We start from the raw sequence: 68,879 nt of genomic DNA on the forward strand, positions 1-68,879 counted from the left end.
ATTAGAGTCGGACTGCTGCGCTTTTATCTTACTAAGCGTTAGATTTTGTGCCGAGGTCAGGCTGCAGATAAGCTGAAGGAGTCCTGGGTGTTTGTGTTGATTCACCTGGTGCCCCCCCCCCCCCCCCCCCCTCCCCTCGCGCTCTCTCTCCCTCTCTCTCTCTCTCTCTCTCTCTCTCTCTCTCTCTCTCTCTCTCTCGCAGGCCTGTAGAATGAAAAATAAATAGTAAATCTGCACAGCTGGCTGACTTGTCTCTTTCATCGGGACTAACTCTCTATGAACAGCGTTTGACCTTGACCTCCGGCTCAAGGCTGTTAAGGTCACCAGCTGACCTTGCAGGCATTCTTACACTCACTGAGCGCTGTGTTGTTTTCACAGGAGACGGAGCGGGAGAGCCTCGGTGAGCGAGAACGCTTCAGAACTCAGGTCCGGGACTCACGTGGCCAGCAGACGACGCGAGGCAGAGAGCTGAACAGGCCCGGTGAGAGAGTGTGTGTGTGTGTGTGTGTGTGTGTGTGTACGCTGTCCCACCTCTAACACGGCTGCTGTGTACAGACTCACGCTGACATCACGTTTAGTCACGCCACACCGTTAGGAGCGTTGTGGCCGGAATACAAAGCGTGTGTATACAGTAAACAGCCGACTGAAGGTCAAGCTTGGTTCGGGCATTAATAACGCCATGGCAACAGTGACCGCCTGTGTTGTGTGTATCTATGACCACATACTTGTCCCTCTTCAGGCAATTTCCTCTGCTACTGCTTGTTAAAATAAGCAGCCAAAGGAGGCTTTCTGCTGAGCGGCCAGTCATGAGCTCATGTTAGTTCAGACTCTTTAAGCTCCTTCATCTCACTTTATTAAGTGTTAGAAACACTCGGCCGTGGATTTAATGAATGAGTGCATTCAGCAGGAATGACTGTGCTGTTTACCTGAACGCCTCGTGCTTAGTTACTGATGCTGAGGGGAAGGAGATGCTTAGATGTCCTCTGAGGCAAGATAAGATGAAGAAGTTTAGCTTCACACGACACGGAAGGAGGAGGAGGAGGAGAGTCAAAGAGGTTCAAAGGAAGTGGAATAAAGTTTAAACAAATAATAAAAGTTACAGTGCAGGAGTCAAAGAAACACAAATTTAATCAAAACAAACAGAAATGGTTGAAGTCTTGATTTTAAAGCGCTGACAGTGGAGCTCAGATCATCCGGACGTTTCTTCTACAAATGCGGCGATAAAAACTGAAACTGCTTCACCGTGTTTATTTTTAACCCACGCAGCCCTGAGGAGCAGAGAGCAGAGCAGAGCCAGATGACCTCAGAGGTCAGCAGGGGTCAGGAGACAGAAGCTGGTCTAAGATGGATTTTGAGCACAAAACCCCAAAATGCTTTGTAGTATTTTAAATGCCGATGTGTTGAAGTGAGAGCTGGAGGCAGATGTTGGCAGATGTTCCTCTCTCTCAGTGTGACTGACTCATGAGGCACAAAGGGTTAATGCCACCACCCTCTTCTAACGGCTCACTCCCTTCTGATTTGATCACGTGTGGCTGAAGATGACACTTTGTTCTCTTAGCTTAAAGCTGAGCCTGACAGACCTGATCTCAGCCCCAGGCCCGAGGCTCGGTCTGTGTGGCCTGGACCCCAGAGCTCAGTCTTCTCCTCGTGGAGCAGGAGGTTGATGTTGGGTTATGGGAAGCATCTGAGGGAAACCCACAGCCACACCTCTGCTATATAAAGCAGATACCAGAACAGCACTGGGGCCTACTTGAACCTCCCCGTGCTTCCTGTCTTATCCCTGCGCTACAATTTAGGTCAGGGTGAAGCTCGGGCCAGCGGGGGAACGGCTCACCTTAGAGGAGAGACGGCCCTTTGATACAGGGGCTTTGTGGCGGAGAGAGGACGGAGTAACCAGGGTGGCCTGCTGGTGAAAGTGGCAGAAAATAAGAGGCGAAGCTTCGGTGGCTCGTCTAAACATCGCAGACGAGAAGCTGACATTTACACATCTGACCTCAGCGACCATCTGTCCCGCCGCGCCGCTCGCTCTTGTCTAAACTCTAAACTGCTGAGGCTGTGATTTAGCAAATGACCTGTTAGCAGAGGAGCTCAGTGGAATGCAGCCCTCAAACCTCACACACACACACACACACACACACACACACACACACACACACACACACACACACACACACACACACACACACACACACACACACACACACACACAATCACAAACACACTACATGTTGGTTATGGATCAATCTATTGTCATCACAGGAGTCAGACTTGTTGTTGTTGACATGGAACTTCAACAGTGACCGCACAGACAGACTTCCTGTCCTTTTGCATAGCGACCTTATGAGAGGTTAAGATGAAGATGGAGTCAGTAACAACACACCCACACACACACACTGAACTCAGCTGCAGCATGAGGGAGGTATGAGATGACCCCGGCTGGCTCTTTGTTTGTGTTCTGTTACGTCGCCCGGTCCAAACAATCCCCGAGTCCAGGCTGCTTTGTGTTTCCAGTTATTTTAGAGCCAACCAACCCGAGTCTCTCATTATGCGATAGCTGCGGGGATTTTCCCAGAAATTGCCTCACAATGGCACGACGGCTCCCCATTGGATAGAACGGCAACAATAAGCGGAGAGAGTGGACGGGAGCCGCGGCGTCGGAGTGTAATTGGGTTCAGGTGGAGGCCAGCGTTCCTCCGCGTGTTAGCGTGAGAAAAACGCCACTTCCTCCTCTGTCCGCGTGTCATAATTCTGTTATCTGCTCGGCCCGTGTTACATAAGCGGCGTGTCTCTTTAATGGACAGCGTGAGGTCGTGTGTCAGCTGCCTGGCCTCAGTCTAATGAGCATCTTTTTGTGGAGTTGTGTTACGCAATAATGAGTAAAGCAAATGTGCCGATTTGAATGCGGCAGCAGCGTCCAGCTTCAGATGAACGACGTCTCTGCTGCGTCCGTCTCCGCACACACACACACACACACAGGCTGGGACTGTCCCTCGTGTATTTGGTTTGTAAATGACAGGCACGCATACTGGGTGAACCCCATTTGGTTGCAGACTGGGTGCAAACGTGGGTCACGTAGAAGTGTTTTCACTCGCTCACGTAATGTGGGAACCCGATACACTCTTGGTTTTCTCTGCTTTGCTTATCGGCGGTATGTACACAACCTCAGATACTCCATCCGTTAAAAAAAAGCGCCACGGGGTGTGAGAGAGGTAGAGACTGTGACAGGGAGGGGATGAGAGGATGTGGGCACGGCCGTGTTGTTTGGAATGCGGTTTCCTGAGAGGAGAGGGAGGAATGAAGGAGCTCAGGCAGAGGGGAGGGGAAGTACTTCTCTCTATTTCACCCCCACTTCCTGCCCGACTTCTTACACATGTTTACCACCTATGGCGGTGCCACATGCTCCTCCTGCAACCTCAACTCACAAATCTCATTCAGGAACTATAGCCAGTCTGGAGGAAATGCCTGTATCCCCTCATGTCTCCTCCTGCCTCCTCTCTGATCCACAGGGATATTTCTCAACCCTCCTCTGCAGCGGCTCCGGGGCCAAACACGTCTTTCATTTCCAACAGCAAGGCTTTGTTTACTTTAGATTAGTAAGGACACAAAGAAATGTGAAGAAGCAAGCAGTGAAGTGAAGAGAAGTATCATCTTACCCTTGTGCTTCTGTTTCAGGGCCCAGTTCAGGCATGGTGTTGGTTCTGGACCACCTGGTGAAGGATGAAGGCTCGGGTTCTTTACTGACCCGGCCTCAGCAGGAAGCTGTGGCCTCGGAGCCCGACCTGGTCCTGTCTCTCCGCCAAAGGTCCGACTCCACAGCTTCAGACCGCAGCGTGACCTCTGTGCTCTCCACGGCCAACCTGGACTCTGGGACCTCAGAGAACAGCTTGGGCTTAAACTTCCGGGCCAGACTGGACTCTGGAGCTTCAGATAAGAGCCAGAGTTCCTCCCAACGCGGCCGGCTGGACTCCGGGGCCTCAGAGAGGACTGCCACCTCCCAGGCCTTTATCAGACAGAGGCTGGGCTCAGATGTCTCCGACTCCAGCACCGATCCCAGACCTCCTGCGGGCTCTGGGACCTCAGACAGTTTGGGTCTGTTGGCAAGGAAACGAACAGACTCGGGGACATCTGACCAGAGCGCGAGTGTGTCCTCTGAGGAAAGAGGACAAGCGGAGGAGGCGGAGGAGGCAGAAGAGGAGACCAAGAATGGCTCCACGTCTAGCACAGACTCAGAACCTGAGACCAGAAGCCAGGATCCCGTCAGCCCCGACCAGGACGACTCCACCAGCTCCACCCAGCAGGATCAACCTGACGGGGTTGCTCCATCCCACACTGACCCGAGCTCTGAAAACGGCTTCACCATGAATGGAACAGACACCCAGAAGCCGGAGGTAAAGTATTCAGTCCTCCTGTCCGTCTAATGCGCCTCCTTAACCTTCCAGTCAGTCGTTGTAGCTGCAGCCCCCTGATCAGCCACTAGAGTGTGACATTGAGCTACACAGCAGCGATCACGCGCTCACATTCAGGCCCTGGATCTCCTGACCAGTAACTCTCTGGCACCCCATTCCTCAGTGACACCCAGCAGGGCCCATCGGCATCTCTAAACACGCCGGGCCGAGCTGGCCTCAGGTCCTGTTTGACTCCGGTTACTTGGCTACACAAATAAACTCCTGCACCTGAATGCGGCTGTGCTGCGTCCGTCCCCGGTTCTGCTTCGCCTCAGCTCGTGTGTGTGTGTGTGCGTGCGTGTGTGTGTCGGCCTCACCTGCTGTCAGAGAGCGATAGACGCCGTTACAAGCCAGAGGTTCTGTCTCTCTTCATCTGGATCACACAAACACACCGAGGGGCCGGCTATCTGCCCCTCCGAGCGTTATGGTTTCATCTCGGGGACTGGGGGTCGCCATGACGCCACAGTGCCACTCGTCTAAATGTGTTTACCCGAGCCGAGGCCCCAGACGTCTTTTATTGTTCCCTGCAGTACGCGGCGATGCTCCGTCCCCTGAGAGTAAAGTAAACACTCTGGGGCCGCGCTGCTAAAAAAAGAGCAGAGGCCCACGGCTCACTGTAAACACAAACCTTACATAATGAAAACACCACCCCTGGATTCTGTAGATATCTTTGTGCAATCTGTGTGTGTGTGTGTGCGTGTGTGTGTGTGTGCGCGCGGATGTCACCACAGCTACGGTATCTGTGCCACCTAATGCCGGGTCGTGCCTCTTCAGAATGTGCGAGGCGGTGAAGCGAATCTGTGCCTGTCAATCCAGACCCCTGTGCATTTTAACCCTTAATCGACCTTTCCTCTGAGCTGACATGAGTCCTTATCGATTGCTCTGTTCATTGAGTTTGTTTCTTCTGTTCTCAGGTCACAGACGCCAGCCGTTTGATCTTCACTCGCGACAACGCAAAGGACTCAGGTAAGACTGACAGCCTGTAGGTAACCGGGCCGTATGAAGGGACTCACACAGGCCAGTGCTTTGGGGAGGATAACAGTTAGAATGTGACGCTGCTTCTTCTTCTCTCCACTATCAGCGCCGCTCTTTGCAGTTTCCGCTGTAAACTGTGGCTCTGTTATTGACGAGCACAAGTTTTTTTTAGTTAGGATGACCTCAGTGAATATCATGTTCTCTAATCGCGAGTGTTTTTCCATTTTGAGTGTGTGTGTGTGTGTGTGTGTGTGTCATGGCTCGGGCTTTGTGAACATTATCTCTCTCAGTAAGTATCAAGCATCAGTGAATCTAGGACATCCATGAGTGGAAGAATCCTGTCCTCATAAGACCAAAGTGAAGGGAATGTTAGGTTTAAACTAAATAAGGGGGTTTGGAGCCCAGAGAGAAGGGGGAACAGGCTCTTCTCTGCTCTTCTCTGCTCTTCTGTGTTGTGTTCTCTTCCCTTTTAACTCTGTTCCATTCTGTCTTCACAGCACCTGAGAAGAGAGGAGTCATATTGGAGCCGTTCATCCGCATCAACTCTGTACGCGACCGGATGCGCAAGTTCACAGAGTCCGACCAGAATCCAAGCGTCCCGGCTCTGAAGAAGGTTCCTCTGAGGAACGGGGCTCACACAACCCTGAGCAGAGCTGGGGATCTGTTTACACGCCCAGCAGCAGCAGCAGCAGCGTCGTCCCCCAGCACATCTGGAGACGGGCCAACCGGGCCACGTGCAGAGTCCACATCTCACACCTCTGCAGTCTCCTCCGCCTCAGCCACAGAGACCCAGAGCCAGGCCACACCTCAGCCAAGGGGTGTCGCTAACAAAGCTCTGTCTTCCGCCGGCCAATCCCACGACTTCATGGGTGGGACGAGACATCCAGCTGAAAAGGACGTCCACGCCTCCGGCAGCTCAAAGGAGGAGATCGCCCCGGGGAGAGCAGCTGGACAGGAGGACACAGAGGGAGAGGCAGACCCGGACATGAAGACTTTCCTCACCATCGAGATCAAGGATGGGCGCACCGCCGCCTCGTCTGCACCCAGCCCCAGAGGCAACATGGTGCCCATCGCCAACATGGCCCCCCGCCTCACCTCCAACCCGCTGGGACAGAGAGCAGGTAAGAGACTCACACACACACACACACACACACGTGCATGTCCTCTGTAATCAAGTCTGAATGAGAACAAACTGCAAATCACTCCACCAGGATTTAAAGATGAATCCGGACGCTGCAACCGTAGCGGCTTTGTTAGGGGGCGGAGCTATCTGCGGCGTCGGGCGGTCGTATGTTGTGTAGAGTAAATCGTAAATCAGCTTTATCTTCACTCACAGATCTCATTATGTAGATCAGAGTGGAATCTGCAGCTGCTGTGGGAGGAGAAGAGCCACAGACAGGCATCAGACCGGAGCGGGGTTACAGCCAGAGTTTGTGTCAGGCTAAGCTAATGGATGAGTGGGAATAGTGGTTTGGGGGCAGAATCTGGAAGGTTCCTGGTTCCTGTGAGGGCTGTTTGTTACAGAGTGGGCACCGGGGCTCAGCGAGGTCACAGCAGAGAGAACATCAGGACAACACAAACAACAACCGGCTCTATCAGGACACAATGAATCCTAATACTGTGGCTGTGGCTGTGCTGTACACTCGATTGGAACGAGCCCACTAACACACACACACACACATAGAACAGTGTGTGTCTGTCCAGAGGGGACGGAGACACCAGAGTGGAGCGGTGCTGAGACTGTGAGGGATTCATCTCTGTCACTGTGTTCTGTTGTTTCCAGTAAACAATCCCTCCATGTTGGGACATACAACATGACTTATGTTGACATGTTAGAGTTCACACAGCTCACAGACGTCACGGAACCACTCATGATCCTTTATCAAGCTTTACATCTGCAGCCTCAGCAGATTACATGAGAATGATAGAGACATGATGAGGAAGGAAAATATACTGTTAGGGTTAGAGTGTGTGATGTTTTTATTTGTGAAACCGTGGGACAGATAATACAAAGATTATCACTTTTTTAATGGCAGATTTGTACACACACTTGTATTTGCTGCTCACACACTTTTGAGCAGCTCTGTCCACCAAATCTGCTGTTACGTAAAGATACTCTCACACACTCGGTACATGGTACAGTACACACACACTCTATGGTATACACTCACACACACACACACACACACACACACACACACACACACACTCTACATGGTACAGTACACACACACTCTCCATGGTGCAGTATACACAGTGCCAGCAGGGACTCATTAATTGAATGAAACAATAACACGGAGGAATACACAGATGACAGCATGGAAACCCGTCTGTCTCAGCCTCTGTGGTGAGCATCTACACGTGGTTGTGTGTGTGTGTGTGTGTGTGTCTTTGTCCCGTGTGCAGCTTTGCTTCAGCTGCTGTGAAGTTCTGTCCAAACAACATGTCTTGGGTTTCAGCTCTTCCCAGCAACCGGGACCTCCAACCCAAACAGTTTATTTAAGACTGAGGCTGGACCTGTGCGATTACAGCCTCCGCACCTCTGACACACACACACACACACACACACACACACAGAGGTATTCTGGCAGCCCCACTGGGCTTCTTTACAAGGATCACACACATTCCTCCCAGCCAATTTGCTTTAATTGTTTGGGGCTGCTTTTTTGGGAACCTGTCTGTCTCCCCTGTGAGGGAGGACAGACCCAGGACCAGGACCAGGACCAGGACAGGACAGGACAGGGCCCTAGCTCCTATCATAAAACACCTAACCTAACTTAGAGACTTGCATATACAACACACTCCACTGGTCTTCATCACACCTTTACTTTATGGTGTGGAGGGATGGGGTGTGTATGTGTGTGTGTGTGTGTGTGTGTGTGTGTTGATGTGTCCTAATGCATGTGCACACTCTCACAGAGGTTATGTTTATGTGAAAGGTGGCATCATCCCCGTGTCCTCTCTCTGCTCTCATTCTCCTCTGCTCCTTCTTGTTTATGAGACTATGGCAGCTTACATAAGTGACTAACTGCTGACACCAGCACCGCTCAGGCCTCACACACACACACACACACACACACACGTCTCAGCTGTGCACATGCAGACGGACGCCAGGACCTTTCTGAGGCATCTTGGGGGGGGGAGGGTGTTTGTATTTATTGCACAGCTGCGGGCCTTCTACCTGGATTTACACTCTTATAACAAATTTGTAACAGTGTGTGTAAATCTTCTGTCTTCTTCAGATTTGACCCTCGGCCTGAGAGCGACGCCGTTCAAGATCTCCTCCTCCTCCTCCGGCCTGACGTCTGGGTCCTCATTCAAGGTACGGAGCAAGCGGCTGTGTAAATTACAGAGAGAACTTGTCAAACACACACAGAAAATAGCTTCCGGGAGCCTCAGAACCTGAGGATGATGAATGCTTTTGGGGATTGAACTTTTTTTTGGGAGATTTCCAGTCGACTCGGGTTGAATTCTGGAATGCTTCAACAGCGTTCCTGTCACGGGAATCACCTACGGGCCCAGAGAGCACATGAGTGAGGACAGGGATGAGATGGATGGAGTGAGAGAAGCGCAGAGAGAGAGAGAGAGAGAGAGAGAGAGAGAGAGAAGGGAAGAAGTCTGTTTATCAAACACAGAGTGGGTAGCCAGTCACATCTGTCCTTGTAGGGTCTGTGAGAGGGAGTGTGTGGGAGGCGCTCGCTCTGGGCATTCCTGCTTTTCCCTCAGTAGGCTGTGCCCACTGAGAGCGATCTGGGAAATGTTTTTTCCAAAGATCACACCTGTCTGTCTTCATCCACGCTAATTACTGCCCAGCTGCATCCTCCCTAATGTTTTAGCCTTGACACCACATGCTGACACCAGTTCTTCATCACCGCTCTGCCCGGGGGGGGGGGGAAGAACCAACGGACGGCCCGCACTGGCCCTCGCCCCGTACTGTGCGTGCTCGCCGGGTCGGTGTTGTTGCTGATGGATGGTGATTGAGTCGGGGGAGCTCGGGCCAAACCCCTCCCTTCTCCCTGTGAAGCTCCGGGGTTGTGAGGAGCTGAGACCCCTCTGCTTCCTCTCTTATCCTCCTCCGTCCTCCATTAAAGGAAGTGAAAGGTTGACGGGGGGAAGGAAAGGGTAGAGACCGGAGCGATCTTAGTCCTGTTCGCTCTTTAATGTCTTGTGTATTCCGCCCCCCCCCCCCCCCCCCCCTGTTTAGAGCACGGCAGTAATCTGGTTATAGAATCAGGGCGCCGGTTAATTAGGGCTGGGAGGAGGAGGAGGAGGAGGAGGAGGAGGAGGAGGCTCCATGAGGCTGCCGGCTGGACTTAAGGTGTTGGAGCGAGACGGTCTCCATCAGTTAGGGCCTTCACGAAGACACACACAGGCACACACACACGCCAGTACAAGCAGAAGACACCGCTGTGGAGTCTTGTAGGTAACGTCTACAGGAAGAGGACAGAGGACAGACAGCCGGACGCTCAGTGTTCTGGACTGAGCCTGGTGCTGTTAGGACTTTACTGTTAACGCCTGCAGGTAACCTCTGATTGTGTGAGGCGTCATGTGTGTGTGTTTATTTGAAAACTAACTTCAATAACACAACTTTCGATAATTTAATCCTAATAAGTGTGTAGTTTTAGATTGTAGCTGGAGAATCTGTACGGCCCCAGTTTGTCTTTGGATAACGGCTTTATTGACGCTAATGATGCATGAATGAATCACTTATTGATCATTCACAGCTATTTTGAAGGCCTGCATTGATTAGCAGTAAGGGCGTGGCCTAATCCGACCTGTTCGCTCACGTCGCTCTGCTTTTTGCTCACATCAGAACTCTGCTGATCCTAAGCTGATCTTCCACTTTCGCTCCGGTTTTAATACGCACACACACACCACCGGCCTCACTAATGAGATAGAACCACCAGCCGACTCCGTGTGTGTGTGTGTGTGTGTGTGTGCGGAGGGGGGGAGGCTCATCCTTACACTGATCCACCGACCACCTGTTCTCTGACTTTCCCTTCGCCTCGCAGAAGTTCAAGGTTGTGGCGTGTCGCAGGGAGATTTGTGTGGACTTCTCCTTCTTTGCTCACGACTCATCATGTGGCCTCGTGAGGTAGATTTGTTGTGGATCGTTTTTTATTAGCTTAAATGGTTCCTGTCTGCAATTTAGATCTGTTTGGGTGGTCTGGACGTCTACACGGCGGTCTAACCTCAGAAACCCTCCGCTGTTTCCCCCAGACGCTCCTATAAAAGCCAGGGCTGCAGATAGAATCAGCAGTTGTTGACTGTAAATCAGACGAGGAAATTGGAAACCTTTCAGACGAGCTGACACAACAATCAAAACAATACGGGATAAAGTCAGTGCCTCGTTATTTCTATCATTTATTATGAGTGAGTGAGAGCACAGATGGATGAACGTCCCGCTGCTTGAAGCTCAGGCAGGTAAGAGCGGCTGCTCGCTGCTCATCACAGTTGTTTCTGCTCTTCACCGCCGTCTCTCCGAGCCGACAAACATATATAACATGTATGCTCAGTGCCATAGCTCATGAGCAGGACGCTGACAGGACAGACAGCCTCTCTCTCTCTCTCTCTCTCTCTCTCTCTCTGGGACACATGATGTTGGTGCTCGCTGGATGAATGCGGTCACAAGCCTTCAGTCAATGATGGATTGTCACCCCCAGCCCCGCAGGGATAAGCGGGGCCATTGTTATAATTACAGCTGATCACTGACACTTGTTGATTACCTAACAGGCTCACAGTTGTCACAGACTAAAGCCTGGTCTGGGACCGGGGGGTACAAGCTGGGGGAGAGAGAGAGAGAGAGAGAGAGAGAGAGAGAGAGTGCCTGAGAGGAGAACGTATGCTTTGGATGAACTCCTGCTTTTTCACTCAGTTAGCCAATCCTCTCTGTTTTATCCCTGCAGTTTTTTATGACGTCTACAGTTGAATTCCTCTAAGTGTTTGGTGCATCGTTAGGCCCCGGTTGCTCTGGAGCCGTGCCGGGACTGAAATGGCTGCTCTGCTTTATTGTTGAGCGCTTAAGGAAGCTGCACTCCAGTATTTTTAGAAGCACTCTTGTAAAAGCAGGCAGACGTATCATATTAGTCTGGGATCTATATATTCTCCCGCTCGGCTCAGGCTGCGTCTCTCACTATAGGTCATCTCATCGGGCCTGTGATAAGGTGACAGGCTCCTTCCTCTGGTTCTGACCCACTTTACCGCCACTCTACGCTCTATAGAAGCCAGGTTCTTTCTGGGAACTACTCTCTCGCTCTCTCTCTCTCTCTCTCTCTCTCTCTCTCTGCCTTGTTAATCCCAGGAAAGACGACAGCCCACATCAGTCACAACTCACAGGCTCACCATGAAGCCTCTTAAATGATTCATGCTCAGTGTGTGTGTGTGTAGTTGTGAAGAATTAAGGATATTGGTCCTTCTCCACTTCTCCAATTACGCTCGAATGTTGATTTGTCATTAGGAGTAAAGAACTATCGGTGAACTCTTTCAACTCAGCCGAGCACAGAGCCGTGTCTAAAGCCCAGCTGCCTGCCAGCGGAGGTGTAAAGGACATGGGCTCTATATAAAAGGAAAGTTGAAAGAGGGAGGGGGTGAGTTTTCTGAATTGTTGCCACTACTGTTCCCCTTTAGGCCTCCAGTCCCCCCAGGCCTGACTGGCTGAGTGGAATAATGGTTGGGCCAGAGATAAATAGGCATGTCTGTGGCACCTGAGAAAAAAGGGGGCTGGGGCTACTGCTGCCGTGGAAACGGGATTCCTCGCAGTCCGATTGGCTGCCAGTGTGTAGGCAGCTAAAGAGGGGAGATTTGCTGGGGGTATAAAGGGGGGAGTGTTACGTTAGAAGGTCTCAGTCAACACGCAGACAGACAGGGCACCTTTTACCCCTCATATCTCAGCCACACGCCTTTGGGATTTCTCTGTGCTCGTACCTTCGCCTAAGACTTTGGGACTCTCAAATTGGATTTTACCAAAAGGATCTCTGCTTGTGTTTGAGAGAAGACCACAGTCCCAGTGTAACGGGCCGGTCTGAGTGGTGACAGTGAGTGTAGCTGGTCTGGACATGCCTGGAGTCAACCTGGACTTACCCTTAGCCTCAGCGGCTCCAGAGGTATTGGGCAGCCCAGACAGCGCCTGTGCCGAGTCGGGTCTTGAGGAGGTCATAGGAGATCTGCTGGCCCAGGAGGTGTTAGAGGAGGAAGAGGAGCAGGTTGGCGAGAGGAAGTTTGAGGCCACATTGCGCTGTGCAGTGGGTGAGATCCACAGTGACCTTCAGGTCTTTGGAAAACGTGTGGATGCCCGTCTGGAGGCCACAGCAGCCCAGGTTGCTCCTCTGGCGAAGGCCCTGACTCTCCTACAGGAGGACAACAGGAGGCTTAGGATTCAGCAGGAGCGGCTGGTGAGGCAGGTGGAGACTCTGTGCCAGCTGATGGGGCTACCGGATCCTTCACTCCGCCTGCTGCCCTGCCCTGAGAGCTCACCTTCCGTTATCCCCCAAGATCCTCTATGCTGTACCCCTCAAGAAGCTCCACCCTGTATCCCTCAAGATGGTTTACCCAGTGCCCCCGAGGGTTCTGTGTCTGATGCCCCAGTGGATACTCCATCAAATGTACCTGAGGAACCCACGCCATCTCAAACCTTCAAGCCCGAGGCCTCACCTGTGCCTCACCCTCCAACCTTTGCAGTGTGCCGCTCCCTCTCTGCTCCCTCTCTGATGGGATGCCTCTCTCGCACCAACAGCTTGGTAATGCTCCCGACGTGGTTCCATGTCCTTTAAACCGATAAGGTTCTGATCTGAGCTCTTTTCATTCAGATATTCAGACAGACAGGCTTTGATGGTTTATGGATCTCTTCCCTGTTGTTGTTCCCCCTCTCCAAATGTCCACCAGTGTTAATTTTATATCACATCCTTGTCTCATTGTAACAAAGTCAGCTGTCGTTGAGCTTTGCCAGCTTTGTGTTTACGTCCAGATCTTGGACACCGTTTGCCGCTGAGGTATTCCAATCCTTCAACACCATGTGTGTGTTATCGTGTCCTGGCGAGGGCTTGTCCCGTCCCCGTGTGTGTGTGTACGTGCAGCTTTGAAAGGATTCACTGGACGTGTAGGAAAGAATGAGCAGATTCACCGTCTCCTCTTATTAAGCACTGTTAGAGTTAAAGACTGACCCGTGTGAGAACAGTGGCTATAGCTAACAATGCTAAAGTCGTCCATAATGCTGACTTTGGCAGGAGCTTGAGTTGAGCGTTCGTCATTAGTCATAAATGAAACGATTTTACTCTCTGGCTGCAGAACAAGAACAGGATTTGAGGTTTCAGGTTTGCGTTCTAGGCGTTGATGTGAAACAAACCCTTTGTGGCGTTCTGAGCAATATTGCATATTTGTAGCATTACCTTCAGTCATTCAGCTGGACTGAGTGTGTATTCCAGGCTAATCCTGCAAAAGCCAGCTGGGTCTGCCAATCAAGCGCTCCAGCAGCACAACTGATGGCCTTCTTTTAAACGTTAATCTCCCCTGCAGACAGATGACGGTCATAGTGTAGGATGACCTCATGTGACCCTTTACTCTCTGCCTGAACTTCTGTTAGAGTCCATAGAGCTACTGTGAGTCTGAGTCTAAGTCTGAGTGAGCTCAGTCCTTGACATTTGTATCTCCACTGACTCGATGATAGGAATATCGCTAATGATGTCACCATGACTCATTCACTAGGAGTAAGTCATCATTGTTTTGGGGGGTTTTCTCACTCACCCACCCGCCCGCCCACACACGCATACACACATTCTCCCATTGCTTGAGTTTGAGGCCTTGTTTAGTTGTGTTTTGTTCAAAAACATTCCTCTGCGGTCAAGAGCCTCTCAGTCCAGCTGTCCCAGGGGTCGAGCTGCAGCAAATGTGCAGAAAGACTTGAAACCGGGAGCCCCACATGAGCGCGCGCACACACACACACACACACACACACACATGGCGGCACAGGCTGTTCTGGCCGGGGTCCCTTCCTGCTGAGACCTAGGCCTGGCTGGGACAGGGTGACAGCGTCGGGGACAGGGACGGGGACAGGTCCAGCTGTCTGAGCTATATCTGGACTTGGACTCGACGCTGCCCCTGTCCCGGCAAAAACCTAAATTCTTCTACAGGGATCCAACTGCACTTAAACTTAAAGAGGTGTTTTCTATAGGATTTATGGTCCCTCTGAATAAACCGGGCGTCTCTGAATGAGCTCATATGTTTACACTCGCATGACAACTTCCTCTTTGGTGATGGGACATTTGGTAAACAGCTCTGATGTCCTCTGAAGCAGCAGATCTGGATGAGTTTCCTCACAGTTTATGTCTGAAAAAGCTTCTATCCGGTCTCAGAGCCTCGGAGCTGTAGTCTACCTGTCACATGAACCCGTGGTTCTCAGCCGCTCTGTATCATTCAGACACTCAGTGTGTCAGTGGCAGTCCGTGAACTAAGATAACAAAAACTTGGCAGAACGGGGCCGGTGCTTTTTTCCCACAGCCTGCCTTTGCTCTCTCTCGTACTTCATGTCTCTCTGTGTGGAGACAATGGAATGGAACGGTCAGATATGGGCGAGCGGTGGTTTAGTGTGTCCCGGTACAAACAGAGAGTGGGAAAGCCGAGGCCTCTGTCCCCCCTCTGTGCACACTGAGGCTGCTTATAGCCGCAGTAAGTCTAACAGAACTCCCCCCGGGCTCATTCTCTTCTAAATGTCAGCTGTAAATCGGTGTCTTCTCTCCTCCTTGCCTACTTTATCTTGCTCTCACATAAATTAGAGCTATATATTTTCTCGCTATCAGCCCTAAACTCTGCCTGCCAGGTGCTTGGCCAGTAGATTGTTCTGGCAGGCGGCGTCAGATGGCAAAGCACATTTTACAACCAGGGGGTCATAATATTCAGCTTAGCATGAGTTTATAGTATAGATAATGCTTCTGTGCAATCTGAGAGTTATCTAATGACATCCTGCTTCCTTCTGTGTGTGTCTGTGTGTGTGTGTAGATGGAGACGGAGCCTGTCCTGGCCTCTGAGCCCGTGTTCTCTATGGGGCCGGGGTCGGTCCAGGTGGGCTGTCACGTCCCGGCCATCCCAAACGGCTCCAGCACTCAGGCCAAACCCGACGAACGCTCGGGAAAACTGAGCGCCGAACAGCTGGCTGCCATCGAGGACGAAGAGCTGCTCGACAAAATGGTACGTTCGCTCCGCTCAGCTGCTCCGGTCGTCAACAGAGAGCTCGTGTATTAAAGCGGAATCCTCCCAGATAAGCCAGAGTATATTTGGAAAGGTTCCAGCCCAGCGTGTGTCACGTTAGAGCTGCGTCCATAAATACAGAACTGAGCTGAGAGGAGTTATTGGGAAGCCTGACCTCTCATTGTTTCCGTGTGTGTGTGTGTGTGTGTGTGTGTGTGTGTGTGTGTGTGTGTGTGTGTGTGTGTGTGTGTGTGTGTGTGTGTGTGTGTGTGTGTGTGTGTGTGTGTGTGTGTGTGTGTGTGTGTGTTTTCTTCAACAGCTGGATGAGTGTAAAGACTTCGAGGAGAGGAAATTGATCCGTGCCGCAATGAGAGACCTCCGCAAGAAAAAGAGAGGTGAGAGTGAACAAATGGAGCCAGCCCTCTCTCACTCTTACACTCTCATTCTTACACTCTCACTCTTACACTCTCACTCTTACTCTCTCTCACTCTTACACTCTCACTCTTACACTCTCACTCTTACACTCTCACTCTTACTCTCTCTCTCTTACACTCTCTCTTACACTCTTACTCTCTCTCTCTTACTCTCACTCACTCTCTCTCTTACACTCTCTCTTACACTCTCTTACACTCTCTCTTACACTCTCTCTTACACTCTTACTCTCTCTCTCTTACTCTCACTCTCTCTCTCTTACACTCCCACTCTTACACTCTCTCTCTCAATCTCTCGCTCTTACTCTCTCACTCTATCACTCTTACACTCTCTCTCTCTTACACTCTCACTCTTACTCTCTCTCTCTTACACTCTCACTCTTACTCTCTCTCTCTTACACTCTCACTCTTAAACTCTCTCTCTCTCTTACACTCTCACTCTTACACTCCCTCTCTCTTACACTCTCTCTCTTACACTCTCTTACACTCACAAGTTCTCCACATGTCAAAGCCGTAAATGAATCTGCCGTTTCCACACCGTTTCTATCCATTCTGCCCTCAGAGGCCATGCTGGGATGTTCCCAACAGGAAATAGGTAGGCCAGGCCGGTGTGCAGTGTGGATTAACCATTGACACTTGTTTGCGTTGTGTGCTGTGGTGTGTGTGTGTGAAGAACCGTCCTGTCATCGTCAAACCTCCTCTGATCAAAGGGAACTCTACGGTGGACGATGAAGGATACGTTGTCGGTTCTGTCAACTTGCATGACTCCAGATGTTTGTGTACCTGTTGTGTTGTGTTGTGTTGTGTTCTCACCTCATTGACACTGAATCGTCTCCCAGGCTCAGTTTGCTCTCTGTCGTGTGGTAAAGACTCACTCCTGGTTTCACGCCAGCTCAGCGTCTCTCCAGCTTTGTTCTCAGACGACATGAAGTGAAGGATGAGGTGTTGTTAGGACACGGAGGAGCGGCCCGGGAACAATACGCTCCGCACAACTCAATTAAACTTTACTTATGAAGCGCTCCGTCACGTTATCTGAAGGCACATTCATCCTCCTGTATCACACTGAGCAGAGTAATAATATGGAAATGTGGGTCTATTTATCAATGTGTATGTAAAACACGGTCAAGTACAGCTGGAGGGCGTGGACGTGTTTCGTGTGTGTGTGTGGGTGTGTGTGTGTGTGTGTGTGTGTGTGTGTGTGTGTGTGTGTGTGTGTGTGTGTGTGTGTGTGTGTGTGTGTGTGTGTGTGTGTGTGTGTGTGTGTGTGTGTGTGTGTGTGTGTGTGTGTGTGTGTGTGTGCGCGCAGGAGGTTACTGGTTGACATTGGCACAGCTTCAGGGAAGGGACAGAGTGTGTGTGTGTGTGTTCTGCTTGATCTGCCATGTTTGTGCAGGAGATACTGCTCGACAGCTTTGGCTCGGCCGTGAGCCTCCCACCTGTGTGTGTGTGTGTGTGTGTGTGTGTGTGGGAAGGCCTATTTGAATCCATCTCTGTGGCAGTCAGATGAGGTGCTGTCAGCTTGTTTAGGGCCACTTGTCCTCCTCCTCCTCTTTTTCCACTGACATCATTCCTCCACCTTCCCCTCCCCGCCTCTCCATCCCTCCCTTGTTCCCCCACACAGACCAGAGAGAGAAGGAGCGCGAGACTCGGCTGCTGGAGCTCCGGCAGCAGAGGGAGTCGCAGAAAGGTCGCGCGGGAGGCGGAGCAGGAGAGGTGGTGATGAGGAAGGTGGAGAAGTCGGCGGATGGATCCTCACTCAGCCAAGTCACCAAGACCAACCGCTTTGCTCAGTCTGGTACAAAACTCTCCTCAAACACATTCAACATGCATGAGGTCACGTTTAGTAACATAAAATATATAATAATAATAACAATAATAAATCATTTTAAATCGTGTGTGTGTGTGTGTGTGTGTGTGTGTGTGTGTGTCAGATGACGGCAGCAGATCTTCACGCAGCACTGTCATGGAGTCCAGCTATGTGCAGAAAACGGACAGTGAGTGACGCCTTTCTGCCTTTATTACACTCTTCAATCAGTGTGACATCATAGTGTTGTGTTTTGTGTGTGTGTGTGTGTGTTTGTCCTTATCATGTTTCTGTCTGTCTTTCAGGAGGGACAGTCCAGTCCAAATCATATAGCTTCTCCTCCTCCTCCTCCTCCTCCTCTTCCTCTAGCACCAATAGAAAAGTGGGCAGGTGAGTTGTGAAACGACAGCACGGTAGTGATGCCCCGGCTCAAATCCCTTCACAGCTTAACTCTGCCCTGCGTGTCCCTCGCTCCAGCGTGTTCGATCGGGAGGACGACTCGTCGTCTCGTAGCGGCGGCAGCGGGTTGGCGGCTGTCGAGCGACGGCAAGCGGAGAGGCGCAACGAGCTGATGAGGGCTCAGACTCTGCCCAAGACCTCCGCCATGCAGGCCCGGAAAGCCATGATCGAGAAGCTGGAGGGAGGAGGGTGAGGAAGGACCTAGTGCTCGCGTTGTGTGTGTGTGTGTGTGTGTGTGTTTGATATCGCTGACATTCACGTGTTCCTGTAAATTGAGAGTCACAGGGTTCATGTGGCGATGATGTAAATATTAACCCTAACCTTTCTGTAGGCCTCCAAACCAGGCCATCGCCAAGGTCAACAAGGTTCAGCGTTCCACCAGCTTCGGCGTTCCCAACGCAAACTCCATCAAGCAAATGCTGCTGGACTGGTGCCGCGCCAAAACCCGCTCGTACGAGGTGAGACGAGCGGCCTGCGGACTCTGAGGTCAATGTGCTTGTGTGTGTTTGTGTCTCATTTTGTCCTCTCTGTCCTCTTCCTCAGCATGTGGACATCCAGAACTTCTCCTCCAGCTGGAGTAACGGCATGGCCTTCTGTGCCCTGGTGCATCATTTCTTCCCTGAGGCCTTTGACTACGACTCACTGAGCCCCAGCAACCGCAGGCAGAACTTTGAGTTGTCCTTCAGCGCAGCAGAGTGAGTACACACACACCAAACCTGTTTGTCCCAGTAACCCTAACCCTAACAGGGTCAGGTTTGATCTGTGAGAGCCTCAGTCTGAGTCTGAGTCTGAGTCTGAGTGTGAATCTGAGTCCAGCTGCAGTGGATGTTGGTTTTGTTCAGGATGTGCAAAATGGAAGGAGAACCCAGGAAATGTCCAGTGAACACCAAATGAAATCAAGCGATCCAAGCCAAGCTGTTTTTAATTCCATCCTAAATCAACACACTGCCCTCCCTTTGCATTGGACAAGACCCCCCATACACACACACACACACACACATTAGCTGGTCAGACCTTCCTGTGTTGCATCCTGACGTGCTCCTAACTGAAGGTCTCCTTAACCCAGCAGTAATCAGAGCTTGTTGTGACTGATCACGAGCACATGGAGACTCTTGATGAGATGAAGACGTGTGTCTCCTGCACCCGTCCTCCTCCTCATCATCCTCCTCATCCTCGTCCTCCACTCATGTCCCAGTGTTAACTCTCCCTTCTCTCCCAGGTGCATCCGGTCAATAATCACTAATTAAAATCACGCCGCCTCTAAACCTTCGCCCTCCATCTCTCCTCCACCTCGGGTAACAGCTGAGAGTCTGAGAGCCCAGAGCCCAGAGAGCCAGCAGGTCAAAGAGCGCTCCATCCTCCTCCCCAAACTCGCCCCCCTCTCTCTCTCTCTCTCGCTCTCTCTCTCTCTCTCTCTGAGCTCCTTCTCGTTCCTCTTGCATTACACCATTTTAACGTGTGATGCCCCTCCACCACCTGTGTGTGAGTGTGTGTGTGTGTCTAAATGTGTGTCTGTGTGTGTGTGCGTCTGAATGTGTGTGTGTGTGTGTGTGAGTCCAAGTGTGTGTATTTGTCTGTGTGTCTTAGTGTGTGTGTGTGCGTGTATGTCTGAGTGTGTCAGTGTGTGTCAGTGTTTGTGTGTCTGTGTGTGTCTCAATGTGTATGTGTGTGTGTGTCTCAATGTGTCTGTGTCCGTGTGTGTGTCTGTGTGTGTGTCTAAATGTGTGTGTGTGTGTGTGTGTGTGTTCTCACATGCTCTTGGTTGGACCGTGCCCTTGCTGATGTTGACAACAATGATTGAAACTCTCCTCACCGTCCTGTCACCCAACCACAGCTGCAATCCTTCTCCACGTGTGTCGCTCTCTCACCATCACTCACCTCCCCCACCCGAGCACTCCTGACCCCCCCTGGAAACACACACTCTCACACACACACACACCATCCCATGCACCAGTGTGTTGTTTTCTGTCACCATGAGGTTGTGTCTTTGTGTACATTTGCAGGATCCTTGTTGTGTGTTTTGTGAGAACATGTAGATGTGTTGAAATGGTTTTGCTCTTTTGTCTTCGTGCACAGAAAAACCAAACAAACAAACAAAAAGGCTAAATGAGCATCGCCGCGACGCTCATTAGACGTTTTGTTTTGTCTTGTGTATGTGTGTGTGTGTGTGTTTGCCACATACAGTACGTTTTTGTGTTCATGACGCATGTGGACTCATGGATCTATTTGTGAACACTGAATGTAATGTTATTGTTTCTCTTTGTGTCTCTTCTCTCCCTCTGTCTCCTCACCTGGATCCTTTCATGTGGCTGCTCACGGCTTTATCTCGTGTTCTCTCCTTCCTCTCCTGTCTCCCACACTTCTCTTCCACCTTATCCATCATCTCGGCCCCCCGTTTCCTCCCCCCGACGCCCTCCTCCTCTCCCACTCTCTTCCTCCCTGTGTGGGTCTTCCTTCCTCTCTTATTCCCTCCCTCACCCTCTCTCCCGGGCGCGGGCGCAGGAAGCTAGTGGACTGCCCCCAGCTGTTGGATGTGGACGACATGGTGAAGATGCGTGAGCCGGATTGGAAGTGTGTGTACACATACCTGCAGGAGTTCTACAGGGGTCTGGTGACGAAGGGCCTGGTTAAAACCAAAAACTCCTCCTAGAGTTGCACCGCACGTAAATTGAACAGATGGTGAGAGAGGTGCAAGACTACAAAGGACCCTTACTTTCATACACTTTGGTTCTGAGAGACGTGTGTGTGTGTGTGTGTTTGTACGTGAGAAAGTGTGTATGAAATGAATGTTATATAGAAACCTCTCACCCTTTTGTGTGAGCATTTGCTTGTTCAGTCTGAAGCTATTGAAGTCTGACGAGCCAAACATGGTATGTGTGTGTGTGTGTGTGTGTGTGAATGTATGTGTGTGTGTGGGTGCATTGGTGTGCGATCATGTGTGCATTTGTGTGTAACCGCACTATGGGCCAGGCAGAGAGCCAGCCATGCGTTTCCCCTCTGCAGCTCCACTCTTTAAAAGGAGCTGCTGTATCGCCGCGTTTCAAACACAAACACGGGCAGAAACAAAGCAGAGGACGGAAAAAAGCTCTGTTGTCCTCTGACTTTGTGTCTGCCGGGAGAGTTTACACGTGTTTACGCGCTCGGCTCGTAAAGTCGTATTTTAACAAAGTGGTCGCCTTGTTAAGAGCAGGATGAGCCGTCTTTGCCGTTTCTAAAAAGAACAAAGCCGGTTTTACATCGCTGACATTTACTTTCTGCTGTGAGAGATTTCCCTTTGTGCTGTGGAGTGTCACCGGGTTTATGAGGAGATGTATTGCCACCATGTGGTCGTTCTCTGCGTGGCTCACACATGCCGTCATTGTGCCTAAAACAGTTTATAGGCATGTGGACGCATTAGTCCGGTTTCTGTCTGTACACACAGAGAGAGAGAACAGCCAACAGTTTCCTTATTTAGTCCTTTCAAATGGTTTCAAATGACCAGAGAGCTCAAAGCAAAACAACAGAGCCCAGTGTGTGTGTGTGTGTGTGTGCGTGTGTGTGCGTGTGTGTGTGTCTGTGTGTGCGTGTGCGTGTGTTTCCAAGAATTCCTGTTCCTCCAGTATGTTTAATTGTGTTGGAAGAATAAACTGGTGTAATGATGAAGTGCTCCCCAGTATAAAGGTTTGTCTCTGTATCTGTGGTGAGTCTCCTCTTCCTCCCTCATCACACCGCCTCGCCCCTCACACCAGTTCATCTTCCTCTTTCTCATACTGTCTGTCTCTTGTATGCCTGTCCCTCAGGACCTTCGTCAACTGTATGCCTCTGGTGGAAGTGGAGGACATGATGATCATGGGTAATAAACCCGACTCCAAATGTGTCTTCACCTACGTACAGTCTCTTGTCAACCACCTGCGTAGATACGAGATGTCCATGGGTCGGCCCTCTGACCTCTGACCTGTGTGCTCGCTAAATGTTCGGCCCCCCCGAGGAGGCGTTCAGAGGATGCCCCGCCCCCTTCCGTGAACCCCCGTCAACACCATCTTCACCTCATGACCGCGACGACTCCGAGAGGCCGAGTCACACATTCGCATCTCTGATGGACAGATTGGGGATGATGTGTGTGCGTGTGCGTGTGTGTGTGTTTGTGTGTCAGTTTGGCTTATTATCTTTGTCGGCAGCGGTGGTGTGATTATTTTATTTCACTTTATTAAACTAAAGTCCCATATTCTCCATTGAGAGAGCTCCAAAGTTGTAATCAGTCTAAAGCTTTAAACCTCAGCTCACCTCATGTTGATTCCCCTTTAAATTTATTTATAATGACATTTGTCTCTGCCACTTTTATTACTGTTATCATTTGTGACTTAGTGATTCCACTGAAGAGAAGACAGATCCAGCCAGTACATGATGCTTCAATCTGCATTATTAAGTTTAAACTCTGGTGCTGTTAACTAACTTAAATAAGGATGATCGTCATGGCGATGTCACATATGAGCCTATCACAGCTGAGTGGAGCTCTGGGATGTTAAGAAGTCCAAACTCTGCTTTAGATTTTGATATTTTGACATTCATGTTCTGTATTTGAGCATTACCCACAATGCACCTCTCACAGGCATCATTCAGGTAGAACTATTGTCATTTTTTTTTTTTTTATTGTCATAAGAGATCCAATCAGGTTTCCTCACCCTGCCACACACACTCACACACAGCTCCTTATTTATGCTCGACTTTTTTTTTTTTTTTTTTTTTTTAAATATCTTATTTTTTATTTCTTAGTGTGTACATTCTGCTTTCAGACCAAGATGCTCCCAGCTCAGTCCGTCTCAGCTTTAAAACACGTCTGAACAGAATTGTCGGTGTATGTTTGAAACCTGAAGCCAAGAAAAAGTTTCGGAGCCAAGATTTTTATTCCACGTGTATCATTTTGTGAAGATGTTTAAAAATTTGCAGTTTCCCGGCTGTAACTCGTTTCTTTCTGCTCTATATTTTAGTGGATTTGTTTTGATAGATGTACCAGTGCTGCCAGCTCAGACACGTAACTTAACACAAAGCAGTGAATCTGTACAGATGAGCTTCAACACAACTTCATGTTTCTCTGCACCACAGTTCAATGTGAATTAACTATTAAACCGGTTTAAAACAAACAAGCTAAAGTCTGTGTTTATGAGCTATGAAATGTCTTGAACCTCTAAATAGTTAAATAAAAAGGAGGTGGGCTTTATTTTGAAGTTTTATTGTATTGTTAGAACCCTTCCTCTTGAGTCACGGTGTCCGTAGAGTCCAGCCCACTGGAACACACTGCATCAGCCCCAAACCAGTCCACGACTTTCAGGATGGGACTTCATTAAGTTTCACAGCAGGTAGGAAACCATCAGACACACAGATGTACTCAAGTGAGGAAGAGTCCTTTAAGACTCCCGACGCGTGATTGAATAAAAAAAACAAACAGAAATAAAACACACACCTTCACACTCCTCAGATCACAAAGTGGCCTGAAAAACTAAAACAAAAAATGTGCAAATTCAAAAGGTTGGACCCTTGGAGGTCGAGTCGCTGATGTTTGGACTTCCTCCGTCCTCACAGGCTGCTCCATGACCTGCTGGCTTTATGCTGAAGACAAACATCTCTGTCCTCAAACATATCACTCAGCCGGTCATGCTGCAGCTATGAAGCAGAGCGGTGCTGTGTTATTTCTACGTTTGTCCACAGGGGGGCGTTATAGCTCGGAGTGGTCGGCCTCCGTCTGTGGGGATGGGGAGGCGCTCTGGGATTCTGCTGTTTCTTGGAATGGACTGTCTTTGGCAGGAGCCAGGCGGAACTCCTCCGGCACCTCGTCCTCAGGCTCGTTCTTCTTGTAGAAGCCCAGTTTCACCAGCAGCTCGTTGATCTCCAAGCGAGTCATGTCAGTCAAGGCGACGCGCTGTGGAGGAACCAGTGCTGCTATTATAACTCAAACACACACACACACACCCAACTGCTCTCTTTAATGCAACACAGAACAGAAGTGAGGCCAAGTCACTATTGTGTAAGTGAATCTGTTGTAAGTGACATGATTGTTTCTGATTGAATATATCAGGGAAATGAAGAGTAGATTGAGTTTAATCTTTGATTTGGGGACAGCACCTATCAAGTCTTTCTAAATCAAACGGCTCGAGTCCAAGTGAAGTCAGAGGTGTCACGTTGTCTCAAGTCAGCAGAGCCTAAGAGGAGTTTGATCAATACCATCATCAGGTTAGACCTTCATGCTGAAAGACGAAAGTGCAGCCTCATTTCTAATTCACCCTTTAGGCTACAAATGGGAGCGAGAGCAAAACTCAAACTTACATCCAGCTCTTCATAGTAGTGGTTGAGGAGGACGAGCTCAGGATCGGCCCCGGGGATGTGCTTCATCTCCAGGTTATGGCTGAAGGAACGGGGGGTCAAGGTTCCTCACAGACTGAAAAAAGCTGAAATCTCTCGTCTTTTCCCGAATGCGACAGTTAGTAAAAGGCAGTAAAGGATACTAGAAAGGAATGTCTCCGTTCACAAAGCCTTTCACCTGTGGAGGGAGAGGAGGTTTAGTGTTTTTCACTGCAGGCTGCGGAACTTTACACATTTAAGTATGAAGACGTTACTGAAGTCTTCTCACCTCTCTGAGCCGGTTCAGCTGTCATCCACCACAGGTCTACAAGAGAGGAGAGGGACAAAGACAACACAGCACCATTGTGTAACTGTGAGTAAATACAGGTGGTTTGCGCTCAGCGTTTCAGTGTTCCATCTCTTCAGAACACTGGTAGGACACGGCAGCATCTCCCGTCAAATGTGACCCCCTGGTGTAGATTTACAGATTTGACTAAATCAACAAAAGAGTCTTTTGTTCCGTGATGCTGGCAGGCAGGGTGGTGCTGCTGTGACACACTGTTCACTCACAATAGAGATGAAACTATCAGAGTCCTCTGTGTAGTAATATGACCGCGTGTTCCTGCACCTTTATTGACAAAGGATCTCTGCCACCTATCATTATACTGCACGTGATGGTTAACAGCTCGGCCAAGGATCACACCACTCTGGAGCATAATGAGGATGCTTTAATCTATAGTCTTACTGGCATTCAGTTGTAGAATATTCCTAAAGTAATTTCACTCCACCTACAGATTTTCCCACAGTTTCTGGACTCTTTAATGGATAAACACAAGTCTGTAGTATGTTTCTAGCACTCATATACATGAAATTCAAGAGGAAAAGGCGGATCTCACAGAGGAAACTGAATCTCTCCAGGCTGCACATTGGTCAATAACAGCCAAATTAAAGCTCCAATGGATCTCAAATCCCACAAATAATAACTCTCTCTTTACTTTCAAAAACCTGCAACAAGCTTTTACCTGTGACCCAAAAACTGCCTCTGTGTGTGTGTGTGTGTGTGTGTGTGTGTGTGTGTGTGTGTGTGTGTGTGTGTGTGTGTGTGTGTGTGTGTGTGTGAGAAAATGTGCACCAAACGCATTCTCGCTGTTCATCCTACGACAGCTCGTAGCCTAAACAAAACCACGCATGCGCCCAACTTGGAGCTATAAGATCTACTGTATATGCTTCCGTTCACGCAGGTTTGCCCACGCGTGAATCCGAAGTAAAAACCCACGAGAGATCGTCGGTAAAAGCGCAAACCGCAAAGGGTCTGGATGTTGCAGCTGCAGGTCTTGAATGAACCCCCTTACCTCCACCTTTCCTCTGGCGAGTCCCTCCAGCTTCTTCGCGTCCACGTCGTATGCGGACGCGCATTGAAGCAAACTGAGCGCAACGATCAGCCACATTGTGTCTCCTGTAGTTCGATCAGATTCTGGACCGGCACCAGCAGCAGCAGCAGCAGCAGCACCTACCTGCGTGCAGCTGCGTGTAGGTGAGTGAGTGGAGCCAGGAAAGGAGAAGGAGTATAAGGAGGGGGGGGGGGGGAGGAGGAAGAGGCGGATGTGCAGGCGGCTATGTCACGTCCGGATCGTTTGCCACGTCAGATGTTCGCCTCAGCAGCGTGCAGAAGTCGCGCAGGTCTCACGCGATTCCTCTTTCAAATCCACGCTGTTGTTTTTGCTCCGTGTGACAAAGCAACAATATCTCACCCTTAATAAGAACGAGTGAGGAGCTCAGTTCTGGAGGGCTTGGATCAGGATTCAGAGACGTCATGTGTTCAGGTTTCTGTTCATCGTGATCTTATACTAATACTTTAACCTGAGATATCCCATAATAATGTGTTTTAGAATTGTGAGACGAAAAACGCCATAATAATGCAATGATGACGATAATAAGTGAATGTGTTGTAGTCGGTACGTGCTGCTGCTTTATACTCACAACACACACACATCCTGACCCATCTGAGTGTGTAAGGTGATCCTGCAGGTAAGATGAGAGCCTGAGCAACCATTCACAAAATCAATCATGTGATGACTCGGTGTGGGGAAAGTAACCGAGCTCACAGGTTGTGTGTGTGTGTTTGTGCCATTCGGGAGGTTGTGGAGATGAAGATTAAATGTATGAAAAGCTTCAATAGCAAAGTGCTCACAGTGAAGCCTGACGGAGATTGAATGACTGAGCTGTGACGTGATGTGATGTGATGTCGGGGTTCTTCTCTGTAAAACAAAGCAGATCTCTGATTGACTGTAGAGTTTACATGAAGGACCTGCCCTGATTTAAAGCTTATTTATTCTGATTAGGATAACAAAGAGTTCCTTAATGACTGGGGCAAACATTGATAGTGTAATCTGTTTACATGGAGCGAGTCAAACACTTTAAAGTAATAAATTATAATGAAGCTTAAAGCTACACAGCAACATAAACTATGAACAAAACACAAACATTGTAATACAACAAAGGCGGCATTTAATGATGAGCCGCTGGATTTCAGATCTGTGTTGTGTATTGCTGTCATTGTGTGTGTGTGTCCATCAGTGTGTGTAGATGACATGTTGTCCACACACACTGGGTCTGGACCCTCTGACAGGTTTGACCGCCTCTCAGGAAACGTCACACTGGACATCTGCTGTGGATAACTGCAAAGCAAGAGCAGAGTAATGTAATGATGAAGAGATCAGAGAAGACATTAAAGGAAGAAGTCCAGGCCGACGCTCGCTGACTCACAAACCAGACACCTGAACTCTGCAGGAGAGTTACTGTTACTGTACGATGAAGTAAAAAGTCAACAGAAGCTGCGGTGTTGTTACTGAAGAGGCAGAACTTGTCCGACTTGTTCACTATGTTAATATCACAGTCTTTAAGATGAAGAACATTTGACTCCAAAGTGCTGTCATTACTTCAATCAAGACCTCTCTCTGGTGTATGAAGACTGAGCTTCTTTATTTATTACACAAATGTAACTGAAACCACAGAGAATGAAAGATAAAATCCTATAAATATTGCAATATAGTCAACATGAACCTAATATTAATGACTGTGAGTGATATGTGTGTATAAGGCAGCATACAACAGTTGTTCATGATTGTTGTTTCATTCCATCTGATTTATTTTTGTCCTGATCCCTAATTTCCTCCCCCAGTAGCTTTAGGTCACCCTCAAGCTTTTGCCCTTTAAGAGCAGCATGTTTCATGTTCATCCTCAATTATGTATGCAGCTTTTCACTTCAATGGCAAACGCTGACTCACAGGCCCAGACAGTGTTTGGGTTCATTAAGTTTATAAAGGCCAGAGTCATCGTGCAGCCTGACGAGGATCTGACACTTTACTGATACGGCCACAGCAGCAGCAGCTCCTCAATAGGCTTCACAGGTGGGATCAGGATAAATCAATGGGACAAAGGATTGGTCTCTTAATACAAACCTGGTATTTGTAGTTATAGTTCATATTTGTGTCTGTATTTTACATTATGCATATCATTAGTTTACATTTAAACAGAGACACCACAACAAACACAATGTGCAGTACCGTTTGACACCTGAAGAGGCTCCAGGCTTCAGCTACACAGAATCCACATTAACATGATAAATAACACACTGAGAGCAAACGATCCCCCCTGTGGGAATGAACTAAAAATGTGAGTCTCCATGGTGCACAGCGAACAAACAGGGCAGACTGAGAGCAGGTGGCGGAGGAGGAGGAGGAGGAGGAGGAGGAGGAGGAGGGGGAGGAGACGCTGACAAACAGAAGGAGGAACATCAGCAAGGCACATGCCAGCCTGCAGCGAGTGTGTGGGTGAAGGCCTCAGATAGACTAATCAGTGTAATGTAACGGGTGTGACAGGATGAGTGACAGCTGACCTACTTATCCCGACCCAATGTCCTGCCAGAACTAGAGTTCAGCTTAGGAACAATATTGCACCTGAGTAGCCACACAGGCATTCATGTGACTCATGGGCTTTTCTTCTTACCCATGTTTGTGACAGCAAAGACATTAAAGTTGTCTGACCTGTCCTGCAGAAACAAACCATTTAAAAGTGAAATCTGCACGGTGCAAGTCTGATATGGTGAAATGGTGTGTTTGTCTCAACATGTCCTGCAGCTTCAGCGAGTGATTGGCTGGGGTTTGGTTCACTGTCAACCCTCATAAGGTTCACTTATTTCAATTATATTTTTGTTTTAATACAGGTCATACGTTGTCTTTTGTTGGTTTTGTTTGGGTGGGAAGGTTTATTGTTCAATTTAAAGCAGAACACTCCAAATTAGATTATTACTTAGGCCTCAAAATCCATTTTAAAGTTCAAGTCAACTTTATTTCTAGAGCCCAGTATCACATGTGATGTCTCAAGGGGCTTAACAGGCCCAAAGCATCCGGACATTTACGACAGAGGCGTGTTTGTAACTGCCTCCCCCGAGCTTTCTTCCTTTTTTTCCTTATACTCGGAAGTTTTTCTTGCTATCTCTGACACATGTTTGCCAAAGCTTGACCGTTAAAGCCGTCATAAAGTACGGACTCTGACGTAAAGGCCATAAAACAACCTCATGCTGCCTGGGAATTATGCACTTCCCAATACCATCCACTAGGCGGCAGCACATAAACACAAGGACACAGAAATGACAAGAAATAGATCGGATATTCCCTTACAAATCTACTCGACAGAGCTGATATAACATTTAAAATGTGTAAATACTGACATGAACGACCGCCTAAACGTTGACGAAAGACGTTTGTTTAGTTAGAGAACAGCGGAAGCGCATGTTAGCCACACCAATCTAGCGTGTGTCGTGTCTATGTACGCCAGCTCTATGATTTAAACGCTACTCCACTGTAGTCCTCAAACGAACGGACGAACGTCGTTGGCAGGCAGCGGCTGCTCGTTTACGGAAGCGCCGCCGTCCCGCTCCCCAGCCGCCCGCCGCCTCTGAAGGGCAACGAGAAGCCGCCGGAGCCGCTGTCGCCCTGCAGTCCGGGTCTGTACGCGCGGTGTGGGGATGTAAAGTCTGCGATCCGCGGCCAGAAGCACCAGAGTCCCTCCGCTCCCTGCAGACCACCTGCTCGCCCCGAGCCGTCACCGCCCGCACAGGGAGGAAAGGCGCTGCTGGGATGCCGATGGTTCGGTGTGTGAAGCGGCTGGAAAGGGGAGTCCCGTGTTTGCGTTAGTTCACCGTCTCACCGGAGCGTTTTGGACGTTCATCTGCTGGGATCCATCTCATCTCCGCTCCACACCGCTCAGCTGTTTATCTTCAATCAACCCAAACAGGTAAAGATGCTGTTCATTCACTCCTCTGCTCTGTATGAAGACGAAAGGAACATAGAAGTAACTGGACAGGGTCTTTAACACACTCAGACAGGATGTGTTTATGTTTACTCTGATCTTTTCACCCTCATACGTCTTTATTGTGTTTACATTAAACATTATAACCACAGAGGAGTCATTATTCTGCAGGTCATCAGGAGTATAAGAGCCCATTCAAATGTAAACAAGAAACAGCTGAATAGTGAAGGCGTGTTGTTCCCAATGTGGTGGTGTATTTGGACACGGTGTGTGTTTGCACAGGGAAAGGTGATAGACGAAGACGCACACACACACACACACACACACACACACACACACACACACACACACACACACACACGGTTCAGTTCAGTATGTGACATTTATCTCTCTAGTCGCACCGATGAGTCATGTAACACACACATTACACTTGTGCGCACATCTCTGACATACACACACTCATGCACTTATGTAATATGTGAAAACACTGAGTTTCACACACACACACAGACACAGACACAGACACACACACCCAGAAATTGTCCTTGACACAGGAACAGAAGCAGAATTGAGGCCAAATGTGTGGAGCTTCTTTCCACCAGGACACCAGCCATTAGTGTGTGTGTGTGTGCGTGCGTGCATGTGTGTGTGTGTGTGTGTGTGTGTGTGTGTGTGTGTACATCTAGTACTACTATCCACTACAGTGACATGATATGACTTGTGACCTGGTGTTTCCATAACAGGGTAGATAGGATAGCAGAGGACATGTCTCATCCACAGGACATGTCTCATCCACAGGACATGTCTCATCCACAGGACATGTCTCATCCACAGGACATGTCTCATCCACAGGACATGTCTCATCCAGAGCTGTGTCCTGCTCCACATCCTTCTCCATGTTTGTGTTTGTCATGTATGTTCTGGTAGCTTAATGCACCGTATGCTGACGTTCTGTCACACAGTCCACTTGCTTACTCAGTGATGTAATGCAATAGATGGAGTAACAAACTGCAGAGGAAATGTGCGAGCAGCTGAACTGATGGTGATTAGCATAAACACAATAACCTCCGAGCCTTCATGTGCTGTTACAGGGCTAAACTCACCAATACATTTAAATGTTTTAGGATTCAGAGTTATGCCTGGAATGCACAGAATGTCTCTGATCTAACAGGATTCTTCTGTTCTAAAACAGGTTTGAGCCAAAATAAGAGAAATGTACTGCCTTTCCTTTTCATTCATACACAAACAAACACACCAATCTGTCTGTTATGGCAACATTAGTAAGTAAAGGCCATTTATACGACTTTATATTGTTAGAATACTCTCTGAACACAAACACGTCTTGGCCAGGATTTCAATACTTAACACTGAAACTGTGGACGACATCTGATCAAGATAACAGCTGCTTGAGTGTTTAAGATGCATGATGAGAGGATATAGAGGTGTTTCTTTGCATTCATCACTACATAGGAATGAGATGAAATCAAAGTGTTTGGCCGTTTATGTCTCTCACTCGTCCCAAATGATCCATTAGGTGAAACAGAGAGGAGAGGAGCTGCTGGGAGCTTCAGTTACAGCCGTTTCTCATCTTGACTTCCGCTGCCGTTTGCTGCTTGTGTGACTCCTGTTGAGGTTACAGAACGCGTTTCCTGTCTCTCTCTCTCCCCCCCCCCCCCGCCCCTCAGGAGGGTAAATGTAAACACCATGACACATTTTTTTTATCAGGAAATGATTCCACCTCCTACCGAGCGAACGTGAGCAAAATGAGAAGTGGAAGCTGCTGGTGTGACACGACAAAATGGAAATACAAACATTTCATCCGTCTCTCATCTATCCGTCTCCTTCTGTCTCCCTCTTTCATCATCAATTCCACCTTTACCAAGTCCTACACACAGAGACCCCAGGCACTTTTGGGCAATATTCCAAACATGGTTTAATCTCCCCAGACATTATCTCTCATGGTCACCTTCACACACTCCCCGGCCACGTTGACACTCTTCCTCTGCTGATTATGATCTATGTATCTCCAGGGGCGGTGGTGACGGCGGCCATTGGGCATGTTGACATCATCGATGGTTACTGTGAGGCGGTTGGCCGAGAGATACAATACAAATCGCGTTTGGCGGGTGGAGAGAGTCGGAGATGGGGAGAGGGAGAGAGGGAGAGAGGGAGAGAGGGAGAGAGGGAGTACGTGGCACAGAGGAGGGGAAGGGAAGGGAAAGGTTTCAGATGAGGAATGGTGTCACCTAGGAACAGCTGAGATCTGGACGTGAAAATATAGAGAAGAGAGAAACCGAATGTGTGGGGGAGCTGAATGAAGGCGGAACAACTGGAGTCTGGAGAAGAATGGAAGAGAGAATGGATTAGAGGGAAGGGATAGAGATGAGAGAGAGATGGGAGAGAGAGAGAGATGAGGTGAGAGAGAGAGAGAGAGATGAGGAGAGAGAGAGATTAAAGCGGAAAAATAGTCAGAGCCACAGGGAAGAGAGAGAGAGAGATCACATTCGGAAACATTCTGCAAATTTCACTGCTCGCCTCTCTTTATCTGTCTCTCTCTCTTTATCTGTCTCTCTCTCTTTATCTCTCTCTCTCGCTCTCTCTCTCTCTCTGTTCGTTTTGTACCCACCCATTCCCACGTGTGCACGATCCTCCTGTCACCCTCCTCCCCATCGCCCAACAAAATGCCATACATGGCCACAGGCGTACATTACACCCTGTAGGCACCAGGTTATTGTGTGTGTGTGTGTGTGTGTGTGTGTGTGTGTGTGTGTGTGTGTGTGTGTGTGTGTGTGTGTGTGTGTGTGTGTGTGTGTGTGTGTGTGTGTGTGTGTGTGTGTGTGTGTGTGTGTGTGTGTGTGTGTGTGTGTGTGTGTGTGTGTGCGCTCATGTTACTGGGCACATTTGCCTTTTGGTGGCTCTGCTCTCGTCTCTTGCATGAAACCCACGGCCTCGTCTGAAGGTCGTGCGAGTGGATTGTTGTCGTTGTGGTCTGGGAGTGAAAATGGCGACGGTGCAGAGTTCCTTTCTCGTGTGTCTCACCTCTGAGCCGCCGCCACAGACTGATGGATCTGGGTCAGGCTGCCAGCGTTTTGCTCAAATCAGCTCTCTGACGCTCAGACACGCCGGCTCGCACAAGGTCACCTCGCCATCCACACAGCTGCTCCGCTTGGTCTCGGGTATTTAACACGGCGCTCAGATAAATCCCCCGGTTCTGAACCTATATATTTCTACGAGCGCGTTGGGCTTCACACACACGTCTTTGTAACAGCAACAGACGACAGCGAACGAATGAGCAGATTATTATTCACACATTAACGGCACAGTTGATTGCTCGGAGCTAATTGCCGTCTGGTCCCTTCGGCTCCTCTGTCAGCGTTTCTGTCGTTTGAACTGCTTGTGCTAACTTTCTGCAGTCGTGGGCCGGAGCAGCGGTTCCTCATGCGAGTGTGTGTGGCAGGTGCTGGGAGCTGATAGCTGCAGGACTGAGAGGAGGATAAGCTGTGTGTCCACGCTTATTCTCCCCTTTTATTCTAATTCCGAGTCGGTCTGGGAGCTGGAGGAGGTGAGGGGGAGGAAGAGAGGAAGAGGGCGACACTCTCTCTTTGTCTCCTGCCTCTCTCCCGTGAATCTGCCTCTCCTGTCAGCGAGCAGGCAGGTAATTGAACAGCCATGACGGTGGGAGCCTGTATGACTCACTTACTTGTCCTGCTCAGTCAACAGGAGCTCGTGACCGTCAGCTGAATGTTCTGCTCATCGGTGTAATTTGCTGTCCAACAGACGTGAACACCTCCTCTGTATCTGCTCAGCTCCTTATTGCCCCTCTACATTGATTTACATTGATCATGGTGAGAGTGCCATCATTTATTAAACTGTGGGGCATTTTAAACCTACTGGAGGAGCAAATTCACCATCAGGCCAGAAAATGAACGCTCTCTAACGTCATCATCATAAATTGAATCTAGATACAATCCAGCATTCATTCACATTGATGGATTCAGATGAGGAGTTCATATTCATCAGTGTTGTAGGGAAACAAATGTAGACTATAGGAGCAACTCTGCCCTTTGTCCCTGGTTCTTCCTGACACGGATTTAGTGACATGGAATTTTGATGCTGCAGAAGCTTGATGTGATCTTATAGATTCATAACTGCATTGTATTCTTTGTTCCAGAAATTTAAAGAAATGGACCAAGGCGATCAAAGCCAAAGCCAGGAGCAAGCAGACAAACCATGTGCACCAGCAGAAGCTTTAACATCCACCCCGGCACCTCCACCACCAGACCCAGCAGCTCCAGCAGCCCCAGGAGCCCCAGGAGCCCCAGGAGCTGAACCCCCTGTTGGCCAGTGTGCAGCTCCCTCCAGACCCCGGCGGCCCCAGAGAAGCGCTAGAGTGGAAGGCTCTGTAGACGTCTCAGAACCCAAAGCTGAACCTGCACCGGTGGCCGACAAGGACGACGCTCCTGACGGATCTACGGCCAGTCGCCCCAAACCCTCGCCTCCTGCACCGGCGGGACCCTTAGTGGATCTCACCGGGCCCGGCACAAAGTCTGGCCGCAAAGGCCCGGGCCGCCATCCTGTCCGAGCAGCCTCAGTCCCCCACCCAGCCGCTGGCAGGCCTCTTCCTCCTCACCTCAACCCTCACGCTCAGAGAGCCCTCTCAGTCGCAGGCACCGCCGACACACAGCCTCAGCAAGTGGAAGACTTCAGGCAAGTCTCCTCTCTAGCATACTTTCAGTAGCATACTTTATAATTCATGTGATTCTGCTCAAAGTGCAGAGTCACACGAGTCTCCAGTCCTTTTCTACTTCCCACATCATGGCAGCGTCTCCGTGTTGTCCTTTTAAAGACTTTTCTCCTCCCTTCCCTGTGGATTTTCCTGTTTTTCCCTTCTTAATTTTAGATCATCCGGGTGAATTTCCAGCTCATTATTTGGTATTTATACTCCTCAGTGTCGCTGTAGATATAACAAACACCTGCAGCTCCGCCTGTGCGCCACAGACAGAGAACAGCTGTGAGATCACTCTGCAGCTCAGGCAGGATCGCTCGTCTTAGTTCAACCTTGTGTAGAGGAATGTGGGATATGGGATACAGATTGGAACGCAATTATGAATAACTGACATATAAGGTGTTTGATCAATGAATACACTAACTTCACCTTGTGTAGTTGATCCTCTCATCTGTTGAGTTGTTGTGAATTGTGCAGGTGTGTGAGATGAAGCTGTAAGGATGTTGCTGAGCCTCACATACTGTATGTGTGTGTGTGTGTGTGTGTGTGTGAGTCACCGTGTATAACCGGCACCTTTCGCCCAACAGGGTGCACATTATCACTTGGAATGTGGGTTCAGCCCAGCCCCCGGATGACATCACCGCCTTGCTGGGGCTGCACGTGGGAGATGGCAACACAGACATGTACATCATCGGGTGAGTGTTTTCTTTGCGGTGGCAGCAGCAGCAGCTCATCCCGTCTCCGGGCCACGTGAGCGCCGAAGGTTCCACTCTAATGAGCAGTCGGGATCCATTCTAAACCACGGCCTCGTCTCCCTCCCCGTGGTTACGGCTCCTGTTCATGCGTTTACCTTATGAAAGCCGTTTCTCCTTCTCCGACGTGCCACTGTTGACCCTTGTGCATTGTTGTGTGTGTTGTTACTCTCCAAGGCTGCAGGAGGTGAACTCAATGATTAACAAGAGGCTGAAAGATGTCCTCTTCACAGACCAGTGGAGCGACGTCTGCATGGAGAGACTCAGCCTCTTTGGATACGTGCTGGTCAGTAATGGCTTTCTACCCACACACACACACACACACACACACACACACACACGTTCGCATATTGTAAAAGTTAACAGCTTTTATTACAATTCTAATGATTACAATATGGGTTTTCTGATGGCATCTCTGCTTCCTGCTAATGTTTCACCTCATTCTATTCCCTGAGCGGTGGATGGGGTGATAATTTCTAACAGCCGTGTGTGTGTGTGTGTGTGTGTGTGTGTGTGTGTGTGTGTGTGTGTGTGTGTGTGTGTGTGTGTGTGTGTGTGTGTGTGTGTGTGTGTGTGTGTGTGTGTGTGTGTGTGTGTGTGTGTGTGTGTGTGTGTGTGTGTGTGTGTGTGTGTGTGTGTGTGTGTGTGTGTGTGTGTGTGTGTGTGTGTGAGATCCTCCAGTGTCAAGCTCTGTCGTCCCTGTTCCCTCTTCCTTTCGGTTTCCTTGCACACACACATTTCCCATAAGGACCTTGTTTCATATTAGTCCTATATAAGAACGAATTAGATGAATTGTTCTACAAAACACACACATATATGTTCTATACTGTATGTTGTACGTCACTCTAAGAATAAGGCCGTATTTATATCACATTCTTATAGATAACATCTAAAATATTCTATTCCCTTTACGCTGTGAGTGTGTGTCTGTGTTTGTGTGTGTGTGTGTGTGTGTAGCACAAACCCTAGCTGGTGCATTGTGGGTGGCGTTAATCTGTCTGATTCCGACACGCCGCTCAGCTCTGCTGTGCCAAAGAGCGCGAATCAGCTGTGGAGCAGCGAGAGCGAGACGAGCGTCTCCCAGGGAGCTGTGTTATTTTTGGATCACGCTGTTGTCAGCGTGGACGAGCGCCGTGACAATGATGAGACTGAAGCTGTCCTCCAGCGATGTCACGCTCTGCCGCACCGGTTTAAGCATCATCGTGCGGCGACCTTTTGAGCTCTTCATGTGGACATTAATGCTCCCAGCTGGCTGTATGAATTCATTAGCTTGAGTTTGTTAGGTGGAGGGAGTTTGGCGTCGGTGTCGGCGGGCTGGAGCCAAGTGGTAACGCGCTGAGGGACAGACATGGAGTAACTTGACACGCCATCTGTTGTTTCTGCTCGCCGTGACCTTTAGTCCACTCTGAACTGTAACTGCACATTCAACAGAGCTCGTATCAAATCTCACAAAGGACCGACGGCAACGTTTTCCACCCAGCTGAAGCACCATGTTGATGTTTGTGAGCTTTATTTCTGTTTCACTAAGCGACCAATCAGAGAGCAATCAGAGATTACAACGTCCGCCTGTGCACTGATGTTTGTGTTTTTAAGCAGTTTATACATCGCTATGCTCTCTGAACGTCTTCATCTATATCCAGCGTCACGTGTGTGCTCATTCATGTTCATGTAATACACACGCACACACACACACACACTCTCACACACTTGGATGTCTTTTCTGTTGCAAACCAACGTGCAGCCTTCAGGAGCTCTTTGGCTTTCATGTTAATAAGAAACTTCTTCCTTCACAGACCGTACACAAGCACACACACACACACACACACACATTTGCACTCACACATACACACACACGTATGCACACACGCGCACACACACACACACACACAACACACAATAGCCTAAGTCCGTCCACTTTACGGTTCAATGGCGTTCATTACGCAACAGAATTGTCCAAATAGCCTGTTAGTGTGCATGCATCTCTCACGTGGAGCTCTGTGCCTCCATTACTGCCCACAGGGCTTTCCGGGTGGGGTGTGATCGCGCTCCAGAGGCCTGCGGTTGGGGGTTGGGGCACGTAGATCACTGGAGAAAGGCAAAGGCATCGAAGCACCATAAATGTATCCGGAAAGGGCCTCGACATAGCTCGCAGGCTTTTTCCATTGTAGCGATTCAGATTCCCGTCCCTGTTTTGGTGCCGTATAAAGATCTGTGCTGCTCGGTTGGTGGTATATACAAATTTAAATCATCTGCATATAAGACAACAACATGACAATCGCCTGGGAGATGTGGGAGTAAAGTGTGGAGAAGGAGCGTCCACACAAAGAGAGAGAGAGAGAGAGAGAGAGAGAGGCGGAAATGGACGCACAGCTGAAGGGACTCTGAGAATTTGCTTATTGAAATGTTGAGCGTCAGTTACACATTTGTATCTTTGTTTCATCACATATACAAATTCCTCTTATCGCTCACAGGCTGCTGATTCCCGTTAACATGTCTCTCTCTCTCGTCTGTCTCTCTCTCTCTCTCTCTCTGTCTCTCTTGTCTGTCCCAGGTGGCGTCTCAGCGTATGCAGGGAGTGTTGCTGCTCGTCTTCACTAAGTATTACCACCTGCCCTTCCTCCGTGGAGTCCAGACGGAGACCACCCGCACGGGCCTGGGAGGTTACTGGGTGAGACAACAGTGTGACGCCTCCACTGTCCCTGATATCCAACAGATCCTCTCTCAAGCTGAGGGAGACAGAGATGACTGCTGCTCTGTGAGCTCTAACAGAGTCCAGCTCTGTGTGGCCTCTGTCCTCAGATAAGCATCAGCTCATTCTGCAGGTCTTGACGTGTGTGTGTGTTTAGTGGGTCAGAGCCGACTCGTCCTGTCCCTCCCACTGTGCACAGCTCACCTTAAATATTGATGGAGATCAGTGGCACTCGATGAGCAAACTTCCTGTTTCTCTGTGGCAGAGACACACAACACCACAGTGTGACACACACACACACACACACACACTGATACCCGCTCTCTGGCATCCATCACTCTTTCCTCTCTGACCCTGTTTATGTCATTGATTCATCACTCAATCATCCATTCATGCGTCTGAACACAAACAGCAGAGTCATCTAAAACTCTTTCCTCAGCAGGTTTAATATTGACTGGAGTTGTCTCTCTCTCTCTCTCTCTCTCTGCTGTTTATCCGTGTTAAAGGGGAACAAAGGCGGCGTCAGCGCCCGCATGTCCGTGTTCGGTCACACCGTCTGCTTCCTCAACTGCCACCTGCCGGCTCACATGGAGAACTCCGATCAGCGCATGGACGACTTCGAGAGCATCCTGCAGCAACAGCAGTTTGAGGGCCAAGCTGCCACCGGGGTGCTGGACCACGAGTGAGTCTGCGGGCACACACACACACACACACACACACACACACACACACACACACACACACACACACACACACACACACACACACACACACACACACACACACACACACACATATCAGATGTTGCTTTGACACAACCTGTATTTTGCCAGGTGTTTCATAAATCAATAAGCACACACACACACACACACACACACACACACACACACACACACACACACAGTGAAGCCCTGGTGTGTCAATACAGCATATAAGGGAGTCTGATGGCCTTATCACTCTGCTCTTTGAATACCTTTGAATAATGGATCATCTTTGTGGAAATGAATGATGGGTTTGTATTTATAAATAAGTCTGTTTGTTTGTGTGTCTCAATGCATTTCTAATACATCAAATGATCTTTTTTCACAGTGTGGTGTTCTGGTTTGGAGATCTGAATTTCCGCATCGACGAGCTCGATATGCAAGTGGTGAAGTCGGCCATCGAAGGCAACAAGCTCTCTGCGTTATGGGAGAAAGACCAGGTACAGATGAAGAACACCTAGACTAAGACTAAGAGGACTGATGTGGTGTTTAGATCCTCACAGCGTGTTCCTCTGTGGGACAAAGCTTGAGTCTTCACACTGAAGTCTTCACCCAGCGTTTACTTTGAGCCTAAATTTAGCTCCGAGTACTTGTTTGGAATGGGAACGGTTGATAATAGAGTGTGTGTGTGTGTGTGTGTGTGTGTGTGTGTGTGTGTGTGTGTGTGTGTGTGTGTGTGTGTGTGTGTGTGTGTGTGTGTGTGTGTGTGTGTGAAGAAAAAGTCAGGACTCGGCACTCTGAGAGAACTGAAGTGAAACATTGCACTTCTTTCTCACCTGGGAAGCAATATAATGTGCAACAAATGTCACTAGGGGGCAGTAGAGAGCCAGACTTCCTCCTGTGAGCCGTCAGAGGATGATGATGTCAACTCTTAACTTTCATCTCTCCCACAGCTGAACATGGCCAAAGACAGTGAGACAGTTTTGGAGGGATTCCAAGAGGGACCACTGAAATTCCCTCCCACGTACAAGTTTGATGTTGGGACACACACATATGACACCAGGTTGGTCCCACACTGCTCATCTCCTCTCTGAAAGGTTCTCATTATTGGTTTAGGGACCTGTGAAAGTACAGCACTTCACTTTGGTCTAATGTGATTATAAATGAGCTTCTATTTCCTCTCTGTATCCCTTCCTCACCTTCCCAGTGCAAAGAAGCGTAAACCGGCGTGGACTGACCGTATCCTATGGCGACTGAGGGCCACCGCCACCGCCCGTACCTCACCAAACATCGGGAAGCGTAGCTCCATGTCAGGGCTGACGAGCGGCACCAAGGTGACGCAGCACTACTACAGGAGTCACGGCGAATACACCGTCAGTGACCACAAGCCCGTCTCCTCCATCTTTACCCTGCAGGTGAGATGAACCACATACGGTAGCATGAAGGTCACTTTGCCTCAGATTCTTGGTATAATTATAAATGTTTTGTGGTTTGTGGTTCGTAGTTTCCCTACAAGGTGGACGTTCCCCTGGTCACAATCCTAGTGGAGGATGAGTGGAATAGCATTGCTGATGCAATAGTGAAATTCAAATACGCACCCAGCTTCTCCCGCAGCTCCTGGGACTGGATCGCTCTCTATAAGGTGAAGACTCCCCCCACCACCGTCTCACATGAAAGCAAAAACTGTTTGAAGGAGGTTAATGTCTGCGATTATCCCTCTGCCGTCCTAGGTGGGTTTCAAACACCACAAGGACTATGTAGGATATGTGTGGGCAAAGCAGGAGGAAGCTGATTACCAACGACAAGAACATCAGGTAACCCAGACGTCTGCTTGATCCTCTGCTGGGTCGCCTCTCTTTCACAATGAATCAATCTCTTACTAACTATTTTCCAGGTAACCTTTACAGAGGAGGAATTGCCCAAAGGCTCAGGGGATTTTATCTTGGGTTACTATAGCAACAACATGAGCACCATCGTGGGTGTAACCGAGCCGTTTCAGGTAATCATAAACACAATACAGAACAATGGCAGCGATGACTGTCACGGCTGTATTGTTCTGTATGTTTCATCTCCCTCCTGCCTGTGTTGTGACCTTCTTTCATCCCTCATCGCTCCTCAGATCCAGCTTCCCACATCGGGCATTGACATCAGCTCCTCAGACAGCTCCGACTTCAGCTCGGACGACGACGGCACCGTTGTCCTCATGAAGTCCAGGTCCCGCAGCTCAAGTCCACGGAAGGGCAAGCACCGCAGCCATCGCAGTCGCAGCCGCAGTCGCTCTGGCAGCCCAGCACAGGCCAAGATAGATGGGCCAAGAGTCGTCAGTGAAGGCTCCTCCTCCAGCAGCGCAGCCACCCAGAGCAAGTCCACCAGACAGCCAGCAGAGGGCAGCGGCGGCCAGACCCCTGCTCCTGCTGAGACGCTCAAAGAGGTCAAGGATTCAGGGCTGTGATGCACGACCAAGTAATCACATGGGCAACTTTGATTTCATACATCCACTATGCTGTATGTTCTATGCCGTTTCTGATGCCATTGTTTTCAGGTACGACCATCTGGTTTATTATGACTTCTTCCTTTTGCCTTTTGTTGTTTTTCTTCGAATGGTCACAATCACATTTAGTTCAGAAACACACCAGTGTGTCCTGTGTTTCTACTATCTTTGTCCTTCTCAGGTGTGAACAGTACAGGAAGCTGTGACCCACAAATACTCAGAGATCCCAGTGAAAGTATGGTTACCCAAGCCATGTTCCTAATATTTCAACAATGGGTGAGCCCTGACTTACCCAGAAGGTAACAAAAGAAGCTTTTGTCACTCGGAATGTGAGAAGCATTTCTCTCAGTGTGTGTTTAGCTGCAGTTCATTAACAACAAAAAAATGGCATCCACAGTTATAAAAAGCTGTTCACTGTTCCAAAGCATGTCCTGATACATATAGTACTGACAGTATATAGGACATATACATACAGACTATAAACAGTACCTGCTTCTGTTCCCAGCTGTGGAGAGGCAGTGAGCGTTCTTCTGTACAGGGAAGCATGTAAGATGACACATCAACACATCAGGAGTTATGACCCCCAGGTATAAACAGAGCAGAGCCTGACCGGGTGGAGGCGTAACTGTGTATAACAGAAACAAATCAGCAATCAAGTTGTCAAAAGCATCGGTAAAGAATTTGAATCAACCTGAAGGTTAAGCAGTCAGGCTAGGTTTCTCTAATCACATTTTTGTCAGTAAGCTGGAGAGTTTTTTCAAAGCCCAGAATCTAAATGCAGACTCACCGCGACATGAGCTGACGCATGCTGCTCTACAGTTCATATTGATCGTTTTCCAAATTGAGTTTTGTTTAATCTACACAGTCCAACAGCAGTAGCAACAACAACATATCATCTCTTCAGAGCATTTGGTCATTCTTAACTGCTTGTGAAATCATTTATCCCAAATATTTTAGGTCCTTAACTTTCCATATTTCATGAGGTAGAACTATGACTTTGATAGTGATGAGGAGTTTTTCAAAACAGATGCAAGGAAGAAGTGTTTCACTCACTGTCACTCTGGATCTGCGTGACTGGCCTGAACAGGAACTCTACTGTGTAGAGCAACAGCAGAGCTTTGTGTTATCACCAACAGTATTATGATACAGAGCTGTGGGGAAATACCATTTTATTGTTTTATTTCAACCTTATACTTTCCCTCCTCAGTAGTTTATTTTCCATTTGACCATGTCCTTCTTCATTTCCAGATTCAATTTTATTCGGCAACTTCTTTTTATTCCGGTTATTTGTTCTCACGTGTGATTCTAACTGTGTGATCATCTTTAACTCTGTACTTTCAATCTGTTAGCGTAGGACAGTGCACACTGTTGTAGCTGTAACCTCAGTGAATATTATGAAAAAGTGCGTGTGTGTGCGCGTGTGTGTCTGCGTGCGCGTGTGTGTGTGTCTGCATGGAATGTTGCTGGAGATACTTTACATTCCGGTGCTGTGATTTTTGTGCCGTAAAGTGCTGTTTTTATCCCCTCTTTGTTATCTGTGGCTGTGAAAATTATTACAAAAACAAAGTAAGAACCGTGTAAAAATCGAACATTGAGGTGATTTCACTTGAAGAAACTATAAAGAAAATACAGAATAGTTTTTGTCCAAACTTATTAGAATGACTTCATTGTGCATTTATGTAGTTTGTATTAAAAGAAATCTACTGCATTTGACCTTTGTTCAAAGTAACGCGTTTAAAAAGATTGTATGAACTTTGTCCTTTTGGTAGCTAAGAGTGCTGCAGTCATCACCAGTGACTTATGTGGAACCAGATATTCTAAAGAAATAATAGCTGTGTCTAATGAATGTTTTAATTGTATTATAAGTGCAGTGTGTGGCTTAGATAGATCAGAGTGTGTGTGTGTGTAAGTGACATATATGAATTGCAGTAAACTGTATGTACATGATAGAAGACAATCTATGCCACAAAGATTATTTTACGTAGATTATTTATTTATTTTCCTATTTCACTTTCTGAAATGAACCTGAATTCTGCTGGTCAGTGAGGAAGAATCATGTCAGTGTAAATCTTCAGAGATTACCAAATAGATTTATTTTCTCCTCTTTTCAACACAAATTTGCTGAGTTTGTCCCAGTTTCCATTTTTAGATCTATCAGGTCACGTGTTGGTTTTATGGGTTTGCTTGTTTAGTCTGCAGTTGTGTATATAAATGTGAGTGAATATAACCTGGATACAAAAGAGCACAACAAGCCTGTGAGGTATTTGGTTTGACTGAGGATGGTTTGGTTTGGATCTGTGTGACATCATCTGATTTAAAGAGCTGTGACGGACCAACAACACGATAGCCACAGAGTCCAAAGAAATAATAAACTGTATCATTCGCTCCTTCAAATCGCGTCTGTGTCTGTTTCCTGAGGCTTTTCATTTTAATTGCACGTACTTATGGTACAATCTATTATTCATGTTAAAAGTATTTCAGTATCCCCTTATACAGCATTTACCAGTATAAGGGTAGGGCTTAATATACGGAAGGGAAAGATTTTGATCTCTGTTGAAAACTGTGTACACTGTGTGTGTCTGTGTGTGTGCACGTGTTTCTGTGAGAGAGAAAATAGCAGGAAATATGTGCATTAATTGTTCTGAAATATCAATTGGGCATTATTAGGTAAATAACAAGTTTGAAGAACATGTATGTGAGATCATGCTAATTACTTCAATAATGGACTCTCATTCAAAGGCTAAAACTTTACCTAAACTTTATCTAAAGTTTTGTAATAATATGTGGCTGTGGCTAGAAGTAATCTTGAGTTGATCACATTAGTAACAACAATAACTGGACTGGTATGTCCAGATGAATGGGGATGAAGTTGTGACTGGTCAGATTTGTGCATAAAGCAACAGTAGATGGATCTTGCGTCAGGCTTTAGGCCTCTAAAGAGAGAGTGTCCACCTGGCAAATTCATGGTGACAAACCTGTCTGATGCAACACCTGCCTGTGATTGGGCTGCTTGGCCTGGTGGAACAGAACATTTCATGCACGAGCATCACTAAGTAAACTGAACTCATGATACAGGACAACTAGAACAATGATATCATAATGATGTATACAGTATGTACACTTTAGATTTGCATGGGGAACATTTTCACATTATAATTGTAAAATGTAAAAAACATATTGAAGTCACAGTATTCAGTTTTTCTTTGCATTCTTCTGCCTTGAAAAATATCTGTGTGTGTGTGTATGTGTGTGTGTGTGTGTGTGTATATGCACTGCAATGCAACTATTGACATTTCATCTTCAATGACGTGTGGTGAATGGTGGACTAACAAACCAACCAAAACATTGGTGCAAGTGACATTTCTGTTACCTTTATTATTTTACTCACACCCTAAGAACAAAGTTACACCTGGTGTAAATGTTATCTAACTGTCCACACTGCCAGTGAAATGTCATTCGTATCATTGACTGTGCCCTATGATGCAACACTGTGCTGTGATTGAGACAGTGTATTTGTGTGTCACACGCTTTTGAACCTGCTTTGTCTCTGTGACATGTGATCAGTTTGGAGCCAGACATTTGCAAGCGGCTTGAAATGTGATGTCAACCCTTTTTGTACAAGCAGGATGTCACATAGTCACGCTGATAACAAGGATGTGCAGAGGACGGGGCACTGTATTGGCAGGGCGTCATGGGTTCAGGTGCTGTGACCCACAAAGGAACAACATGTTCACAATGCGACAACAGAGAACCTGAAGGTGAAACGGAGATAGGAGCTTCTCCAGTGCAGTGTGATAACATTATACTGTCAGATCCTCAAGCGCCGCTCTTTTGTGCTGCCATTTTCCTTCATGTTGTAAATGTGTGTCCACGTTTATGTGGTTGTTTTTCCAAGGGTTCTTGTTTTCACGCAATAGATGAATAGATGGACTTTGATGTAATGTGCTATACGAGTGCCTATAAAATCCTAATAATGCCACCTGGACTGCATCAGTTATCTCTTCATCAGGTCCAAGGAGAAAGTTCTTTCACAATACATTTCACACACACCTACACAATCATTGCAGTGTTGTATAAGACAATGAAATGAAAATCTGCAATCACCTCTGAACTGTAATTACAATCTCAACCTTTTAATCATTGTTTGACATGATGAAACACCTGCATGACCACTGAGCCTGAACGGGATGTCACTATGACAGATCAGGTGGGGTTAAGGACCAAATCCTCACATTTAGCACCAATACAACAATCACATGTATGATGGATTTACTACTATCATCTATGATTCCAATTTATACTTTTATTCAGCTTTTCTTTTGCGTTTTAGATGTTCAGAATAGACTATTTACACGAGCTATTTGAAGGCTTAGGGGGTTGTATAGATAGTATGAGCACGAGCGTGTGTGTGAACGTAAACACAAGGTGCACGTATCTCCCACCAAAGTGTTTGTAGGGAGGCTAGCAGGTTCAGGTTCAGGCTGACTGAGCAGTGCAGCTGGCGGGCCGCGGCACTGCCGGACACATGGTGGCCATCATTCTCTACAATCCAGTCCGCCATTGGCTCAGCGCGATGCCCCGCCTTTCTGTGACGTCGGCGCGCCTGTAAATACTGGAGCTTTGCCCCTCCAACCTCGCTTCAAGTTCGGCGCAGCTCAACGGCAGGAAGGCGTCACTCCACTCCAGCACATCGCAGCCAGCATTACATCACGAACCGCATCGCTGTGTTACCGCTCAACTGGCTGTAGACATGATGAACGGACAGCTGAACGGGTTCCATGACCCCCTCATCGACGAGGACTGCTTCTTGTTCACCTCTGAGTCGGTCGGAGAAGGACACCCCGGTAAATACACACGCTGACAGCTAAGCGCGTTTTCGTTAAAATAACTAAATAGACAAAAGGTGGCGTGTTTGTCCCTTCAACTACATACCGTAACGAGTCGGTTTGCTATTAGAGCGCGGGGCCGTACGCCGCCATTCACCCGTGACCGTAACAGCCTGCAGAGCAGCGGGACCGGAGCTGGGCCGGTGACCGGGAGCACGCGCTCGCAGCTAATGTCGGTTAGCTAAGCCTCCGTACGGCTAATCCCGGCGCGCGGAGGAGAGAACGAACTGTCCGCGTCACACACACACTCGGTAACACACGCACGCACACACACACACACACACACACACACACACCGCATCTCAACCCGCTGTCTTCGTAATTGTCGCCCGTTGACGCTCTTTTTTTTATAGCTTATTTAGGCGACAATGAATCAGCGCCTGTATTAACATGCGCGAGGCACAAAGACCTGGTTTACGGTCGAGGTGTTGCCATGGCCACATGATGAAGTAGAAGGAACCAATTTGAGCGCCATGTTCACATGTCCGGCACGATTGTCTTCCGGATGACGGCCAGTCGCGCGCTCTCCTTGTTACCACATGTGCGCAAACTGTAATGGCGGCGGAGGAGAGACTCCGGAGTCACTCCCACCTAGCACGGGCCTCAGTCTGAGAATGTTCTAGGCATTTAAGTAACTCGGGACCTTATTCCGTCTGGATTCTGGTTAAAGTGACAATATTCGTGTTGACAGCTTATGTTCTTCAGCTCTTAAATTTAACCCTTCACGTGTTTTTATGAAACGTGATATTTCTCAATTGTAAGCAGCAACAGATGGATGTAGTGCGATAAAACTATGACGCATGACTTTCAGAAATGTCTTATCTGTTCATTTGCAAGCATTTTTTTATGCCTCTTAAGGTCTGTTCACTAGCTGCAGTATGTTACTAATGTCAATGTTACGGAATGCCTCTTATTTGTTTTTTCAGACAAAATCTGTGATCAGATCAGCGATGCTGTGCTGGACGCCCATCTCAAGCAGGATCCTGATGCCAAAGTTGCATGTGGTAAGCTTTGGTTGTATTCCTCCAGATGGTGAGCACAGCTGTAGTAGACTGTTAGCTTTATTGTTGTACTCAATCCCATCTCTAACCTCCTGCAGAGACTGTTGCCAAGACCGGGATGATCCTGCTGGCTGGTGAGGTGACGTCTCGTGCCACAGTGGACTATCAGAAAGTTGTGCGTGAGACTATTCGCCAAATCGGATATGATGATTCCTCCAAAGGTGTGGCCCTTAACTGCTCCTGTTTGTGATGTCAACCTTAAATGAAGCGTTTTGACTTGAGCCTTGCTTGTTCCGGTCTTGTGCACAGGGTTTGACTACAAGACCTGCAATGTTCTTGTGGCCTTGGAGCAGCAGTCTCCTGACATCGCTCAGGGTGTCCACGTTGACCGCAATGAAGAGGACATCGGGGCTGGGGACCAGGTTGGTGTTTGATGTCAAGATTTGAAACAAACATTCCAAATTGCTGTCTTTGTCTTAAGGAGAGTGTTGCTCATTTAGATCACAAAGCTTAAACCTCTTTTGCTCTGCAGGGCTTGATGTTTGGTTATGCCACTGATGAAACTGAGGAGTGCATGCCTCTTACAATTATCCTTGCCCACAAACTCAATGCAAAGATGGCTGAGCTGCGCCGCAATGGCACCCTTCCATGGCTGCGACCAGACTCAAAGACCCAGGTAGAGTGTCACATTGATCATAAGCTGTTATTTGGATTGATTGAAGGGATTCATGACATCTATATTATTCACTACTGTACAGGTGACTGTCCAGTACCGTCAGGACCGCGGAGCCATGCTTCCCGTCCGCGTGCACACCATTGTGGTTTCCGTACAGCACGATGAGGATATCTGTCTGGATGAGATGAGAGACGCCCTGAAGGAGAAAGTGATCAGGGCTGTGGTTCCCTGCATCTATCTGGATGATGACACCATCTACCACCTGCAGCCCAGCGGGCGCTTTGTCATTGGAGGCCCACAGGTGATTGTTGGGAGGAGGTGGCTTTGTAAAGAAGCACCTGCCCCTTTATTTAGTGTTGTAACGTCTCTTCTCTCCATTACAGGGCGACGCTGGTTTGACAGGGCGTAAAATCATTGTGGACACTTATGGGGGGTGGGGTGCTCACGGTGGCGGCGCCTTCTCTGGGAAGGATTACACCAAGGTGGACCGCTCAGCTGCGTACGCTGCCCGCTGGGTGGCCAAGTCTCTGGTGAAGGCTGAGCTCTGCAAGCGAGTGTTGGTGCAGGTGAGGATGCTTGTGTGTATACATTAAAGACTTCCTGTCGGTGTTTTTCCTCTGGCATTGGTGACACTTGTATATGTATTATGTTAGGTATCCTATGCCATTGGAGTTGCCCATCCTCTGTCCATTTCCATCTTCCATTATGGGACCTCCAATAAGAGTGAGAGGGAGTTGCTTGACATTGTAAAGAAGAACTTTGACCTCCGTCCTGGAGTCATTGTCAGGTAATGTATATTTTCTAAAGCCACCTGTTACTTGAATTGAGTCAGCAGCTGCTGTCTGAGTCCCATTTTACTGTGGGTGGCCCTGGTCAGGATTCAGAGTAAATGTAATCCTCCCCTGTGATCAACATGACGGGGCTATTTAGCTCAATCTTGTTCCTTTGGCTTAGCTGAAGATTTTTAGAAGCTGTAGTTCCACATGTGGACTGCAGTGGTCTTGTAAGGACAGACGTGTACGATACTAAGACTTAAGTTTCCTTGTATGAACTGGACCAGTTTAGTTTCCATCTCCAAACCGTAGTGGCCTCACTGCCCAAGGCTGAATGTTGACGGCAGGGTAAGTGTCCCAGCTTCACCAGGCTCCTCTCGACCTGAAGTCTTTGTCAAACCGGCCGCTTATCGTTTTTCTTTTTGTGGCGCTCGACACTCCTCTGGCTGATGTGAGCATATTGGCTGTGTGAGTATGATGCGTGTATTTAAGGAGGCTCTGAAGGCGACTGCTGCTAAATGTATTGATTATGTATTCCAGGGAGCTGGATCTGAAGAAGCCCATGTATCAGAGGACCGCAGCCTATGGCCACTTTGGCCGAGACTCCTTCCCCTGGGAATTGCCCAAAAAACTTAAATACTAAACCTGTTAAGCTTTTCCCCCCCCAGGCTTGTTGGTGTATACTACAGAGAAGCCACCAAGGTTCCAGGGGGTGAAATGCCCATATTCTTTCTCATATTACTGCTATGATTTTAACACATAATTCTTCCTCACGCACACACCCCCCCTCCCCCCTCTTCCTGTCTGTCCACTGTTCCCTGCTGGCTCCAGTATCATGCTGCATTCTAGGAGGCATGCTTCATAGAGCTGTATGGCCTCATAGCGCTCCGTGTTCTCCCACGTTTTGAGCTCCCCTTTCTCCTGCGATCATGCGGTCTGGTTGTTTTTCTGCATTCCACACTCCATCAAATATTGTCAGTGGTCTGTTGGGTGTCATGATGGTAGTAGCATGTTAGGCTAATCACAAAATACCGCTCTTGATTTTTTTTGGTGCTACTAATGGTGTCTGTGTGGTATCTTAATCTTTCAAGTCCATTTAAAAGCGTAATTTGACAGACAGGATCCTTGCACCTCCCTGCTGGTCTGGCTTGTCTCTAAACATTCCTCCTCGGTCTGCTACCATGGTGTCTCGGCTCAGTGCTGATTCGACCATGTTTTTGTTTGCTTTATTCCCTTGTCTTTGTGGAGGATGTTGGAATGGCACAATAAAAATTCTTGGAAAATTGGGGAAAATGCTATGCATTGAAAGCTGAAGAATAACCCAAATCTGAATCATTGTGGAGCTCTGATTGTGAGCGTAAAGCCTCGGACGCCTCTGCAGACCGTTGCTGTTTTCTGACGTACTACAGAAAAGTCAGAAGCTGCTATGTCACTGCTCTGGTCTGCAGAGGTGTCGCTGATACTCGATGATTGTGGGGGAAAATTGGGTTATGCAGTAAAAATTCAATTGAAAAAATATGTAAACGTAGTTTCACATTTGCTTTTTTTTATGGTGGTTTGAAGTGACTAAAGGGCCTTGACTCCTGCAGAGTGGATGGCTGGGTGTAGCTACAGAGAAGCCTGGCACCGTCCACGTCTCCCAGGAGCTCGTTCTCCTTTGTCTTCATGGCTAGAGATCATTTACTTGACAATTATTTATATTGTTTTCTGAAACCTGGCGTGGATACAGAGAAGCTGAGGTTTCAGACGGCAGCTTTAAAACACGGTTATTTAATCTTCTTTTGACTTGATGGTGACTTCAGTGTTTTGCTCGAGGCTGCAGAGTGTCGTACAGAAAAGCTCTGCTGCGCCGCGAGAAGGGAACGCCACTGCTAATGTTATGACATTTTAAACATTTTTTTTGTTTTTTAAATGCAGATCTTTCTAAGTGGTTTCTTTCAAAGTAATCCCCGTCTGGTGTAGTTTGAACTCTGACCTCTCCCTGTTGGACGGCAGCATTTGGTTGGTGTAGTACAGAGAAGCCAGCCTGGTTTACATGGCCGTCCTCAAGCTGGGTAGAGTTTCAACTATTGGTTTTGTTGGCGTTGCCACTTGAGGTCGTCCCGTCGGTCACAGTAAGTGTAAGAGTGCCTTTTCTATTTCCTCTACTCCCCGTCGCCCCTCCCCCTCCTATTGATATGCGTCCAACTTCCAGAGGATCAAGTAGCTCATACCGTATTATGCTTAATGTCTAGATTGGATACAGTTTCCTTCTGCTCTGTAATAAACAGCTACTCCTTTATACATGTGTTTGTCTTCTCTATGGGTTTGATTTTCTCATGAACAATAACATGGAAATGAAATGTCAGCAGTTGCTTGGGCTTCTATAAATCCACTCGGACAACTAAGTGTTCTTCTTCAGACTCTAAAAACTTCAGTGTGTGCGTCATTAGAATGGAGTAACAGATTTGATGTCTGATGTGAGACGGGTCTTTCAAGGGGACACGAGTATAAAATCGACATGAAACAAGTTATTTACAGGATTTTATATTTTTGCAGCGTATTTATCAGTCAGGTCTTTGGAAGAAAGCTTAACATTAAACTGGATCAAAGGTTAATTGCGGGACAGGAATGCTCCAGTTACGCTCCAGCAGACGGCATCAAACCCTTCACAGGTGGCTGTAGTCAATGTGCTCTTTAATTTCTACAGGGTGTTGCTGATGTGAGCCACTTTCTCATGTGTCCATAGCAGCACTGACCTCTGGGGAGGTTCATATTTGACAAATGTGCCAAGCCAGCAATGAAAAAGGTCACAGTACATTCAGTGTGGTAGACCCATTCAGTGCTTGCTGCCTTTGGAAGCAGCTGACTTCCATGTTGGTTCCGGGGGAAGTTATTTTCACACTAACCAGCATCTGTCTGCTTACACAAACGTAAAACTTGAACAGCACTGACGAGAGCATTCCTGTGTTACATGCACTAACAGAGCCCAGGCAGAGACTGAATCTTAATTGTAATTTGCAGCTCTTTACTGTGGTGACGGTTGTGTAATGAGCAATCAAACCTGGGGCTCTTTCGGTGTCCTGATGTGAACCTCCATACAGGTAAAGACGTCCCTTAAATAGTCTCCTAGAATACATTGTGTCCCAGTTCCACAAACTCTAGTCTACACTGTGCTCCTGTCTGTGACCTATATTTGGCAGTTTGCAGTGCGCAAGAAATAAAAATTAGTGTTGCGTTCCATTGCGATGAGTGAAAACTTTGACCCTTCTGACACTTTTACCTATTCTCTTACATGAGAGCTGGTTTGGACCTAAATGCCAATGTGACTCCTGAATGGCAAATGTCAAATGAAGCCCAGTGTTGCATCCGAACACTAGAGTGGCAGTGGAATGAAAGAAAATGTCTCAAGATGACAAGTTTCATTTGATCAATGAGTTTGCACAGCGGCTACTAATGGATTTGATGTATTTAATGGTGTGTTAAAATGCAAAGCTTGCACAAACTGAGCTTTATTAGCTCTGTTATTGTAGTTTCTTTGTGAAAGGTCGTTCTTAACACGCAATTATACACAAAAAGTTCATACTTTCTCTAGTACTTTACTACATTCTCACAATGTATCAATGTAGGCTTGCCTGGGAAATGAAGCCTATTTAGTCTAACAGACATTCACATAGAAAGAGAGCTTCAAGACACAACAGGAGCCTTGGCATGGGAACACAGCAGATGAAGAACAAGGCACAACATCATCTTGGAGCCTCATTCCCAGAGAAAGGAAACTCACATGGAATACAGCAACACGGCTGTGAGCGTGTTGAAAGTAAAGCAACTGGCAACATACAGGATGACAAAGCTGGAGTGCCTATGTAGATCATCAGAGCTCTAGTGGTGTGCTGCAATGATGACAAACATTTCAGACGAAATTCCCGGCATTAGGTATTAGGGCCTCTGGTATAATGCCAGTTAAACAAATGAGATACGATCAGAATTTGCTTATCAAAACGCTGTTCTTTCCCAGAGGTCCTTGTTATTATCAACAGGGTGGATATTATTTTCCAGCCATGATCCCACGTTCAGTCAAGGAAATTGGCTTCAGTTTGCATCATTGGATAGCACAGATACAGGGGCAGAAGTGTGTGTTCATACACTGCTGTACACTGGTGCGATTGTGTTACTGGTGACCTACTGAGTTGTCCACTTCTAGCCAGTAGGGTCAGCTGGCTGGGTCAGAAAGGACAGCACAAGCAGGCGTCATCACTTTCATAGATAGATGGATAGGTAGGTCGATAGATAGATGCCTCCATGTGCTCACAGGCAGAAAATCACTCTGAGATTTTGGATTAAATCTCACTAGAGTGAAGGATTTGCAGAGCTCTTTCTGTGCTGAACTGTAATCCGATGAGCTGCTTCACCATAATTAGATGCGGCTTGTTACTGTACCACACACATCTTGCCAGCTTTGCAAATTAATGAATGGACTCTGGTCCTCGCATCACTGAGGTAGATTGAGTTTCAGTGCTATAAAAAGAGGACAAGTACGCACTTGTGCTTGACACCAAAGATTTTAATAGGAGCTCTAAAACCTCCTACAGGTCGAGGAGGAACGTTTATAATTAAAACGATGGCACATTTATCAGCATGGCAGCACTTCATGTACCACATGAATGTGGAAGAAACAAAGATGCTAAGCCAGTAACATTTGTAAATATCTGCTAATACTGTAGCTAGATGCTAGCTCTGGTCTTAACAGATGTCGGGCAGCATTGCTTGTCTTGGAAAGCTGTCACTGCTTATTTTACAAACAGAGTACGTCACTGCAGCTACAGTACATGAAACACCAGGCATGAGTTGTAGTATTAATGCTCAAGTGTCATCATCCAACTGGTGTCCTGTCCGCTCTGTGAGTGCAGCAGCTGTGCATTTCCCCTGCCAAGCTCACACAGGCTTCTATTTTTAAGCTCTGGAGGGTGTGTGTGCATATGTGTGTGTGGGGGGTTACCATTGTACAAGCCTTGAATGGACAAGTTCACTCACTACAGCACAGCTGACACCCTGATACTTTGGATTTCAATGTTCACACGCTGCAGTTTTTTGAGTAAATGCATTCTCTCTGCCAGTCACCGGACGTTTGCTGTAGAATTTTTGTGTTGCTCCATAACAAGTTGGACCAAAGAAGAAGAAATAATGCAGTAAAACCGACTTAATGAAGAGGTCAGAGGGCAACGGCATGGGCACCACAGGAACCCAAATATGAAAGATGGAACACAGATTGACAGAAAATGAGACGGAGGGCATAGGCACTTTTAATTTAAGCCGACACGGCGGCTCAGAGTGTTAAGTGAGAGGGGTGATGGTGGGTCAGCTGCTTGGTCAGCCCACTGCCCACTGACCTCAGCCTTAGGTGATACAGTGACATACATGATACAGTGTGGCCAGAGTGCTGTTCCTCTGCTATTTACTATTCAAAAGTCAAATCAAACCCCACTCTTTGCCTTTTCATCTTCATATTGGCTTTGATTTGAGTATTTTATCCATGAAAGTACTGAACATACAACCTAAACACTGGTGAACTGAAAGCATAAAGCTCAATGTGAAGTCCATTAGAATCAGGAAGCATTGAAAAAGTGGGACCGAGCTCTTGAAATTGAAAAAGTTGAAATTGTTGTACCTTTCTGATGAATCACAGCTCAGGTGCATGTAAAGTTACAAACATGCACATTATGCTCCTGATAAATTCACATTTTTATCATTATTATGACCAATATGAATGTTGGCTGGTTTGTATTTGTATTTGCCCAGTGTTTCAGTTAATGTGTGTGACTTGTGTTATATGTTATTATTGTCCGGACAATCTATCACACTAATGACTGTAAAGGTGAAAATTATTGGACCTCTACCTTCTCCATCATTTCCAATTTGACATTTAACCAATCCTATCTTCCCACAGTCGAGTGTAGACTGTTATTAATATGTGTTTAAACTCAGTGAGTCACCTTGCTGCCCTGCCCAGCTGCTTCTGAACAGCTTCATACATTCATGACAACTGAGAATGTGATGAGGGCTTTGAATAAAAGAGGAAAAACATTTGAGACATCATGAAGGTAAGCTGGCAATGTAAGACTGAAACAACACAACAGGCTAGGAATAAGTGAAAACGTGTGCATAATCTGGAAATAGGATTCTGTAACGTGATATGATACTACGGTACGATACTTCAGATCATGGCAACAGGTGCAGTTGTTCCATTTTCTTCTTCTCTTCCTGGAGGCAATAATAAGCAAACCTGTACTGATAGAAGTCAAAGCCTCCCAGCTGGTTATGTAATCTGTTATTGTGAGTACACACTGAGGGGGAAAGTGTGCAAGTGTGTGTGTCAGTTGTGTAGTTTTCAGCATATTGGGAAATGGGGAATCAGGGGGTAATTAGGTAATCAGCAGAGTGGGAGACATAGGAATGCTCCCCCCCCCCCCCCCCCCCCTCACAGCTCTGGTCACATGCTGTCGCAGGAGTATAAAGGGAAGTTGGAGAGGAGGGAGTGGAGAATGGAAGGGGTGTGAATCCTATCCACCAATTGGGTGGGAAAGCAGCCTGGATATGTATCTTCATGCCGCTCCAGAGAGGCAGCCGTGTGATCTGAGGATAAAGTTTGCATTCATGAAAACAATTAATTCAGTCTTGTGCAATACTGGATCAACAGCTTATCGTTACAAAGGTCCTAAGCCCTTTTCCTCAGCCATAGGGCAATACAGTCAGTCTGCAGCAGTATCAGGATCAGCCACATGTTCTTTTACTGTGGTATAATGTAGTGGAGAACCTGATGTCATTGAATGTTTACTGTATAACTGATGTAACTGGATTGTTCTCACTGGTGGGGTTGTTCCAGGTGAGAGTCCAATGCTACTTTGTAAAGACTCAAATGAATACAGAAGTAGAATGGAAGCCTTATCTGCTGCAACAGTGTGCTCCTGCCCAAGAGTCCGGAGAAGTGCATGAAAGAGAAGAAGAGCAATTGAAACAGACGCCACATTGTTCTTCAGGTCTTTTCTCTCTTTGCGGGAAAAGGAAATCAAGAAGAACACAGACGGCCTGGGAAAGATGGGCACAACAGTGGGGGGGTGGGGGGTGGGAGTCCAAATGAGTTTAACAGCCATCCAGATCATTGCCAACATAAACAAGTGGTTCAACAAAGCTGCATTCAGTCCAGAGACGACAAAATAAAAGGAATTTAAGCAATGACATATTATTCGAACATAATCCAAGAAGCAAGATTTTCAGATGCTGTTGAGTTAAAGTAAAACATGATGAATCTGCTTTGGTGTGTAGCTGTGTTGTTGCACTCTGCTGGATTTGGCAGTAATGCAAGTGAAGAGTGACAGATAATAATGAATTCATCTTTTGTGTTTCTGGTTTTAGACTTCACCTAAAGCATTTAGAGCAGATGAACTTGTTCCATTGAGTGTTCCACATGCAAACATGCTTGGAAGTCACACACACACAAAACAAAGGCATAGATGAAATGCTGGAAACTGAAACTGTACACATGTATCAACACACTCATTATCGGCAAAGCGCTCTGAGGCCTAGATGGGCTGTTGTTCCACCTGATTTGCTTCATGACTCTGATCTTCTCATAATCATTCAACATAATTTGACTTGTCAGTGAAGCTTCCAGTGAAGTGGCAGCAGGTGAACTTTGTCTGTGGTAGCAACACAGGATAGATTGATCTGTAAAATGACAATACACCATTTTACTATGCGGCTAAAATCTAAAAACCCAAAACAAATGAAGATGGATTAAAAATGAGGGATAATCTCACTTCAGCTGTTTTTTGACAAACAGCAACTTCGGAGCTACTGGAGTTGAAATTCTGCTTCACACTGCCACCTGCTGAACATACACGTGAAGTATTCAACCGTCTGCACTTGATTACCCTTGCAAATCATTCATTGGCGCTTAGAGAAACCCAGGGGTGTGGATTGGTGGAAGGATTTCCATTTTAAAATGTTAAATTCCTTAAACTGTTTACTTTGGCTTTTTCTCGACGCATTTTATGGCTGATGGCTTCCTAAACTGAACACTGAGACACATTTTGACAAGAATAAATGGCTTTTATGTTTGCGTCTGAGACAGAGTCTGTGTCAAAAATATTACAGTATCAAAAAATACAAATAAAAAATAAAAAATTCCTTTCAACAACCTAAAATAAATTAGACTACAGGAGTGGATGATGTCACACAAACACCTCATCACAGTTACATCCACACTCATCAGCTCATCGTGGAGGAAAGCTCAGATCTCACATTGTGAAGTGTAACAGTTTGCTGAGAGACGGATTCAGATTCATTCACAGAGCTTTAGCTAAATGTTTAGGTTGTTAATTCATCTCCATTCCTGTAAACAGCAGAAACACACTCAATGTTACGCCGTGACAGCAACACGTCGCTGCTTCGTGTCATTCAGTCGATGCTTCCGTAGGTCCGGTCAACCTGAAGCTGTGAGTGGTGACTCAGAGGTGACAGTCCGACGTGAATGAAATGTAATAAATATGAAAACAGTCCGTCCTGACCACGCTGTGCTGAGTGCTGTTCATTCATTTCCAGGATGAGTGAAAACAAAAAGACTTGGCTCGGCTGTGGGAGATGAAGAGTCGCTGCTTCTTCTTCTTCTTCTTCCATTGATCATCAGGAGCTTGACTCGATGTGCTGCTCCACACATCTCAACATAGTCATTCTCTTTGACAGCACCATTCAGCGTTTGTCTCTTCGTTTGTCCATTTCCTTTTGAATCCTCGCCTGCAGAGCCGCCCTCATCGCTGAATCCAGGATGTTCTTCTCTGCAACTCGCTCCACCACCTTCTCAGGCTTATCCTCCTTTACAAACACAAACGCAAACAACATGGTGAGGCTGAAGCAAAGCCATGAAAGGATCAAGGAATACATGGAAGCAAAAACAGAGGACGTGCGTTCACCTTATGCACGATGAAGGAGGTGATGGTGCCGGAGTCAGCCTGATAGTCCAGCCAGAAGAGCTCAGTCCCATGAGTCTCTGTCTCTGTGCTTGACTCGCTCTCGTTGGACTCCTCGGCCTCAGCGCCAGCTCCTGGCTCTGATCCGTCTGAAAACAAACACACATGTTTCTTTAACTCTCTCTAATGGATTTTGCAGAAACATAATAAAGCAGCAGATTCAATTTATCAGGAGCATTCTTACGTCGTCGTCGTCGTCGAGGGTGATACACTTGGATGTCAGGTCGTCGGGGGCGTTGGGGAGTCGTGGTGTGTCGCTGCTTCTGGAGCTCTTTGGCCTGCTTCACTTCCTTGTCATAGCTATCTCTAAAGACACAGAAAATAAATCAGGCTTCTGTTGAGGTGAAGCAGGCATCCATCATACTCACTGCACTGGAGTGTGTAACATGATCAGTTAACTATTTATGTCCTGACCTGGATCCTGACCAGAGCCAGACTGACATTACAGCAACTATTGGGTGATATTTGTTCATTAAAGATATACTCATGATACATTTACTACATTTAATTTAAAAAACACGGTATTTTAACGGATATTTAGCAATTATTTTTCTTAAAATTTGAATTGTCATATTTATTTGATTTATAATCACATTATAATCATAACTATACTGCTTTCGTGTGTAAATATGTCACTTTTACTGTCGTTTTCTATAATAAGGTTTCAGTGTAAAACATTCCTCGGTGTTGATCTCAGTACTTGTGTTTGTCTGTGTGTAGTGTTTTGTTCGGAGGTGGCTCATCTGCACCTATGCGAGCTAGCAGTGTACTGAACATCACTGATCCATCACAGAACAGACTTCCACTCTTAGATCGGATCAGATCTCAGTTATAGATCATAAACATCATGTGTTTGAATGTCATGGCTTAGCATGCAGGCTAACAGCGTTTAGCCTATCGGTCACCTGGCAATCTGGTTCCTCCGAATATGGTGCAGGAACCCATGGCTCATATCCAAACGGCCCGAGCGTTTATATTTAAGCTCATCGGCTTCGTCGTCTCTTAAAATGTCCATTTCAACATTGAATATACTGGCAGTGTCTGGGAGCTAATGTTGCTAATGACTGCAACAAGTACTGTGCAACCCGCACAAAGCTACGGAGAAGCAAGTTGGCCAATTACGACCCTCCCGGTGTTTATACAGTGAGGGGTTTCAAACGCTTTTCATTCGCTGAATATATTTGATGTGGAGTTTAATAGTGCAGCCCCTTTAATGCGTGCAATTTATTATTGTTTTAATGGAATTCTTCGGAACTTGACAACATTGTAAATAATTATACTTCCGACATTCAATTAAGAGTGAAAAGGAAGGTTTGTTTGGAAACACCAGAAAAAAAAGTAATCGATCAGTTATTAATGACAAAAATAACGAAACATGACATGAATATATTTTTGTAAATATTGATTTATCTAACAATTAAACTAGGACGGTAAACCAGAATAATTATTACTTTATTAGTTTTTAGAGAGAACCTTAATTTGTGTCAAACTCCGGGTGAAGTTGTAGTCGGCCATTTTTTTTATCGTACGTAGCGCGTAGTTGCTTGCTGCACACATACACACACACGGGGTTGAGCCATTCATCGTCTTTAAGTAAAGTTCAACATTTTCTTTAGATTTTCCAATTAGCTGGGTGAAGGCCAATGCTTCAGATTGATGCAATGGTTTCTTTGAAGCGAGAAAGGCCTACTGAGGTAGACGAAGACGACGAGGAAGAAGGAGGTAGGCTTATATACTTCTATCGTTAGCCGACAGCTAACTGGCTAACGCTAAACTGAGAGTATGTTCGATTTCGTGTTTTGGGCGGACAAAGAGGCGGCGCAAAAGTATCAGTTCGGTGAAGGCCTTTGACCTAATGCACCGCCACTACAGCGCACGAGCCTGTGAAACAAAACAAACTCCCAAAGACTGGAGTTGCTACCTTGCTAGCTGCTCTCATCTGAAAATGAGCGCTGTATCGTTTATGCGTTTACATTAAAGACGTAATAAAGCGTCAGAAACATGTGTGCTTTACATTTATTAGGTGATTTCCGTGGTTTGCAAAATATAAAAAGCGCTTCTTGTTTTTTTTCTGTTCTGTTTTTGCACATTTGTTTTGGCTGAACGCGCTACATTTGAGTACAGGAAGCTTGAGGTGTGTTTAAGGACTGGAAGTGAAGATCTAATGTGATTTTATTTTAGAGGTTAAATTCTCAACCTCGCCTCTACATGCTCTTTCAGAACTTTCAGAACCCGTCCAATACATCTATTATCACAGAGTAATATGATTTAAACTAGTTTAACATGATATTACCGGACTTTATTGGACTCTAATGGACGACTAACTGGCTTGTTGAAAGGTTACACTGTGTTGTTTAGTTTGTTTGTAATTCAAACTACCTGCACTCATCAAGCAATACCTTCCTGATCTAGTGGCAGCCAAAGTAGGACGAGGACGAGTCGCAGAGGACCGCAGAAGCCGGCACTGTCCTTACCTGGACACCATAAACAGGCAAGATGGAGTTCCTGAAGAATTGTCAATGGAGGGTAATAACTCTCCATCCTGTCCTCCTCCTCATCTTCATCACCCTCTTTTGTCTGTTAACCCTCTAGGAGCGTGCTGGACTTTGACTTTGAGAAGCTCTGCTCCATCTCTCTGTCCCACATCAACGTCTACGCCTGTCTCATCTGTGGGAAATACTTTCAAGGTCAGTCGCTCCTCTGAAGGTTTCTCTGGGGATTTGTTGTGTTTTGGCTATTTTTGTTTTTTATTGACCGTGTTTACTTCTGTTCCAGGCAGAGGTCTGAAGTCTCACGCGTACACACACAGTGTTCAGTTCACACATCACGTGTTCCTCAATCTGCACACGCTCAAGTTTTACTGTCTGCCTGACAATTATGAGATCATCGACTCGTCACTGGAGGACATCACGGTACGTTTACTCATGCTTTGACTTTTCATCTTATCCTTTCAATTTCAACATTACGAGTTCCATACTGAATGTTGGGTTAAATTAATGATGTTGTGTGGTATTTTTGTGTATCATGTTATTTCTGTTGGGATGAATTGAAGTACTTTTAATACTGAAAACAAACTGTGGCACTGTACAGTTGTATGAACTTTCTTGACCGTTGTCTACGTGCAAAGTGAACGCTTCTGTCTCTGTGGCCATGAGATCCATTTTTATTTTGTTGATGTTCTGGACGTTATCATCTGTGTGTAATGTGTTGACCCTCGTCTCTCTGCAGTATGTGCTGAAGCCCACGTTCACCAAGCAGCACATCTCTGGGCTGGACAAGCAGGGGAAGCTGTACCGAGCGTACGATGGCACCACCTACCTGCCCGGCATCGTGGGGCTCAACAACATCAAGGCCAATGACTACGCCAACGTGGTGCTACAGGTAAGAAGAGCCATCACAACGGACATTATAATAAACACACACACACACACACACACACTCCCTCTGCAGTGTCTTTTCCTTCCTTATTTCCCCAGGCCTTTTCCAATGTTCCACCATTGCGGAATTACTTCCTGGAGGAGGAGAACTACAAGGACATCCGCCGGCCTCCGGGTGACATCATGTTCCTCCTGGTGCAAAGGTTTGGAGAGCTGATGCGCAAACTTTGGAACCCAAGGAACTTCAAAGCTCACGTGTCTCCGCATGAAATGTTGCAGGCTGTGGTTCTGTGCAGCAAGAAGAACTTCCAGATCACCAAACAAGGTGAGACTCACACCTGACTGCACACTTCAGCCTTGACACACACACACGCTGGACGCTGACTGACTGCTCTCTTTCCTGCAGGAGACGCTGTGGACTTCATGACGTGGTTCCTGAATGCTATGCACGGAGCTCTGGGTGGCACAAAGAAGAAGCAATGTAAGTGGGAGTAGATATGAAGATGATGATCTGTTGTGTGTCTGGAACATTAACACTGTGTTTATAGGGAACGTATTAGGAAGGATCTGCTTAAAATGCTTCTTATGATATGAATGATTGAATAAACATCTGTCCTTCTGTCTTTACAGCGAGCATTACCAAAGCATTCCAGGGCTCCATGCGGATCTTCTCCAAGAAACTTCCACATCCTGATTTGGTGAGCTTGCTTACGTTAAACTCATTTATTATAGAGAGTGGAAATGTTTTACTGTTAGTGAAGTAAGGATGCTTCATATATAAGACTCTAATCTGTCATACAAGCTTTCAAGATGGAGACGAGCCGACTTACTCACGTTGTCAGATTTGACTCTTATCTGTCAAAATTAAAGACTTGTTGAACATTGTCTGCATTTTAAGGTGTTTGTCTTTAGGCAGTTAAAGTGACACTGTGATGTAAACAGAAGCCGTTTAACTGGAGGAGTAATCTGTGAAGCACTCTAACACAAACCAGTCCTCTGCTGCTGAAGTCTAAGATCCTATTTGTTATTTGAAGTCGGTAACCGGTCACATACGTTTTTTGATCAAATCTCCATGTGCTCTCATAAATCTTTAGCTGCCAGAGGAGAAGGAGGCGTTGTTACTGACGGAGGAGTACCAGGAGCAGATGTCTGAGTCCACCTTCCTTTTCCTGACCCTTGACCTCCCGACTGCTCCGCTGTACAAGGATGAGAAGGAGCAGCTTATTATTCCACAGGTTCCACTCTTCCACATCCTGGCTAAGTTCACAGGCACCACAGAGAAGGTACGCTCCCCTTAAAATCAATGAATCCCCAAGCAGTGAAATAGAAACGTTTCACGTATTGAAATGTGCTTATGGTCTAAAATGGTTTCCAATCTGGCTCATGTCAGATTTTGCAGACTGATAGTGATGTGACTGAGGTGATTGATAACTTGGCTTAGCCCCGCCCCCTTCAGATTCCACCCTGACACCATTATGTCTCTGTAACCTGACACACACGTGTTGTGTCTTCTCTGCGTCTTTGCGCGTTCAGGAATACAAAACCTACAAAGAGAATTTCCTGAAGCGGTTCCAGTTGACCAAACTTCCCCCGTACCTCATCTTTTGCATCAAAAGATTCACCAAAAACAACTTCTTTGTGGAGAAGAACCCAACCATCGTCAACTTCCCCATCACGTAAGTGCTTCTGATGTCTCTAGATGAAATACATGGTGTAACTACAAATGTGAGTTCATTGAGTGTTTATGCCTCATTATAAATTAGTTTTCTTTAACATTGTCACTTTGCTTCACCAGGAATGTGGACCTTCGTGAGTACTTGACAGAAGAGGCCCAGGTGACGGAGAAGAGAACGACCTATGACCTGGTGGCTAACGTGGTGCATGATGGGAAACCCACGGAAGGAGCCTACAGAATCCACGTTCTGCATCATGTAAGCTACAGCTAGATTGTTCTTCCTGAACTTTCCCTGTTTTCCGTCATTATGTTTGAAGAGTCAGATGGTGCTGATGTGTGTTTGTGTGTGTGGTTGATCAGGGAACTGGGAAGTGGTACGAGATGCAGGACCTGCAGGTGACCGACATCCTCCCACAGATGATCACGCTGTCAGAGGCCTATATACAGGCAAGTCACAGGGCTGTGTGTGTGTGTGTGTGTGTGTGTGTGTGTGTGTGTGTGTGTGTGTGTGTGTGTGTGTGTGTGTGTGTGTGTGTGTGTGTGTGTGTGTGTGTGTGTGTGTGTGTGTGTGTGTGTGTGTGTGTGTGTGTGTGTGTGTGTGTGTGTGTGTGTGTGTGTGTGTGTGTGTGTGTGTGTGTGTGTGTGTGTGTGTGTGTGTGTAATGAGTCTAATATGAAACGTTGTCCTGCAGATCTGGAAGAGACGAGAGGCTGACGACGACACAAACAACCACACGGGGGCGTAAGACACCCAGGAGAAACTGGCCAGAAGTGATGTCATTATATCTGAAGCATTGGGTAATAACGACAAAACAGAATCTCCCATGATGCACCGGGGAGAGGATCATGACTTTTTTTCCATTTGGAGAACAGAAAGTTCATGTAAATGTCTTCATGTTTCCCTCCACCCTTTTATCTTTCTGCTGTGTGGAATTTGTAAAATAAAGCAGAGCCAAGACACAAAGCTGTCTGCATCGCTGTGTTTGTGTGTTCAACGCTCCGCTCTGACCTGGTGCTCCATCGTTCGTTCGTTCGTGCGTGCGTGCGTGCGTGCGTGCGTGCGTGCGTGCGTGCGTGCGTGCGTGCGTGCGTGCGTGCGTGCGTGCGTGCGTGCGTGCGTGCGTGTGTGTGTGGAAACAGGATGAAGATGATGCTCAACATAAACACTTTGACTTGGGTTTGAATAGAAAATGAGACAGAAATGAGACTGAAGACCTCTTAAGTTAAAAACAGAAACGTCCTCCACACGACTCGTCCAAACGTCTTTAATGCATCTTCAGATTCATTACAGATGAAACCATGGTTACATTTTAATGACCTCTTTCATATTGATACAGAGGATGAAGCTGACAGGAGCTCAGTCTCAGTCTGACAGCTCGTCTCATGCAGACTGCAGTGTGTCATGTTGATATATATGTGTGTGTGTGATTGATGAGCTGAATGAAGCAGCGCTCTACAGCAGAGACAGCAGGTGACTTGTAACGCTTTAAGCTATGGAAGCATTTATGTTTACAACGAGTAAACAAGAATCAGTGCAATATGTTTGTAAAAGTATCGGTGCAAATAGTTTTAAAAACCCAGGGAGTCTGGCTCCTCCCTCTTTACTGCCACACACGCTTCTCACAGAACGCCACGTACTGGAGACAGGAAGGAGAAAGAGAAGGTTTATATGTTAAAGATAAACAAATACAGTATGTTTAATGGTGTAAGATTCAGACAACATTGCCAGTTTTACTCAATGACTAGATTGTCATATGTGGTAATGGTGTCCATGTTTAGATTTTGTGGCATCTGTTCTTGTCAACACTGAACTCTTACCCCACAGGTCTGGGCGGTCATCATGTCTTTGCACCAGTAGCTCGGCCCCCAAGTGCATCGATTCTTCCCCAGAGGCTCCACAGTCGTCTTCACGGTGCACAGCTCGGCACTCTGCATGAAGGATCAGACAGAAAACGGATGAGAAACTAAAGTGGAGCACTGGAATCTAGGAGTGCAGCACAGCAAGTCGCTTAATTAGGAGACATGGGTGTTATTGATCCTTTCATTCCATTTTGCACGGATCTCTAATGTAAAGGAACATATTCTTACCTCACACACATCTGGATAGGCCTTCTGGTTTTGCAACACCTTCTGTAGCCGGGCGCCGTAGATCTTGGTGAACGCCTCACACTGAAACAAAGCACCAGAAGAACAATGAGTCGTTTCCTGCTTAATAAGTAGTGTGTGGCTGTGTGTGTGTGTGTAAGAGTCACTGGGAGGCTTGAGTTGAAAATTATAGATAATGCAGTTAGTGGAAAATGTCATGAGTGTGTGTTTAGGGCCAGACCTTGGGGATGGCACGAGGGTGCAGCGAACACACAGACTGGAGGAAAGAGGAGGCCTGGGTCTCTGTGGCGTTGAGGCCGAGGTGGAGGCGACTCAGCACAGCCAGTGTGCGACACGACTCGCAGTCTGAGGGCAGGAACGTCTCTGCGGGCGAGGTCAGGCAGAAAGAGAGTGTGAGGAAGTGAGAGGGACGGATCGGGCGGGTTGGCAAAAACTGCCATCATAAAACGGGAAACTGACCTTTAGTGGTTACTTCCTGGAATAAGCAGAGATGCAGCAGAGCACAGATGGAGTGAGGAGCAGCTGAGGATAACAGGAACTCGATGATCTCGGCGCCGTATTTCTCCACAAAATCGTCACACTCCTCCTTGTAGCTTTCGGGGAGAAGGTCACAGACCTCCGTCATGAGCTTCTGTAAGGTCTCCTGCCAGGAGAGAGAGAGAGAGAGAGAGAGAGAAAGAGGATTGATGATGCCTCACATAATGAAGGGTTTGCACCTCAAACAAGACAAAGAAACACAAAAGAGTCATCACCTCAGTCATGTTTTTGGGTAACAAGGTCTCCAGTTTCTTTATGACGTACACACACAGCGTGCATGTTGGGTTGAGCTGCTGCTCCTAGAGGAAGAGGATTCATAGAGATGTGTTTGTAGAAAAAGAGATCAGATGATTCACTTTGACTTCCCCTGATTCTGTCTCATACATACAGCAGCAGTGGCCTGGTGGGTGAGCTTCACTTCCTGCCCTGACTGAACAGCACAGAGTCCAAAGAACTTACAGGCCTCATCGGGATTCTGCCCAAAGAACAACACACAGATGTGATCAGAAACAAAATACACACAGAGTTTAAAATACAACACATTACATCATCTCAACACGTAAACAACCTAACGCCTCACCAGGTCCCCGGCCGTGTGCTGCAGGACTTTAGGCAGATACGTCTTCACCTGTGAGTCGCACTGTGCCGTCTGCTCTGAGGGAAGGCGGCGGCACAGAGAGTGCAGGGACTCGTAGATCGCCTCCTGAAACACAGCAGGAGAGTTAGTGTGGCTTCTGTCCGCTGAGACTCTGAGACATCATCTATATTTCATGTGCCAAAGCCAGTAAACATTGTTATTATACAATCAGAACACAGGCGAGACAGAAGTGCTGGATCATTGTGAGCAGATAAGATGGCCACCGGTGCCTGTGAGGCCTTTACTCTTACCAGAGTGTGTTTGCTGGAGATCATGTTGGTTGAGACCTCGATGATCTGGCTGCATTCTGCACAGACGCCTGGTGTCTGAGAAGAGAGGAGCACCAGTGAGACGCAGTAATATGATGAGATACATGGATAACTGAGCATTAGGACGGAAGAAATCCTCCTTATTTAGTAAATCTATATGATTTAAAACACATCATGACTTTATTTCCTCTCTCTGTGGCTGAATACACAAAACAGACTTAACCAAAAGCAAAACCAACCAATCTCACCAAAGATTTACGAGAGACGGACAAGAGAGAATCTGTGAAGGACTTGGAGTCTCCTGGGAGAGAGACAGGCAGAGAGAGAGAGACAGGCAGAGAGAGAGAGAGAGAGAGAGAGAGATCACACCCTTGTTTACGTTAACATGTTTTGTCCTTCATCCTATGACATCATCATCTATGTGGGCCGATCAGGTGACTGTAATGCAGTGAGATTCTCGGTGTGTCGCGCTCAATCAAACGCTCGTCTTACCGGGACGCAGAGACAGAGACACCGCGCAGATCACCAGCATGAAGCCGAACGCCGCCATGGTGCAGAGACGCGCAACGACGAAGACGACGAGACGAGGTTTCCTGGTGTGTCAGGAAAACATCAGCTGCGTTATTAGTCCGTAACGGCGGAAACGCAGGTTGACTGCTTCGCCCAATCAGAATGGCGGATCAGAACGCGCAGTCGCAGTCGATTATTTATATATTTATTTTCTTGATATGAAAAACATACGACTGATCTCGAACCTGCATGACCTTGAGCCTTGAGGTCAACTTGATGACTGCACTATAACAAGGAACAGGCACGAGCGTAGACTGTGGGCATGTGTTGCGTCATTCGGAATTATTTATTGTAGAGTATTTTAAAGAAAAAAGAAACATGCTAAAGGATCTAAAATATGACAACCAAAGTGTCAGCATATGATAATGAAATAAGGCTGTTTTTTAATTTGCTTTCTTATTTTTTAATGATACATATTTCCTCCTATCACCATGTCAATAGTGTTAGTTTATTATTGATAGATTTAAACCCCCGCCTTTTATCTTTATTTCCCTCCACCTTCCTCATGTGTGTGTGATCAAATCAGTTGAATGTTGACACAAAGATGAGAGTTTGGAATTTTCTCGTCGTTATTTTTGGACCTTCTGGACTGCAGAGTTCAGTGCCGTTCCTGTTTGCTTCACAACATGACCGCTAGATGGCAGCAAAGCAGATCCTGATAACAGAACAGACATGGAGCAGATTGACAGATCGCCTCAATGGGTCTCTACCGTGGAAATCACCTGAAGAATGAAGGCAAAGCCAAAAACAAGTGATGAGTGCAGTTGCTGCATAGAATACTTATGCAAAGTGAAAGAAAAACAACGACTCAATCGGATAAACTGGAAACCCCACAGCTGTCAAACCCTGGCTGTGCTTTTGGCAGCCGACAGCCAGGAGGAAACCGCAAACCTCTATCGACACGCAACCTTACGAGAAATGAAACAGAACAAAAGAGATGAAGACAATGACGTGATGATTGTGTGTCGAGGTGCCATGCCTAGCACGCACACACACACGCATAACAACAACAACAACAACAACCACAACAACGTTCCGAGTAGCCTATACATACACCTGGCTCTGAATCTTTTCTAAGTTTCCTTCCTGTTGGACAGTTTGAAGAATTAATTATCCGACATTGAAAAATCAGAATTGAGCGTCAACATAAGTGACTAATCCCTTTCCCTTTATTGTGTTTAAGGGATTAGTGATTGACCTGGTTCTGGTCTTTCAGGAAGTGGCAGTAGATTGGAGGTCGTCGGTCTTGAGCCTTGTTCTTCCTCCTGTGTGTGTCTGAAAATGAGCATGATAACACTGACCAGACACACATTCTGGGGGAGAAGCTTGGCTTCCACGATTGGCTGGAGAAACGATGAGCTGCTTGAAATCTACGAGCACTGCGGCCGTCTCAATGCAGCCTGTAACACTTTGAGTTTGAGTAATGACTGTAATTATATCGTGACCTAAATAGAAATCTATACAAACTGGATATGGAGGTAAAATTGAGTGGTAATTGCTGAGATTATCTGAGATTAACTGTCTGAAGTCTGTACTGTACTTTGTGAGAGTCCAAATTGTTGAAAATGACTCTGTGTGTTAAACCTGCCAAACCTACATCTTCCCTCTGAATAATAAATAAAAGCTTAAGATTGTAATTATAACTATTTACTATTAGACTTCGGGCCATTTGCCCATGTAAATCATTGCAAGTAGTCATTTCTTTAAGGCTGCAATGTTAAAATTACAACAATGTGTGTGTGTGTGTGTGTCTGGTGTGTGTGTGTGTGTGTGTGTCTGTGTGTATGTATGACATCTATTTTCATTACAGCCTACATGATGGCCAGTTCAGTCTAAAAACATTTCCAGGGATGAAATCCAGTTCCCTAAGAAGAGCGTGACATTCCGGTAGGTGAGTTTAAAGAAATGAACTAACAACCATTTCAGACATGATAACTTTCATGTGTGTGTGAAAGCCAAACTAGGCATCTTTAGTGTAAAACACGTCTCTGTCGTGACAAATGAGATTAACAGTGTATCTGCTTTTATACACACAGTGGTGACCGCTGTAGCAAGTTGGCCACATACAGTTGTTGGTGAAGTTCCTCA

General features: G+C 47.1%; 7 protein-coding genes across 8 annotated transcripts; 4 read left to right on the forward strand and 3 right to left on the reverse strand.

The window, feature by feature from the left end:
* The first annotated feature begins 220 nt into the window (after positions 1-220).
* smtnb (smoothelin b) lies at positions 221-22,212 on the forward strand. The gene is made up of 15 exons (XM_076147502.1): positions 221-481; positions 3,673-4,388; positions 5,360-5,411; positions 5,918-6,541; positions 8,663-8,742; positions 15,411-15,599; positions 15,919-15,994; positions 17,652-17,825; positions 17,962-18,024; positions 18,140-18,224; positions 18,312-18,482; positions 18,625-18,751; positions 18,837-18,988; positions 20,796-20,972; positions 22,073-22,212. Exons 2-14 carry the CDS (start codon positions 3,687-3,689, stop codon positions 20,941-20,943), a joined length of 2,643 nt encoding a protein of 880 aa, XP_076003617.1. The 5' UTR covers positions 221-481; positions 3,673-3,686; the 3' UTR covers positions 20,944-20,972; positions 22,073-22,212.
* A 1,302-nt stretch (positions 22,213-23,514) lies between these two features.
* Positions 23,515-26,202, reverse strand: selenom (selenoprotein M). Its single transcript, XM_076147503.1, has 5 exons — positions 25,961-26,202; positions 24,898-24,933; positions 24,773-24,807; positions 24,594-24,672; positions 23,515-24,189 (listed from the first exon to the last, which is right to left on the reverse strand). Exons 1-5 carry the CDS (start codon positions 26,054-26,056, stop codon positions 23,986-23,988), a joined length of 450 nt encoding a protein of 149 aa, XP_076003618.1. The 5' UTR covers positions 26,057-26,202; the 3' UTR covers positions 23,515-23,985.
* Positions 26,203-28,996: 2,794 nt separating this feature from the next.
* On the forward strand, positions 28,997-43,674 carry inpp5jb (inositol polyphosphate-5-phosphatase Jb). The gene is made up of 13 exons (XM_076147533.1): positions 28,997-29,906; positions 34,093-34,628; positions 35,235-35,342; positions 35,577-35,685; positions 37,951-38,067; positions 38,595-38,770; positions 39,178-39,289; positions 39,743-39,852; positions 39,997-40,204; positions 40,294-40,431; positions 40,520-40,603; positions 40,684-40,788; positions 40,909-43,674. The coding sequence occupies exons 2-13, from the start codon at positions 34,105-34,107 to the stop codon at positions 41,239-41,241; spliced, it is 2,124 nt and encodes a 707-aa protein (XP_076003648.1). The 5' UTR covers positions 28,997-29,906; positions 34,093-34,104; the 3' UTR covers positions 41,242-43,674.
* A 2,230-nt stretch (positions 43,675-45,904) lies between these two features.
* mat2ab (methionine adenosyltransferase 2Ab) lies at positions 45,905-50,897 on the forward strand. The gene is made up of 9 exons (XM_076147521.1): positions 45,905-46,124; positions 47,093-47,170; positions 47,266-47,388; positions 47,477-47,589; positions 47,700-47,843; positions 47,926-48,144; positions 48,227-48,409; positions 48,497-48,630; positions 49,157-50,897. Exons 1-9 carry the CDS (start codon positions 46,031-46,033, stop codon positions 49,257-49,259), a joined length of 1,191 nt encoding a protein of 396 aa, XP_076003636.1. The 5' UTR covers positions 45,905-46,030; the 3' UTR covers positions 49,260-50,897.
* Positions 50,898-56,670: 5,773 nt separating this feature from the next.
* On the reverse strand, positions 56,671-58,713 carry cunh2orf68 (chromosome unknown C2orf68 homolog). 2 transcript variants are annotated; one of them, XM_076147519.1, is made up of 4 exons: positions 58,527-58,713; positions 57,809-57,927; positions 57,565-57,710; positions 56,671-57,466 (listed from the first exon to the last, which is right to left on the reverse strand). In XM_076147519.1, the coding sequence occupies exons 1-4, from the start codon at positions 58,634-58,636 to the stop codon at positions 57,344-57,346; spliced, it is 498 nt and encodes a 165-aa protein (XP_076003634.1). In that variant the 5' UTR covers positions 58,637-58,713; the 3' UTR covers positions 56,671-57,343. The 2 variants fall into 2 exon arrangements, with proteins under 2 accessions (XP_076003634.1, XP_076003633.1); XM_076147518.1 differs by having other exon boundaries at positions 57,806-57,927.
* Positions 58,714-59,159: 446 nt separating this feature from the next.
* Positions 59,160-63,648, forward strand: usp39 (ubiquitin specific peptidase 39). The gene is made up of 13 exons (XM_076147517.1): positions 59,160-59,343; positions 60,034-60,112; positions 60,214-60,308; positions 60,397-60,533; positions 60,850-61,002; positions 61,098-61,323; positions 61,405-61,479; positions 61,629-61,696; positions 62,093-62,281; positions 62,532-62,674; positions 62,794-62,929; positions 63,034-63,120; positions 63,365-63,648. The coding sequence occupies exons 1-13, from the start codon at positions 59,265-59,267 to the stop codon at positions 63,416-63,418; spliced, it is 1,521 nt and encodes a 506-aa protein (XP_076003632.1). The 5' UTR covers positions 59,160-59,264; the 3' UTR covers positions 63,419-63,648.
* A 273-nt stretch (positions 63,649-63,921) lies between these two features.
* Positions 63,922-66,889, reverse strand: sftpbb (surfactant protein Bb). The gene is made up of 11 exons (XM_076147520.1): positions 66,714-66,889; positions 66,470-66,522; positions 66,204-66,278; positions 65,896-66,018; positions 65,704-65,790; positions 65,531-65,614; positions 65,238-65,421; positions 64,999-65,141; positions 64,761-64,841; positions 64,491-64,601; positions 63,922-64,309 (listed from the first exon to the last, which is right to left on the reverse strand). Exons 1-11 carry the CDS (start codon positions 66,769-66,771, stop codon positions 64,274-64,276), a joined length of 1,035 nt encoding a protein of 344 aa, XP_076003635.1. The 5' UTR covers positions 66,772-66,889; the 3' UTR covers positions 63,922-64,273.
* Between the last annotated feature and the right edge of the window lie 1,990 nt (positions 66,890-68,879).

Source organism: Genypterus blacodes, unplaced genomic scaffold (assembly GCF_046128005.1).
Source record: "Genypterus blacodes isolate CSIRO-AG114 ecotype Tasmania unplaced genomic scaffold, CSIRO-AGI_Gbla_v1 ptg000038l_1, whole genome shotgun sequence".
Lineage (NCBI taxonomy): Eukaryota > Metazoa > Chordata > Actinopteri > Ophidiiformes > Ophidiidae > Genypterus > Genypterus blacodes.

Coding starts and splice junctions, on each gene's coding strand:
- smtnb (XM_076147502.1), top strand. CDS start 3,687: ATGGTGTTGGTTCTGGACCACCTGGTGAAGGATGAAGGCTCGGGTTCT. Junction 4,389..5,359: donor CAGACACCCAGAAGCCGGAG/GTAAAGTATTCA, acceptor TTCTGTTCTCAG/GTCACAGACGCCAGCCGTTT. Junction 18,025..18,139: donor CTATGTGCAGAAAACGGACA/GTGAGTGACGCC, acceptor TCTGTCTTTCAG/GAGGGACAGTCCAGTCCAAA.
- inpp5jb (XM_076147533.1), top strand. CDS start 34,105: ATGGACCAAGGCGATCAAAGCCAAAGCCAGGAGCAAGCAGACAAACCA. Junction 35,686..37,950: donor GCCTCTTTGGATACGTGCTG/GTCAGTAATGGC, acceptor TGTCTGTCCCAG/GTGGCGTCTCAGCGTATGCA. Junction 39,853..39,996: donor ACACACACATATGACACCAG/GTTGGTCCCACA, acceptor TCACCTTCCCAG/TGCAAAGAAGCGTAAACCGG.
- mat2ab (XM_076147521.1), top strand. CDS start 46,031: ATGATGAACGGACAGCTGAACGGGTTCCATGACCCCCTCATCGACGAG. Junction 47,171..47,265: donor TGATGCCAAAGTTGCATGTG/GTAAGCTTTGGT, acceptor AACCTCCTGCAG/AGACTGTTGCCAAGACCGGG. Junction 47,389..47,476: donor ATATGATGATTCCTCCAAAG/GTGTGGCCCTTA, acceptor TCTTGTGCACAG/GGTTTGACTACAAGACCTGC.
- cunh2orf68 (XM_076147518.1), bottom strand. CDS start 58,636: ATGGACATTTTAAGAGACGACGAAGCCGATGAGCTTAAATATAAACGC. Junction 57,928..58,526: donor CGGAGGAACCAGATTGCCAG/GTGACCGATAGG, acceptor CTGTGTCTTTAG/AGATAGCTATGACAAGGAAG. Junction 57,711..57,805: donor CCCTCGACGACGACGACGAC/GTAAGAATGCTC, acceptor GTTTGTTTTCAG/ACGGATCAGAGCCAGGAGCT.
- usp39 (XM_076147517.1), top strand. CDS start 59,265: ATGCTTCAGATTGATGCAATGGTTTCTTTGAAGCGAGAAAGGCCTACT. Junction 60,534..60,849: donor CGTCACTGGAGGACATCACG/GTACGTTTACTC, acceptor GTCTCTCTGCAG/TATGTGCTGAAGCCCACGTT. Junction 61,324..61,404: donor CTTCCAGATCACCAAACAAG/GTGAGACTCACA, acceptor TCTTTCCTGCAG/GAGACGCTGTGGACTTCATG.
- sftpbb (XM_076147520.1), bottom strand. CDS start 66,771: ATGGCGGCGTTCGGCTTCATGCTGGTGATCTGCGCGGTGTCTCTGTCT. Junction 66,279..66,469: donor CCGTCTCTCGTAAATCTTTG/GTGAGATTGGTT, acceptor CTCTCTTCTCAG/ACACCAGGCGTCTGTGCAGA. Junction 64,842..64,998: donor ACCCTCGTGCCATCCCCAAG/GTCTGGCCCTAA, acceptor GCTTTGTTTCAG/TGTGAGGCGTTCACCAAGAT.